The 59,308-nt window shown below is 31.3% G+C and overlaps 3 protein-coding genes across 3 annotated transcripts; all 3 read right to left on the bottom strand.

Annotated features, from left to right (window-relative positions):
• Positions 1-28,403: 28,403 nt before the first annotated feature.
• On the bottom strand, positions 28,404-29,363 carry LOC149033692 (uncharacterized). The gene has a single exon (XM_089171197.1). It carries the CDS (start codon positions 29,361-29,363, stop codon positions 28,404-28,406), a length of 960 nt encoding a protein of 319 aa, XP_089027323.1.
• A 588-nt stretch (positions 29,364-29,951) lies between these two features.
• LOC149033691 (uncharacterized) lies at positions 29,952-31,382 on the bottom strand. Its single transcript, XM_089171190.1, has 2 exons — positions 31,299-31,382; positions 29,952-31,073 (listed from the first exon to the last, which is right to left on the bottom strand). Exons 1-2 carry the CDS (start codon positions 31,380-31,382, stop codon positions 29,952-29,954), a joined length of 1,206 nt encoding a protein of 401 aa, XP_089027316.1.
• A 5,849-nt stretch (positions 31,383-37,231) lies between these two features.
• Positions 37,232-37,639, bottom strand: LOC149033690 (uncharacterized). The gene has a single exon (XM_089171179.1). The coding sequence runs from the start codon at positions 37,637-37,639 to the stop codon at positions 37,232-37,234; it is 408 nt and encodes a 135-aa protein (XP_089027305.1).
• Positions 37,640-59,308: the final 21,669 nt, after the last annotated feature.

The following is a 59,308-nucleotide window of genomic DNA, read 5'->3' as shown; positions in this document are numbered from 1 at the left end:
GCTGAACTAACAATATAATCAAACAACTTAGGGAAAATAAGGGGACGAAGTATTGGATAATAGCAAGGAAATATCATCGGAAAGATAATAGGGTACTGAAATGAAAAAACAGAGTAGAAAATCCCCCAGAAGAATAAAAATATACATCCCAGGATAGAACCACTAGGTTCGACGTTTAAGCCACCCTCCTGTGTGCTAGCTTTTCCGAGATGTGCAACCATCTTGCTACTTTCTGTTGTAACAAGATCATCCTCACCAGCATTCAACATCATACTTGTAGATATCAAGCCTAATAAAAATAATAACATGCGACTTAGAACTTTTGAAAGATTCATGGGTTAAATTTTCTATGTAATTATAAATGTTTTAATTTATTTTGAATCAATTTTTTTCGTTTTAATTTTTTTTTAATTTGATAAAGAAAAAGGTAATAGTAAAAGAATGAATACTAGAATTAAACTATAACAAAATAAGTTTATTAAAGTATTCAAAGAGATACATATTCTTTAGAATTTCTATACAAAAGATATCTATCAATTCTAAATAGAATATTTCTAATCTAATGTTCTATTTATCGAAATAGACCATTCTTTCTATATGTTTATATTACCTGTAAGAATTAGATCTACACTTAATCTTTCTTAAAAATAAATTTATGATTTTAAATTAAGTTCTTAGAAGTTCTTATTCTAAAAATAATTATCTTAAGTTTAACTTATCTTTAGATTACAGTCTTCATCATCTTACTTTAGATAGTTTAATTGAAATGAGGTACAAGAATACGAATGTAATTCTAAGATGTTTCCATTCATTTATTTATCATTGTATTTTAAAATTACAATATTTGATGTAAATATCAAAATAAAGAATAACCTAACAACAAAGGACCCATTTAAAAAAGCGGTAGAATTTTTATATTTAAAACTTAAAGATTATACAATCTTTAAGTAATCAGTACAGTAATTTAGAAAAAGAACTATCTTATTTTAATTAAGGTATCATATTATTTCAGAGATCTTGTAAACAGAAATAAAGATGTCGAAAGAAAATAATACTTTGTGTTGAAAACAAGTAGTTATCTAAATTTAAGTTAGATCAGATAACCTTTTAGATCAATTTAAATATTTATAAATGTCTTTGGTAAATCTTACTGTTAAATTCCTACTTACTATAAATTAACTTATTTTTTCCTCCTTTTTTCTCTAGCATCTAACCATAAATTATAAAAGAGAATATACCCTAGAAGGAATTAATTCTTCTAAAAGATTTTAAAGAAGCAATTTTAATATAGATTTCTCTGTTTACCTTAAATATACCTCTAAAATATTCCTTTGAAGGAGACTGAGATTTGTAATTTATTCTATTTCTTATCTTATCTTATCTTATCTTATCTTATTTCTTTATCTAATTTCATTCTTTTTGAGGTTGAAATATAAAAAATTGTACAATAAACTCTTTTTGTAGCAGTTAGTTTTAGTTTAGAAATAAAACTCACAGAATCAACAAGTTTAAACATACAGCTCCAGCATACCTTAAGACAGGTTTCGCTTATAGTTAGTTTTAGTTTAAATTTATATTTGAAGTTGTTCTTTACTTCTTTATATAAAAAAATCAAATAACTTTAATTGCAGACAAAGATAGGAAAAGATCAAGAAAACATAGTAAGAAAAGGATAGATAACATCTCAGCATACTTGAGAAGCTTAGCATAAAAATATTTATAAAAACAATATTAATGAATCAACATTGAAAAAGATACTTTTAGTTTAAAAGTACCTGAAAGAATGTTTAAATTGAAAAATAACACAACTCTTACATTCTTCATTTATATATCTTATTTTGGAAATAAGTAAACTCTATGCTATTCTAGGAATGCATATGGTATAGGTTTTGACGTAGAAAAGAACTAATTCTTTTATCTGAATTAAATAATATTTTCTCACAACATCCTGAGAGCCATTGTGTAAAACTACGCTGGATATGATGCTTATCACTTTATGCTCTGTATTTTTTGTTTCTGCTTTTTTTATTTGTGTCATTATAGAGTTTTTATTTTTTACTTACGACATCCTAAAAGCCATGGTTTTAAGCTACGCTAAAGCTGATGCTCATCACTTTAATGTTTTCTTTTACTATAAATTATTAAAGAATTATTATTATCATACTTACCTAAGACATTATCTTATGCTGGTACATAAGGTATGATTACTAACTGTATCTATGCATTTGACTTAGCAGTAATATTTCTACTTAGACTATAAAGATTTCCTCCGCCCTTTGTGATCTACGAATAAGTCTGATCTCTTACTTTTTAATTTAAATCTTCCAACATTTATCAAAAAACTATTTTTTGAGTTTAAATATTAAAGACGTGGTGATAAGACTTATACAACAACTTTACATTTTTTTATGTAAATATAATAAGAATCATGATTAAAAATCTTTGTACTAATTTAGAATTTAGAACCCTATTTATTTAAGAAGAACACTTGAAATTTTTATAGGTTGGGTGTTCTTATAAATTAAATAGTACAAGGTAATAACTGGTAATGATTTATTTTTAAAAAATTGTAAAAGGGAAAAAGAGTCTCTTCTTCATTTAGTAATTAATTATTTTTAGATATTTCCTAATTTGGACTTATTGATATATTATAAAATTAGTATTTCTAAGATTTAAATGTAATTTAAAGGATTGTTTTTTAAAAGTAACGAAATCAATTTACTACAAAAACAAATTACACAGATATTTAAATTCAATAAAGTGTATTGTTTTTTAGATAACTATGTTATTTTAATTTATTAAATTAATGCAGAAGCATTTGATTTTATGAGTAGTTTAAAAATTTAAAGAAGACTTTTTTATCGATATAAAAAAAAATATAATATGCATCGAATAATTTATACCTTAAAATCTAAATGTTAGTTGAGAAATTATCATTTTAAAGTATCTACAATTCTTTTTAAATTAAGAATTATCTTTGGGAATATTTAAAAACTAGTTCTAGAACATGATTTTAGAAATTTCTTATACAGGAAAAGTATTTTTAAAACAATAATCTTTCAAAAAAAAGATATTAGCTTGTCATACAAATCTTTTAACATTTACATTTTAAAAGGGGAATTATCAGTAGTTAGATTTAGAGGCTTCATTTTTTAAAATCTCCTTATACAAAGATCAAAAAATCAATTTGATCTAAACTTTTGATAAAAATATCTTTATTCTCTGGAAAAAACAGCCGACAATAACTGCTTAAGATAAAAATCATGCAAACCTAAAAATTTTAAACTAAATGTAAGAGGATTATAAAAAACTTCACCTAATAGGTAAAAAAAGCAGACTCTATCCACCATCTTTTAAACCAAGTAAACCTCCGTTTTTAAATCAGTACAAAACACAACACTTCAATAAAAAGTTCCTTTATTTATCACTTCTTTTCGCAAAAACAAAACCTCGCCTAACAAGATAAAGATACTCGAGATTTTAAGCTAAGAAGCAGATAAGACAGTTTGATCACTAACGTCCATCTGTTCTAACGTAACCGCGGGCCCACAGGTAAAAATATAAGATTACCGTTATGATCTTGTGAGTACAGGGATAAATAAAAGGGACGATGAACGGAAACAGAAAAGGAAACACGAAAGGAACCAAAAAGGATACACGTGTGTAACAAACGACCAGATGTAACACATTAAGAAAAAAGGGAAGTAGTCACATATTGAGCTTTGGTGCGTGCATTCCAATCATCCATCTAACTGAGAATCACATGTTGCTAAAGCATCAGCCCCAGTAGCTCTAACCTCACCACAACCAGTCAACATCGTCATAGCGCCAAAGACTGATCCTAAGAGAATCAAGATATTTATAACTGAACTTCTTGAGAAAGTCATAGGATGGGTTTTAAAAATTATTTAAATACGTTTTAATTTATTTTAAATTATTTCTACTTTCATTAAATTATTTTTTAAATGATCAAAAATAGTTCTCTACCTAGAAGTTTGTTTAAAGGAAATATTTACAAGGAGCTTCGTATCTATCAATTAATATTTATCTATATTTAGTTCTTGAATTGTTATGAATTCAATAAAAGATCATTTATATTTTATAGACTCATAAAATTATCTTGTGTCATATCAAATTTATTTTCAAATGATATAGATTTCTCTTTGGTCTAAGAATGTAGAATTTTAAATTAAATTACCTTTGATTTTTATGTTGTTAAAATAGAACATTAATTTTTTTATATGTTGCAACTGAACATATAGTTATATTAAGACATGATGTAAATGTTATCATATGCTTGTAGAAATATTTTACCTTTCTAAAGTCTACCTCTCTTGACTTACTATTTTTAAATATCAATATCTCTCTTTTTATAAACGTCATGCCAAAATAACATCCATCAAATTTGATAATAAAATAAATTTACATAAACAGTAAAACTATATTAGCTTACGCTTTTTTAAAGTATTTAAACATTCTTCAACCTTCTGTAGGTAAAATTACAGATCTTAGTTAATTTTTAAAATATTATTTATTTTTAAAAGATTTCTTTCATTTTCTGTATCAAATTTAGAAGTTAGAGAACTTTCTAATGATTGTCCTCCTTAAAGAATCTTTTAGTTGGACTTATGTAGTAAGAGAACTAGACTATAGAATTATCTTACAAAGAGGAATTAATCTACATATAAAGTTACTCTTTGTATCTAAAATTTAATTTATCTACATTAATGTTTTATATCACTAAAGAGAATTTAAATTTAATTCTTTGCCAGATTCAAGTAAATAGACCTTAGAACAAATAAAAAGAAGTATTTCTAGAAGGTTTTAAAAATTCTTTAAAAATAAAATAACTTTATTTACAAACAGAACATGATGATATCATGAAAACATCATGAATTAAAGGTATATTGCACGATAGCATAGTTTACATAAATAAATTAGGTTTAGGATTCAATACAAAAATATCATAACTTTTATTTTATTAAAGTGCTTAAGAATGATTTATCTCTTTTAGTAAACTTTAGATATAACGACTAAATATAAAAAACACAGGACAGTAGGTAAGATATAATTCCTAGAATGTTTATTAACCGTTGCTTACAGGTAAACTTGAGATAAAATTTTAAAATCTTAGTTTATAAAAATATAAAGAAAAACTATTTTTAATGTTTAAAATCTGTATTTTATCAGAATGAATAAATTTATTTGTATTATTATTGAGAATTTTAAGGATAAACATCAATTTGAATAAAAAGTCTAAAATTATAAAAAAGTTAAAATTTATTTATAACAGGACATGCTAGTAAACAATTTTTTAGTTCTAAGCAAAGTACATTGCTAATCACTTCATACGTTATTACTTAGCCTTGTTTCATAACTAACTTTATAAAAAACATCGAGAGAATCAAAATGAACAGCAGAATTGTAATATGTATATAATCTAATTGTCCAAGATGATCCTTGAAAAATTTAAAGATAGTTGCAGGAGAAAAGCTAATAGGATCATCGCTAATGAATAAATACGAGAAGCTAAAGAGGAATTGAATACTAATGCGGATGATACAATACTAGATTTATGACGTTTTTTAAGCAATATTTTGAAGTATTCAAGGGGGTGATCCTTTACCTAGTGTTCTGTGTTTTTATTATTTGCTCATTGAAGGTTTTATTTTTTTTAGATTTATGACGTAATAAAGTATGCCCAAACAAAATTTTAATCAGAAAAAAATTTAATTTACTATTGTGTTAACGTCAGAACATTATAAATACAAGAAATGCTTTATTTGTTTCCCTCACTCTGAGATGGATGAGTTATCATTTATTTTTAAATGGGAAACAGATGTTTCAGATCTGATACACCTAAGAACCTTATTGATGTACCTGTTGATATCAATGTTTCTGAATTGACGTCAACACTATTGTGTAACATTTTTCCAGCTAACATCATAAATAATTTTATACTCTTACCTTAAATCTTTTCCGGAAAGACAATTACTGATTAAATATTGCATCTATAAAATGCACTATTAAGTAACTAGCGGAGCTATCCCGTTTAAAACGGGAATGGTGAAAATTTATACCCTTTATTTCAATTTGTTTCCTAAATTCTTGATGTATGAGACTTTCTTGCTCTTTTCTCACAACATCATAACTCACATCTAAAGTTTTTAAAAAATAATCAAACTCGAACATAGTACCTATAAAAATGCTTTAAAAACATATTAAAAGCAAAAATCAAATCATTAGAGTCTTTCAATCAATAATAATTACTTTATTGGTCTTTATAATTTTTTTCTTTTTGTTTTGGAAGAGGGGTTAAAAAATTATTTTGAAATCCTTTTATTAATATGATGACTAGCAGAGCTGTCCCGTTTGAAACGGGACTGGGTGAAAATTTGCACTTTTGTTTGTTATTTTTCGCTGAATTCTGCATGTATGAGACTGTCTTGCTTTTCTTACAAAATCGTAATTTATATGTAAAGTTTTTTAAAAAATAAATCAAAATGTAACAAAGTACACAAAAAAATGATTCAAAAACATATTTGATCTTAAAAATTAAATCATCAACGTCTTTTAATCAATGATAATAACTTTACTGTTTTACACAATTTTACTTGTTTTTTTTGGAAGAGGGGTTAAAAAATCAAAAAAACATTCTTTTATATATAGTGATGATGATGATAGGATCTCTTTAGAAACTTTCATCACATTATTTTAGTATTCTAAAAAGAGTACAATAAAAGAAATTATAATACAATTGTAAATAGTTTTCTAATTATACATTATTAAATTTTTTGTACTTTTTTAATTAGAAAATACTTTAGATTTAAAATTATAAGGGAAAGGCTGACAAGCATAACGTTCTTGTAAATGAACTCTCCTAACTACATGATTTAAAGACTTACATCGTTCTATATGTACTAACATTAATGATACGGTATTAACTTATCACGGCACACACTGACGAAGGCTTAAAATTTGATTCAAATTAAAACTTATGCCCAGTCATTTGGTTTTGAGGAAAACGCTTAAAAATCATTGCATGTAATATAAAAGAAAAAGGGCATTGAAATATATCTTAAGGATAATAAGACATTCTCCTTATCTTTTAAATTTCAAAACCCTGGAGCTCACATTGTGCAACTAAAATTAGAAAAATACAATCTCTTTGTGGCTTTTAAATAAAGTGATTTGCAATAATTCTTGATCTATTTATTTCATTAAGCGATTAGCTATCAAATTTATATACAGGGTAATTTTTTATCGTGAAGACGAAATACCAATACTGTATTTTTAATATAAAAAAGGATAAAAACGTCATTACGAATCTGTAAGCTAAGCTTTCTAAGTATGCTGAGAGGTAATCTATCCTTTTCTTGCTGTGTTTTCTCGATCTTTTTCTTGTTTTGTCTGCAATTAAAAGTTATTTTATTTATTTATTTTACTTTACGTCATTACGAAAAATCATCGGGCAGAGTTAAGCACAATAAAAAATATTTTACAAAACTTTTTATAATTTAAAATGTTTTTGATGACAAAAATTTATCTTTTAGGTCTGAGCCACTATTCACTTGAAGTACCCTCTAATGTCTTATTTATCTCTGTAGGTTTTTCATTTAAAAAAACTTTTTTAAATAAGCTTAAGATCTTACATAAATAATATTTGTTCAAACAGATACCAAATAAATATCTCACTCATCCACCCTTATACAAAAATTTTAATACAAGGGACTAAAATAGTTTTATCACCTAAACTTACACTTTTCAATTAACAAAAAAATTTGTACGAACAAGAATACTTAAAAATAAAACCAACTCACTGTTTAATTGAAGACGTAACATTCTTAAGATATAAAATGACAGAGTCAGATAGCGAACACAGATACGGAATGCTGCCATTAATAGCTGAGTAAATGCCAGGGTAAACAATCGGATACATAAATGGATAAATTATTGGACAAAAAAGAGGAAATATAATCAGGGACAAAAGTGCATAGAAACCTTCGATCACATATTTTAAAGTGCCATGCAACGTATCAGTAAACCAACCACACGTTGAATTCCTTTCTTCTTCAACCTCATTTTCGACAATGAGTCTTGCACCACAAACTTCCTCAACTACATGATCTCCTTCTCTTTCTAAAGTATCTACACCTTCTTGATTCACCTCCCTCTTCCTTGTACCAGACACAGATGTAAGATAGACAAAAATATTTAGAACTGTAACCTTATAAAGATTCATAGGGATGCAAAATAATTTGGTTTAATACATTTTAATTAAATTTTTATCATTTAACGTTTACTTAAATGTTAATACAAAATTTGATTATCAGAAAGGAATTTAAAAGTTCTTTAGAAAAGTAAAATGTTCGTAAGAAAAACGATACAAAGTTTTAAAATGTGATTTTCTCTTTAATTTAATGACATAACTGATTAGTTTATAAGATTTTTTTCTTAGTGAAATACTATTCATCTCTTAAATTTATTTTATTTCTTCTAATATCTGAAGATAGATGAAATAAAATTTTAATTTATTTTTTATATTGATCTTGACTTCTTAGAATTATGTTTATTTTCATCAGATCCTTCTTTAGTTTTAAATTTTTTTCTTTCCAATGAAATAGTTTACAATTTTTTCTTTTCGAAAAAAAGCCTATAAATTTATTTTTAGATCTACATACTTTAGAAAGTATTACGTCATTTTTACTTTCTTTAAAAAATTAGACTTTAGGAAAATCAAAAGTGTTCTCGTATATTCATGACTTAAATAAATAAACATATTGTCATACTCCCTGAGACGTACAACTCTAAAGCTGAAATAAAAGATTTATTCTGATATAATACAATACCCTTGTATAAGTAAAAATATTTATCTTAAAAATTATATCAGTGAAATTCTATGTGGTATGTACCACACATAGGTCTATTAAATTTAATGTTATAGCTCCTAACTGCATAATTTTTCTTACAAAGAATAAATTCAACGGTTAATTGTTTTTGTAAATCATATTCTTAAGTTTGTTGATAAATAAATATTGAAAAAATGCTGCTATTAACAAAAACTCCACTTCTTTCCAATAGTGTGATAAAAAAAACACAAAAATTATAGTGAGACGTCTAAGATATCATTTTAAATTTGTCTAATAAGATATACATTACAACTTTACAATGATTTTGCCCGAACGTCATTTTTGTTTCCTTTAATTTGAATTCCCGTGAAAACAGTTATATTCTTTATAATTTATGCCATATTTTGGTCTGTAATCCTATTAATGATATGACCACATGTTTTCAACCTGATTAATGTTTGCTCCTGACGTGTATAAAAAGCCTAAGCTGTGATTAACTACCTCATGTACGGATCCAGACTTTCTAACAGCACGTGTATACGATGAATATTAATCAGCAATGATAGTAGAACCAGGGTTTATATGTCTTCTTAAAGGTTTTTTTGTATATTCATTAATTCAAAAAAAATTCTTTAATATTCTTCCATCATCCAATCGACAATCTGTTTTATCCTAGAAACGTCGTCCGATCCATTAAATTTATTTTTTTAAATTTTCTTTTTCATCTGCTACAACATTCATGTAAAACTCATTATTCTTATTGTATCTTGTTTCAAAGCTTTAATAAAATCAATTACTTTTTTATTTCTGAAAGAATATCTCCAACAATAAAAGCATTTCAAGATCTTTTACAATAAAGTGTGAGTCCTGCGAACCTTGATCCCATATTTATGGATAACAAGTTTTTATATTTTTAGCCATAAATCTAAAGCCCATGCTGTCAGAACTTTTATTTCTGTTTTAAATTTTAATAATACTATAGCAGAGCTATCCCGTTTAAAACAGGACTTATTAAGAAATGATTAATGATATAAATATTTTGATATATATTCTAATTTGTATTTGTACTGTTTTTATTTCAAAGTGAACAAAACTAATCAGAAAACTCATTGTAGTTTAATAGCATCAAAAAATGACAAAGTACACCTTAAAAACCTAAAAACACATTTTAACAACCAAATAAAGTCATTCCGCCATAATGAAAGTATTAATTTTAATTATTTCATCATTTCTTGCTTTGTTCAAATCTTAGGAGTAAATAATTGAAAAATAAGAATTTTATTAATAAGATAGAATAGCTATCCTATTTAAACGGGAACTGTCAATATACGACTACGTATGTCACAAGGATAATCTCCTTGTAACTTTAGATTATCAAGGGCGAGTATCTAGGTAATTATGGTAAGGTGAATCTTTAAAGTTAAAATATATAATTATTTTAACCCTAGAGTGAAATATTCCACGAAATCAATAAATATTTTTAACTTTAACAAAACACCTAAAAGCTTGGACGTAGCCAGGCCTTACAACATATTATTCCTAACCATTCTGTATTTTTTCTTGTTTGTACTGTTCTGCATTTATTAAACAAAAAAAATAAGAAATGATGGGGATCAAATCGAAGCTGAACATGGTACACATAAAAATGCATCATTAACAGGTTTGAGCATATAAATCAGATTTTAAAGATTTTTAATGAAAAAAACACTTTAGTAGTTTGTAATCTCTTTGCTTTTTTTAAAGTCTTAAGGATAAGAAATTCAAAAATAAAAATTTTATTCATAAGAAGATACGTTTAATTTTTCGACATAAAATTTCCTACACAATAAGACCATATTTTATTTATAAATGATATGCTTTCTGTTATCTGCAAAATTTATGTGCAAGGATTGAGTTTGAATGCATTTTTAACTAGATGAATGTATTTATAGGGTAGAGATCTAAAAGAAATTTATGACGTTAAAAAATACCTATACATTAGATATTTCCATCCCCTTAGTTGAGATGTAATCAAACGCATTTAGAAAATGAGATTTTTCTACAACTTTTCAAAAAGGGGAGGAGAATTTTTAAAATAAAGTATAAATTTCTTATTTTAAGATTATTAAAGTTACTTTTTGTTCTCTATATAAAGTAGTTAAATCTCTTATATGGCACAAATAAGAAGGCGAAGCAAAAATACAAAACATAAAGTTGTTAGTATCAGCTCCAGCATAGTCAAAAGACCATGGCTTTCAGTTTTTTTCTTTTTCTAAAGTAAATATGTGGGACGAACGCCTCCATGCCAAACTTGATAAGCATTCGTGGAAGGGAACTGGTCGGTGGGCCCTGGATAGCTCAATTGGTTAAAGAGCAGTCGCCCGGAAAGCGAAAGATCCGTGGTTCGAGTCCCGGTCCAGTCAGTCCAGCGGTCCAGTTTTTTTCCACGAATCTTACAAATATGTAAAAACATATAGTTCAGTATTAATTAATAGCAACATCAATAATAATCAATTATACATACTTCGCAATGGAACAATGCGAATAAAGGAAATTATTAAACTTAACAAAACATAAAATTTATTTTTAGATGTAAATAACTTATATTATTTAAGATTTATCTTTTCTTAATTAAAAGTTCTTATTAAAAAGGAAGATTATTTGTTTGAATTCTAAGTGCACAGGTGCCTCTCACAAAAAATTTTGAAGATCATTTCTTTGTAAAAAATAGGTCATTTGATTAAATTATTGATCGTACCATTTTACTGCGACATAAATGCAAGAATTATGGTTTTTTTTAGTCTCTGTTCTAAAAAAAATGCTTAAAGTATGTAATTTGTATTATCGATTAAGACGTTTTATTAATCTGATTTTGGCCTTTAGATGAGCTTAAAAGCATTTTCGCATGCCCCTTATTGTCAGAGTTTTTCCCTTCCTAACAGTTTAGATTCAAAGAAATATTTTTTTTTAAATATTATTCTTTGTTCCTATTTCCTAAAATATATGAGTAAAATAAAAATAAGTATTTTTTAAACAAATTTAGAGATCTTTGTTGTAAGCCAGTAAGCGTAGATTCCAATTGAAGCTGCTGCTTAAAACTTTGTTATCATATTCGATCGGCTGCTTTAAATTTTTTCTGTATTATCATTAGTAAGAGAAGGACATAAAAAAAATTTAATCTGAACAAAAAAAAATGAGAGCTGTCCCCTAATAGGTCTTGTTATAAATAGGATGTCTCTGCTAGTTTTTAATGCAAAAACTTAAATTGCAATGCAAAGCTTAGTATCCTCCAAGCTCTCATTTAAAATATATATATTTAACCTATTTATTTTTGTAGAATGCTATATTCTGTAGTTAAACTATTATATATTTTAAGTTGAGAAATCTGCAGCAGTTTAGAACGATATCTGGAGCCCTCTATAATCAAGCGTTACAAGGGTATACTTTTTGTGACATGTAATCTTTCAGCTTGAAATACTAGTTTTATCACATATAACATCTCTATCCTATTTTGTAGAAGAAAATAAGCAAAAAACACGAGAGAAACATATTTCATTATAATACTAGAGTCTTAAAAAATAGTATCAAATATTTTATTTAACTGAATAATATATTCTCTCGGACTAACAAAAAGGATATACGATTTTTTTTGAGTAGAAAAATATAGTTAAACTATATGATAAAGTGTTTTCTTTTTTAAAAAAAATTATAATCAATTATTAAATTTTCAAAAGATTGCATTCAAATTTAAACAAGAAACTGATCAAATACCAAAAAATATTTCCTTTCTTCATTAAAACCTAGATAAATATTTTTTTAATCTTAAATAAAGTTTTTTTATTAGTTTTCTTGCAAACTTTATAATATAAATTAATATACGGAAGAAAAACGTTCTTTTTATAATTTCAGACACAAAATAAACTAACGCATAAATTTGTTAATGAGATATCTTATTATTAGCATAGAAATTACTATTATAAAAATTCCCGTAAAAAACATATATGCATATATAGCATAATCGGGCCACCCTAAGTCATAACGAGGTCTTTCTTCTTTGACTACATTTTTACTCTTAAGGACTGCAATTACGCCTTTCTGATTTGAAATTGTTTTAATTTTTGCAGAAAAACTCCTGGACCAATCTACAGGTACTTGATAGTTTTTGTGACCTCCTATTGTTTCATCATCATTTTTTATCAAATTTTCGAATTTGATAAAACCAGCAGATGTTATCGCGTAAATATCAAATTTTGTATTTTTTGGTATTGCTTCTAATCCTTCTATACACAAAACAAATTCTGATTTTACATTTTCGTTTTTAGTAAAATCAAAAACTTTTATTTTTTCATGACTTACGGGATATTTACCGATTATTTGCGCATTGTTAGTATTATTCTCTTTTTCTCTGTAGAAAATATCATCAATTTTATCAAAAAAATCTTTGAATGACGTTAGATCTAGGTAAATTTTATTTTTTTCTGAAAAACATGATACAGAAAAATGATCGTCAATAAAATTACCACCTGTATTTTTACCACTTATTATTTTTTCTTTTTTATCATTAAAATTATCAATTTCTTCATCATACATGTATTCAATTACAGGTTTACTAAATCCTGGACATTCTATATGTTGATGATAGTTGAATCGAAAGCAGCAAATCCTTATTATTTTAGGATATGCTACTAAAATGATAGAGAATTTTTTTTCAACGTAAAAAGGTATATGTAAAGTAAAGATTGTTGGAAATCGTTGGTCATTCCATATACCTGAGCTAAGTCCCGTTATATTACTGTTTTCTTGAATGTATACTTCAGTAATTTTATTCGAACAAAAACCTACCAAATTTAACTCAATTTTCCTTTGATAACTTGAAAAAAAATAAAAAATCTCATCTGAAGTAGAAATGGCTACAACTATCAAAACCAAAAATAACATGGGGTATAAAGTTTCTAGACTATTTATATTCTATCCGTTTTTTTAAAAAGGTAAATTGAATTTTTTTACAACTTTTTTGTTGAAAAAATTTTAAAATAAAAAATAGTTTTGCGTTTGTTTTAAGATTTTATTACTGTCGGTCTCTGAATTAATGTATAAGAATTATACTCTAAAAAAACATATCTATTACTATTGCTTCATGAGTAAACCAAAGTAATTAGTTTATAATTAAATATGCTTTTAATTGCTCACACTAACTTTAAATGATAAATATCTCTAATTTTTCGAAAGAAGAGAGAATTAACTGCAATGGCGAGTATTAAATCTAGTGTAGTTTAAAACCATGACTTTCAGAAGGCAAAAATTTTAAGAAAATATGCCAAAACTTACATACTTGTTTTATTATATAAAACTGATACTGTCTGTCAAGCAGTAGCTTGAACTTTAAGCTACACTTTGTTAACAGCAATCTATGATTCTTTTTCTATTTAAGATATTTATTAAAATTATAAAGCCCATAGTCAAAGAGATGGAGGTTGAAAATAAAATTATTTCTAATAAGAATTTTAACTGTCAGGAAGGGAAAATCTCTGACAACACTATCCTCGTTTAATGCAATTTTTTGAAGGCTATTGGGCAGTTGTCAGCTTTATATGGCTTTTTTTTTTTTTAAATTGAACTAAATATTTAATGATAACTATGTCATGAACTTTATATCAATGATGACTAATCCCATATTCTAATCACAAACATATCTGTTTGCAGCTTTTTTTAAGTATTTGAAATCGTTTGTGTTTATACAAGTACCCATAAAACCTTTTAAAAGTCTTTTTATCGTCTGTGTATAAATTAAGGGACCTTCAGGACAACGAAGTGTAATTTATATTTATAGTGCTATAAAAATACCCGTTATTAAACAATTTTAAATATTCCTTTAAAATTAGTCATTATATGAGTTTATGATCAACATAATCCTTAACGAAATCTATGGAGTAACTTCTATGTATACATTTTATTTTTTTGCTGTCCTTAAAATAATTCTTCAACGGTCAATGATCTCGTTTCTTATCTTACACCTTTCTATATGTCTTCTCTTACAAAGTCCACATGTTTTTATGTTCCTCTAAGATTAGATTGCCTAAGGCAGTCATTTTGACTGCTTTTAGCATATTTTTATATGTGTTACCCCAAGTTTCAGTCAATCTTGTCAAGCAGTAGCTTCAACTGGAAGCTACGCTCTCACTTCTGCTAAGGTGTATTAGCATTTGTTTCTTTTAAAATATTTATTTAAAATTAGTAAACCCATCATCGAAGGAGATGGGAGTCAGAAATAAAGATATTTTAAATAAAAGTATTTTTAGTAAGACTTCAGATTGTCAGAAAGGTTAACCCTCTGACAACAAATCTAGTGTTAAATATGATTAAGAGATTTTTTGTAAATCAAAGGCGTCTTCTTAGTTCCAGTTCTTCTAAAAAGTGGAGTCAGTTTCATCTTTAGGGGTGGAAAGTTAAATTTATAAAAAAGGACCCTAAAAAACTAACAATAACCTAAACTTTTTATGTTTTCTTTTAATTTTGGAAACAGTATAAGAATTCTTGCATATACATCACATTATAAACTTGCATATTGACTCCTAATATCCAGTAAACTCATCCTTTATTAATTATGACCTCAATTGTATTGAGGGAAATGCTTTGTAGAGAGTTTTTAAGAACTGTACATTGTAAGTAAATCTTTATTAAGGCTTTATATCTGAAATGTGTTGCACGTTTTTCAATAAAGATATTTTATTTATTTTGTGTTGCACGTTCTATGAAAAGCATCTAAAAGTCTATTATTTGTCATGATTTACAAAATAATTCTTCTTTTACATTTGTAGGTAAAACCTAATTTTTCAGATAAAATATCATATTTTCTTATAGTTGACCAATCAGAGACTGTAATTCTTACTTACTTGTTTTGTTTACTTCAATAAGTTATCCCAGAAGCAACACTTCTGTTAATTATACTATATTGTAACTAATTCCTTGTGTTCTATATTTTTTCAAAGTCATAAGAGGTTTTTATGTTCAAAATATAAATATGTCAGGCCTGTTCAATATTTGCTCATAAACATATGTATCTTGAGAAATATTTTTATAAACCTTCAATTAATAGTTTTTTTGTCAAACAAAACAATTTTTAATTTATTTTTTATTTTAAAATAAAATATTTGAAATTAAAAAGAAAATTAAAGATTTTATAACATACTTTATTTTTCTATATTTTACGTTACAACATAGTTAGTTGACACAAGGGTCATGAGCTTTTAGCATAAGAAAAGTGTCCTTTTATTCTTAAACAACCTCTTTTCTTTAAGAATTTTAAAAAGATCTCAAACATTTTTCTGAAGACCTGTCACTGAATATAAACTTTAATTTGATAAAACTTGTATCTTATGGAATTGAAATATGTCTTTTTTATCAAATTATTAACTATATGTACATTAAAATTTTTATCCTTAAAAATAGTAATTTACCTCCTAAGGTATATGTTATATTTTTTTTTCATGAGCTGATTTGATTTTTACATGTAGAATTGTTCTTTTTCAAGCAAATCAAGCTTTATAAATTACTTTATTTTTAATACGCCTGCTTAATAAAAAAAAAATTAGATAAAAAAATATATTTTTTAAAACAAATACCTCTAAATAAAGATTAATTGTAAGTTTTAAATTTGAATTATCGTAAATAAATATTTATTAAATTGCTTTATGATTAGAGTTTCCGTATATTAGGAAAAAGAATACCCCTATTACATTAATGTTGATTCTTAATATTCTAATGATGTTATTACCTGCTTTCATTTCATGTACTCACTCTAAATTTATGAAAGAAGAAACAAAAGAAGAAAAAGATAAAAAAGGTTCTAATGATAAGAAACCTGATCAAAATAAATCTAAGGTGGGATGTACTCAATCACCTCAAAGAACAAGTTCTTCTACACCGAGAAAGTGGAAATAAATACATAATTTTGATATTTGAAGTTTTTTCTCCTTTAAAAAAATTAGAACTAAATCAACGTACAATTTTACGAAACTAAAAAGAAATGAAATTGAGACTGAGCTCTCATTTATAATGCATATTGGTCACAGAATACAAACTTATATATGATCTTAATTTTAATTTAAGTTGGTCAGAATTTTTAGTCTGTAGAATAAATAAAGATGATCAGCAAAAGAGTACATAAATTTAAGAGTTTATTTTAGAAATTTACAGCTATTCTGTTTGTGTTAGTTAAAAAAAATAAGTTTTAGATACAAAGAAATTACAAGAATGTTTTATATTAAAGTTTCCTGATAAAACTCTCCTAGAATTAGATTTTTTAAAAGTATAAAAGAAAAAATAGTCTTTAGTGCTAAGCTATGTTTCCTTAAATACGCTGAGATGTAATCTGCCCTTTTCTTGCTGTGTTTTCTTGATCTTTTTTTGTTTTGTCTGCAATTAAAGTTATTTTATTTATTTTATTGTCTTTAGTGCTCAAGCATGTCTTCTATAATTTTTTATAATGCGTTAGATTTTAACTGATACTTAAGATTAAATGGTAAGAAAACAGACGTTTTTATCAATTTAAATTTACCCTTTACTTCAAATAGGAAGCAGAAAAAAGGTTTATGATGATAGCTTTTGGTTTTAAATTAGAGTTTAAAAAACTCTAATCTAATTTAAATAAGATCATCTAAACTAGAGGTTATGTTATAACGATTTTAATATTCAAGCACATATGCTATTGGATATATTTTTGTATAAACTTTTATAGAAATGTTAAGAAATTTCTAAGACTATCTCTCTCTAAAGTATCTTTTACAACTAAAGACAATTAAAATTATGTAGAAATAAGTTAAGAGATCGAAGAAGGGCTATTGTTTTAAGATACTTTAAATTGCTAATTTTAAAAAAGAATTTTTAAGGAGAAAACTAACAGATAACTACTTTAAAATTAGTATACTATCATGTGTTAACAAAAAATTGATGTTTCTGAACAATCTATACCTACAATTTTAGAAATTTTTCTCTTCTCTTCAGTTTACATGATATGTTATATCCTTAAATAGTCTTTACCCTCTCCCCCAATTTATGACAATAAATACATGATATTTGAACTTTAAATGTTTCTATTATTTTCTAAGTAATTAATAAATGTTAAGAATTGTTCAAGATAAATAAAGTAAATTTAATTTAGATTACAAATATCTAAATTTTTTTTAGCCCATTCTCAAACATAAAAAATTTTTGTTCTCTTGCTTAAAGCAATGAGGACAGAAAAAAAAGTAGGAAATTTTACCTTTTTTCATTTTTTCATATGTTAAAAAGAACTTCTCCTCAGAACTTAATCCTAACGAACTTTAGAATTATGTGGCGTTACAACCGGGAAGGTATCCAGAACTAAGGTAGTTCTCTACAATGGACACTCCGGAATGATATAAGGGTTTATCAATAACAGATTTATTTAAGCTCTTGTGAGCCCCTTGAAAGTCTTTACTCGTCATTGGGGGTTTCTGGGTAAACTTTATTTATAGTTAAAATTCTTCTAGAACATTCTAGAAGAATAGATAACAAAATGATTAAACAAACAAATAAACAAATCTAAATCATGTAGATTAATACCACAAATTACAACATGTCTACTCACTTTCTTATTTATTTGATAAACGAAAATATCTTATACCACTTTGTCTGTATCAACTAAGATTAAATCTATTTTAGATCATATTCATATATAAATGATATGGTGAAACAAAAGGTCAAAATAAGATTTACTTGCAATCACAAAAGAAAACATATAAACATGTTTTGTTTAAAAATTTATTACAAACTAATACTTATATCCCTTATACCTGAACTGTCTAAAATCCGCAGATCTACATTTTCTAGGTTTATAACGCAATTTTCTTTAAGAACTTCATAACATTTTTTTACTGCTTCAATAGCCTCTTCCAACGAAATATCATCCTTGTATTCATTGTCGAGAATACCATAGCAAAAATACCCTGCTATTCCTACAACTGTAAATTTACACTCATACATAGCTCCATATGGATCAATAGTATATAATTGATATGCTTCATCATCCTTGCCTCCCACAACAAATGTATGGTTAAGAGGATTCCTCCTCAGAGAGTAATGCACTTTATCTTGAATTACATTAGAAACAACCTCTGGAGTAAGTGGAAGCTCATTTTGCAGCTGTTCGAATTTAATTTTTTCTGTAATGTACTGTGCTGTTCTAAACCCATCTCCTTGATTACAAATGTATGTCATGATCACTTTATTATCGATCGTACTAAACTTATCATGGTTTCTTTTTAATACCAAGTAAGAATTACAGACACTAGACTCTGTACCTATAACTACAAATTCTTTGCTTCTTATTGCCACAGAAGATTCCATCTAAGGGTAAAAAACACATTGTATAAAATTTTAAGTTTTGATAAGCATTTGTTAAGTGTAGGGTATGTCGCTTATTTTTAAGCATTTTCTTGATGCTTGTTTATTAGAAAATCAATGTTTCCTTTGGTTATTTTTAAAATATTATGAAAAATGATATTCGACATTAATTAGATGTTTTCAGTTTAACTAAAGAAATATGACATAATATAAGGTAAAGTAAACTTGCAGAAAACAAGTTCTTAAAATATTTAATAAAGCATTTTGTCGTACCTACCACGACAAAACATTTATATTAAAGAAATATTGCTAAAATAAGAATCTAAATATTTAATAATTTTAGATTTATCCATGCCCCTCTTATCAAAAATATTTAAATATATATAAAATTTTTAGTAAAAAAAATAATTTTGATAAGAGAGTTTTGGATAATAAAAAGTATAATACTTTATGTAGTGTATACCACACATTTTTTAAAGTAGGGTTTTACAAAAGCACACCTGAGGTTTTTTAATGACCTTTGGTTCAAAACTAAAAAAGGTTTAGTTTTAAGCGTTAAATCAGCCTAAAAATAAAGTATAAACTTTTGAATTGTGGTATCCCCCACAGGACCAATCATCTTTTATCATACGATGTTTTACCTTTTTTTTGATTGTTTCATAAAATTTCGAAACATGGTTTCAGAATTAAATATAAGCACGCTAGGAAGTTCAGGAAATATGGAAAGACATTGAGACTCTAGAATTAAAGCAACAGACTCTAGACTACGAAAGGCAACAGATCCTTATATAAAAAAATAAATTAAAATATTAACCAAAATCTAATTGAGACATATTTTTCCTTGAGATATGTCGTGAATCTTTAATAACTAAGTATTAGACACTTAGCATTTTTATAAAATTAAAATGTAATGTTAGAGCATCTATCTAAATGTTTCTAAAGATTTAAGTAGATAAAAACAAAAATAATCATAAAAGTCATAAGACTATTTCTAAAAAAATCTTTGGCAACCCTGAGTTTAGGAACTAATTTCCAGGTAGAATGCAACCTGATGTAATATAGCTTTCAGTGATGCTAATGTCCACTATCCTTTCCAAAATAGAATTTATATTTAAGAAAACTTTTGTATATAGATGATCTAAAATAACTTTTAACTATCTAAAATCATAGTTATAAACTATTCTGGAGTTAAATCTTATTGATTTGATCAATAAAAAGGTATTTATCTATTTAACTGCTATTATAAATAATCTTAAATGAACTAAAAATTAGAATTGCAGGTAAAACCGGTAGAACCTCTGTACGATCCGAAAAGGATCGTACGGTGATTAGCGGTATTCGAAATTCGCGCGCGTCCACTTCCATCGATTGGGATTCTAGATCGATACTCATTGCGAGCATCGATCAACTATTAGTAACTATCGAAGCGTTGCTCTAGCTACCCCCACCTCTCGCATCCCCACTTCTCATCGCCCTAGTACGTACGTCCTGCTGGGACCGTACAAAGGGGCATTCTTTCTATTCTTCACCGGACGCCTACGACTACACATCTTGAGGGATTATAGAGGCTTAGGAATTCACAAAAGGACAACGAAGAGAATATCCTCATCTTCAAGACTCGTGAAAGTGAGCCTATTCAACATCACAACCCTTAAGGTTGTGATCGCTATATTTGCGGAGTGCGAGAGGTGAGATCTTTCCAATATATATATATTTCACATCGACGGTATTCTCCCTCGTGGTAACGCCACGTGGTGCATTCTTATTGTATAATCAAGTAACATCCAGGGTTTTTATGCCGCAAGGCTTTTCCCTGACGAGCCAATAAAAAAGGCATTGTTTCTTTGGTTGGCTCAACCACGTGTTTTATTTTACACCTTAACCTAACCCTTTATTCTCCACTTCATAGCATAAACAAATTGCCAGAGGACTCTTAATTGAGGAATTTCGGCCATAACAACCTCTAAAATATTAAGAGTAAGTAACGTACTTTCCTGAGAGGTAACGTTCTAAGATGGATTTTACACTACAAGATTTATTTATAAACTTTTGCTCTCTCATCTTGTTCTTCATGATTAATGAGAATTTTGAGCTTTTATATTTTTATTTTTGACCTGAAACAAACATTGTCTCAGATCGGGTTTCAGGTATGATGGTATGATAAAACATAGCCTGTTTTAAAACCACCAATTACTATGTGGTATGGTATACCACAGTAATCTATACTATAGCACAAATAGAAATCTTAGCTTTAAGAAAGAAGTGAAGAATTTAAATTCCTAGGAGAAACACTCTTTTATATATAGACTAGTTTTATATAATTTTTTATCTAGAATTCTGCTAAGCCCATATTATAATTTTAAATTTTATTTATGTGGATGACCCTACAGAAACTCAGAAAAAATGTCATTTAAATAAATTTTAAGTTATACAAAACGTCAGTAAATTAATTTTAACTCTTTACTTTGATTATGCTTAAATTTATCGTTCTAATTGAAATTTTTTACACTATATTACTTTTTGCCTAGGAAAAGAAAAATTTAATTAAAATACAGCAAAAATAATTAATTAAAATTATATCATAGTTTTACGTAAAAGCAGATTTTTAGACTGAAGGATTATTTTCATATTACTAGCTAGGTAAAAGTACGTACTATAAAATGTAAACTGTGAGTTGTTAAATTTAATCTATTTTCAAAAGAAAAATCTAGTTAAAAAACACATAAAGATACCTTAAATTAAAAAAACTTTAATTTATGACTTATAAGTACTCATTTTTTTAAAAAGATAATTTTTTTTTTAGAAAGTGTATTGATCAAAAGAAAAAATCTTCTTTCTTCTAAAAAAAACAGTCTTTACGATGCATTTTAATTAAATACATCAGGTAGACGGATTTATTTCAGAAGTACGTCATAAAATTAGATTATTTTATTAGCATTTCAATTTTTTTTATGAAGGTTATTTTTGTTCTTTTACCATTTTTATTGTCGATTGAAAAAGGTGCTACACTAGAAAATACATGTGAAGACGTACCAGCTAAAGGTTGTGAAACAAAAGAAGGTATTTTACCAGAAGAGATAACAAGAGAAGAGAACAAATGTTACGTTCCTACTGAGGAAGATAAAGGTTACATTCCCACTGAGGAAGATAAAGGTTTTGTTCCTACGGAAGGAGATTATTCTGAGAAGAAAATGAAGAAAAATTATTCTGACTTGATGTATGAATCATTTTCTTATCCTTATTTTACTCCTAACAAAGCTTCAAGTTGTATAATCTTATGATAAAATTAAAAATTTCTTGGTTTTTTTTCTTTTTTTAGAGGGGGAGGTATGTAAAGAAAATATTTCTTACTAAAAATTTGGTGTAAGGCTATTTTTGAGAGTTTAAGTCTTAAGTGGAAGTAAAATTTTAACATTTAAGATGTATTCTTGATAGTTCTTGTTCTGAAACATTCTCTAATTTAGTAGGGTTTTACTTAGAATATACTTTTATGATGAGTTAAGAATGGTTGCGTGTGGGAAAGCACAAAAACCTAGCAGTCGATGGAGCTAGAAAAGCAAACCTCGGAAAAAAACTTGCAACCCTGATATTAAATGAGACGGTCGCTGCCTTGAGAGATTAATATTTCTTGCAACTAAGTAATAGAACTATGCATATAAACTTGCAACTAAAAATATGGAGATAAAGATAGTTTAAGTGGTTATTAATTACACATAGATTAGGTTCCACATTTTATGCACACTTAGAGCTTCAGTTGCAATAAAAAAGCGACGTTACCTTCCCTATACTGGACTGTAATGAAAAAAAATGTAAAATAAAAATAAAATTTTAATCATTTAACTCTGAAAGCAACGGTAACGTATTAAATCTTTTTCTTCCTTAAACTCTGAACTCCCATATAAATTGTAAAAGATACTCATTATTTAGGGATTGTTAAATTTCATGTTATTGACGTAAATATCTTTTTGTTAGTGACCAGAACCTTCAATTTTTTGAGTGTGAATGACAGGATCATCAGGATTAATAAAATTCAAGCTGTGGTATATTGCAAAATGAAAATAAACTTCCATTTCATCTAAAGAACTCTTATAAGGTATTATTTATCAGTTATAATTATACTTCCAAAATTACATTCTTGGAAATGACATTCGTTATAGTTTCTTATGTTCTGCCATAACAGAGAAAAATGCACATTTGGTATCTCTTTCTACGCTACCTACATACTACCGTCTAGAGAAATGTGCTCACCTATTGTATTAAGCTTTAAAATATAGACTTACACTATTTCTATATAGATAGGCTAATTGTCTTGATCATACCCACCAACTTTATCATTTAATGTGGTCAAAACATTGACAATAAATGTTCTAACTAAATTGCATACTCAGTTACTGTGTTTTTGCCGATTTTCAATTCATGGACAATATTTCTTCAAGTTTATAAAACAAGAAAAAGATCGAGAAGACACTGCAAGAAAAGAGTAGATTACATCTCAGCATACTTGGCCAGGTTAGCTTATAGAAAATATCTCTTAAGTTTAAATTATTCATGTACTTATAAATTAATCTAAAAATAGTTTTATTTAAGTCTCGATGAAATAAAAGAAGTGTTTTGTCTTTTTGATTTTGTAGATGTATATGGTCGGTTAAAATCCAAACTTACCTATTAATTTTTGAGCTTCTTTTTGACATATCTCATATATGGATTGTTGAGTAAACTATTTAAAAATTTTAATAAATAACCCTTAACTTACAATATCTTTTATTTACATGGTGGAGAATTTAGGTATAAAAGTATATGATAGAGATGAGTCTAACCGAATATGTTGGGGTTGTAACATACCTAAGATACATTACGATAACATTCTTAATTGCTTGAGGTCTCTCAAGATAAGAAGAGATTTTAACAAATTATCTGATTTGGAAAAAATATATATGGTTTAAGAAAATGCTGATACGAGAGGATTGATATTTTATGAAGAATTTGTTAAAGACAAGGATATCAGTTATGTTAGTTATGAGGATTAGAAAAGTCAACTGGTGAATAATTTTAAATTAAGATATAAAAGAAAAGACTTTTTAAAGTCTAAGCAATGTAAAGACGAAAGTTTAGTGGCGTTTTTACATAGAATTAGGATTGAATGTGCTGCAAATGGATTAGAAAACGATTTTGGATTAGTTATTGCTATAAATGGATTAAGGAAATATAAATATGAGACGGAGTTAGCACTTCTTCAGCATAAAGAATTAAATGAAGATGCTATTGAACGTATAATGAGAACATATAACATCTGTGAAACTAAAAATCTTCGTAAAAATCTCTCAAAATGCAAGGATTTGAAGCGGATTAGGACTGTAAATAATGTTTATAAGGAGTTGATGGATAAGGAGGAATTTATCAAGATTAATAAAATTAGCTATAAAGTAATTATAGACACTGGATCAGGATTTAACTTTGTTACTGAACCTTTTGTAGAACAATTGAAACTAAAGGTTGAAGTGCTGAAGAAGAAATTAGATTTTTTTACATACTTAAATGAAAAGTTTTTTTGTTTCAAAACAAGTGGAAATTATTTTTGAGTTTGAGGGAAAAAATTATAAAGAAAAATTTTACGTTTTGCCAAAGAGAAGGATGAAGCTATTCTGTTGGGAGGTGTTGGAAAAAAAAAAAATTCATTCTAAAAGAAAAATAGAAAAAATTAAAACGTGTGAAGAGTTACTAGAAGAACTATACAAGGACAAACCTTTGGGTGTTAAAGACTTCAAATGTAAGATCACAACTCCATAGAATAAAATAATTGCAGAGAAGTCATATAAAATTCCTCAAGCCTACGAGGATAAAATCAAAGATGAAATTGAAAGATTATTAAATAAAGGGTACATTAGGGAATCAAAATCGTCCTGGCTGAATAATGTCAGGCCTGTCATAAAAAAGGATGGCTCTTTAAGACTAACAACAAATTTAATCAAGTTAAATAATATTGTGGAATTGGACAATTATTCTTTGCCCAGAATGGATGACATGGTTTATCGCTTAAGGAACAAAAATGTATTTTCGAAACTAGATCTAAAAGAAGGATTTTTTCAAATTCACATTCAAGAAAAAGATAAACACAAAACAGCGTTTAGAATCGGTAATAAATTATACGAGTGGAACAGAATGCCTATGAGATACAAAAATTCTCCTGCTATTTTTCAAAGATGCATTGATAGTATTCTACGAGATGTTATAGGCGAGTGCTGCTTTGTTTATGTCGATGATATTTTGATTTTCGTTGAGGATGAATTAAAACATGAAGAAAATTTCAAGAAAGTAGTTAAATTGCTAATAAGCGCTGGTTTTACTGCTAATCAAAGTAAAGTAGAATATAAAAAGAAGGAAGTTAAATTTTTAGGTTACATAATTTCTAAAAATAAGTTAAGACTCGCCATAGATTTATCACGATCTATGAAAGAGTATCCTCAACCAAAGAATATTGATGAGGTAAGAAAATTTTTGGGCATTGTTAACTATTACAGGAAGTTTATAAAAAATTGTTCTAATATATGTGAACCCTTATTGTTATTACTTAGGAAGAATGCAAAATTTAAGTGGGAGGTGGAACAAAAGAACGCATTTAATGAATTGGTAAATGCTTTGGTATCTCCTAAATGCCTGCATCAACCAGATTTTACAAAAGATTTCATTTTAGAGACGGATGCTTGTTCGAATGGAATAGGCGCTGTATTGACTCAGATAATTAATAATGTAGAGGTGCCTATCGCTTATGCTTCGAGAAAAATGTCGCCTTTTTGAAAGGAACTATAGCATTACAGAAAAGGAAATGTTAGGGGCGCTATGGGGCATGGAGCATTTTTGTTATTTTCTGACAGGAAGAAAATTTATATTAAGAACAGATCACAAGGCTTTGGAGGCCTTTAATACTAAAAGATCTATATCATCTGCTAGGATATGCAGATGGATAGAACGCATACAAAATTATAGTTTTAGGGTCGAGTACAAAAAAGGTAAAGACATGGTAAATGCTGATGTGCTAAGTAGGATGTTTGAAAACCAAGTGGATTTGATAACAACCGAAACTGACAATAGGAAATTAAGGAAGGACATTTATGAATTGCATGATAATTTAGTTCACCGAGGATCTAAAGTTGTGATGAAAGAATACAATAAACTAAATCAGAAGAAAGTATCTGAGAAGTTGGTAAGAGATGTATTGAAAGACTGTAAAATTTGTAAAATGTATAATCCTATTAGAATTTCTGGGTTTAAAGATGTGGAGTCGTACGAACTAGGAGAAAAGATAGCGTATGATATAGTTGGGCCTATTGACGGGAAATACATTATTACAGGATTAGACTATTTCACTAGGTTGGGATTTGCTACTGTGGTTAAGTCAAAAGAAGCAAAAGTAGTACTAGGATTTCTAAAAAGTATTCACAAAAAGATTAAAATAAAAATGATAATATCAGATTCGGCTAGAGAAAACAAATCAAAAGAAATTAAAGAATGGTGTAAATCAAATAATATTGTGCAACATTTCACAACTCCATACCATCACCAATCCAATGGGAGGGTGGAAAGGTTTAATAGAACTATTTTAGAAGGTATCAAGAAACAAATCAGCAATAAGTCCTTAAAGCAAAAAGTTAAAAATGTTGTTGAGGTTTATAGTAGAGTAAATCATAGTGTAATTGAAGTCTCTCCTACAGAGACATTGAATCCAGAAAAATGGAATGCTATACGACATGCACAATTTCGTAACAGAATAAAAAAGAATGAAAATAAACTTAATGCTAATAGAAATGTTAAATTTAAAATAAATGATGAAGTGATTATCAAAGATGAGATTCACAAATATAAAGGTCAACCAATATTTTAAGAAATAGGTTTCATAAGTGAAGTTTTAGAAAATGATGTATACATAATTAAAACTAAAAATAACAAGCTAATTAAAAGACATGTTGATCAGTTAAGGATGTGGAATCCTAAAATTTCATCTTAGAGGCGAGGATGTTGAGTAAACTATTTAAAATTTTTAATAAATAACCCTTAACTTACAATATCTTTTATTTACGTGGATTATACGGACATTTTGTAAATAGCGCAAAGTTAGGAATAATCCCAATAGGTGATAAAAAGATATTTTAAATCTCATGGGATATAAAATTGTCATTATTGAATTCTTCTGTGAAATTAAATTTTAATATTTCGTCTTTAGTAAGTTTTTTTGCTCATCGATAATTTTTTCAAAAGTAACTTCGTGCATAAGGAAGGTTCTTAGAAATGTTTTCTACAGTCCGGTATAGGGAAGATACCAAAGAAACTGTTCTGACCAAAAGATTCTTCAATGAAAATTCCTCTGATCATTACTTATATACTATGAAGTGGAGAATAAAGGATTAGATTGAGGTGTAAAATAAAACACGTGGTTGAGCCAAACAAAGAAACAATGCCTTTTTTTATTGGCTCGTCAGGGAAAAGCCTTGCGGCATAAAAACCCTGGATGCTGTTTAATTACAAAAATGAGAGTCCACCACGTTATTACCACGCGGGAAAATACCGTCGATATAAAATGTATATAATGGAAAGATCTCGCCTCTCGCTCTTTGCTTCGCCTTACACGTTCCTTAACTAACTTAACTTAACTCCTTTGATTTCGATATGTATTCACAGGCTTTCTATAATGGACTGGAAGAATGTCCTTTTGTACTGGCCCCGCAGGGCGTACGGACTGGTGTAGAGAAGTGGGGGAGGTGAGAGGTGGGGGTGACTAGAGGGGCGCTTCGGTAGTTACTAGTAGTTGATCGATGCTCACCCATGAGTATCGATCTAGACCTTTAATCGATGGAGGTGGATGCGCGCGAATTTTGAATACTGCTAATTACCGTATGATCCTTTTGGATCGTACATACTCCCCCTGTTGAGAGTGTAACGATCAATGATATTCTTAATACATGTGTTGTGTTGTGCGCTTATTATCATCGATTTACAATGCTTTCGACCTAGGTCATTCAATCAGTTAAGTATATCGCGAGTTGTATAAGTTATTGAACATGTTCATTCGATTGCTTATGATATAACGCTAGACGTATTCGCTGAATCGCTCAGCGTATTTTTGCTGACTTAGTCAGCATTCTCGAATTATCGCTGGCCAGGCGCCTTTCTTGTACGTACAAGGGAACCGTTGGGTCTTAAAGACAATAGAAGAAGTTAACAATAAATTAACAATGGACAAATAGTTGTCACATTACGCTTGACAATTCCGTGGACCGTCTTCACGGTAACCACTTGTACTACATCGTCTTCTCCTGGATGTACGTTCACGATCCGGCCTAAGGGCCATCTCATGCAAGGTTGATTCTTGTCGATGAGAACGACGACGGTATCCCTTTCGATTTTCTGCTTGGGTTGTATCCACTTTTGTCGTTTCTGCAGTTCTCGTAGATACTCAATATGCCAGCGTCGCCAGAAATCTTGTCGCACTTTCGTGATATGTTTCCAGGAGGACAGTCGATTGGCTGGAGTTTGAACATAATCTTCCTCCGGTAATGTCGTAATAGGTCTTCCAACTAAAAAATGTGCGGGTGTTAGTGCTGTTACGTCATTCGGATCTGACGATATGGGGCATAATGGGCGTGAATTTAAAATAGCTTCGATTTCGATCGCGAAGGTAGATATTTCTTCATACGTGAAGAGAAGTTCACCGACGACCCGTTTTAAGTGATGTTTGAAAGATTTGACCGCTGCTTCCCATAAACCGCCAAAGTGAGGTGAGAGGGGTGGATTGAAATGCCACGATATCCTATGATCTATCGCGAAATCACGGACCTTAGTTTTATATTCGTTCGATTCCATCAGGGCGTATAGCTCCCTTAACTGGTTATTAGCCCCGACGAAGTTGGTTCCGTTATCAGAATAAACGTGAGTTGGAAAAGCTCTTCGACCCACAAATTGCCTGAACGCGGCCAAGAAAGCATCCGTAGTCAGATCGCTGACTAATTCAATGTGTACCGCCTTTATAGTCATACAAATGAAGATACACCCGTATATTTTAACGCGACCCTTATTACGGTATTTTTTTTCCTTCGCGTAGATCGACCCGAAAAAGTCTACTCCGACATGGGAGAATGCAGTGGTTTCCTGCACTCGCGAGCCTGGTAAATCCCCCATTTTATATCGGATGCCGGATGCACGGAATCGAATGCAACGTACGCAATGACGTACGATTCTTCGCACTTGATTCTTGCCGTCGAGAAGCCAAAACCGTTGTCGAAGAGCATAGAGGGTAGTCTGTATGCCAGCGTGAAAATTTTGTTCATGGAATTTTCGGATAAGAAGATCAGTGACGTGATGATGTGAGGGCAATAAAATCGGACATCTCTCATAAAAACTTAAATTCGCGTTTCGAAGTCGGCCCCCCACTCGAATTAAGCCTTCTTCGTCGAGGATCGGATCTAACGCGGCTAGTCTTGTGCTCTTGACTCCCCCCGCTGTTTCTAATCTTTCCCTTTCGGCGTGGAATTGTTCGCCTTGTACGATCTTTAAAACGCGTCGTTCTGTTTCTGTTATTTCCGCTGTCGACAATTCTCCCTTATACGAGTTAGTTTTGAGCCATCGTCGGCATCGAGCCACAATTTTCAATAATCGCGCGTAGTTGGAGAATCGCTGAAATACATTTCCGGATTCGATTCGCGTCGTTAATACCGACAATTCCTTTACGTCCGGTAATTCGAGAATTTCCCCTTCCGTCGGGTAGGGCTACTCAGTCTCTGGTCGCGCGAGCCAGGGTGGTCCACGGAACCATGCCCCGTTTTTCAAAAAATCGCGCGGAAGTTGTCCCCTAGATAAAGCGTCCGCTGGGTTGTCCTCGGATCGCACATGTCGCCATATGATATTTTCACAGATTTCATGTATTTCGCGCACGCGATTCGCCGTGTATAATTTTAACGTGTTGGAGTCTCTTTTCAGCCAACCCAGTACAATCATCGAATCGGACCAAAAGGTTATCTTGTCGGGTTTCAATCCGCCGGCAGTTCGGACTTCTCTATATAATCGCGCGAGTGTTAATGCTCCGCATAGCTCTAAACGTGGTATAGTGGTATTCTTAAGGGGAGCGACACGACCTTTCGCGCAAAGTAGACGTACATATGTGTTACCGAATTTATCTCGCGATCTTACATATAAGCAGCCGCCGTAACCAGATTGACTCGCGTCGGAAAAACCATGCACCTGCACGTCAATCGAGTCGTCGAGTGTGATGCGTCTTTCTATCGTTAAACTGTCAATTAATGTCAATTGTTCTGCGAACTTTATCCACGAGGTGTGTAACGTATTGGGTACCGATTCATCCCAGTCGATATGTGTTTTCCAGCAGTCTTGGATGAAGATTTTGGCTGTTAGAATGACGGGTCCTAGAAGTCCGAGTGGATCAAAGATCTTTGCGACTTCGGATAAAATTCGTCGCTTGGTAATTCTTTCGCGAATATCTACTGGCGCGACGGAGTAAATTAAACAATCATGATGTGCGTTCCATGAAATACCGAGTGTCTTTAAAATAGGATTTTCCCCAGAGCAGAGCTCGACATCGATGTTTTTTATATCTAAATTTTCGAGTACCGGTCGGAAGTTAGACGCCCACTGTCGTATATTAAAACCGCCTCGTTTTAATATTTCAATAGTTTGATCGCGTATCTTTCCGAGGGTTTCGACATTATCAGTTCCCGTAATGAGGTCGTCTACGTATAGATCGCGGTTAAGTATTTCGGCTCCGAGTGGATAATTAGCACCTTCATCCTTCGCGAGTTGTTTGATGGTTCGTATGGCAAGAAACGGTGATGACGCTATTCCGAATGTTACCGTATTAAGTTCGAACGTGCGAATCTGTTCGTTATGTCACCAAAATATCCGTTAATATTGACGATCGTCTGGATGAATCCATATTTGCCGATACATTTTCTCAATATCCGCTGTTAATCCGTACCGATATGTCCGGAATCGTAATAAATGTACTACTAATGTGTCTTGTATTGTAGGTCCGACTAATAAGGTGTCGTTGAGAGAAAGTCTCTTATCATTTTTCGCGGAGGCGTCGAATACGACCCGTACCTTTGTTGTCGTTCTAGCTGATTTGATAACCGCGTGGTGGGGAAGATAGCAACTTCCTATAGGTTCGTTTTTGACGATCGACATATATCCTAAATCGATGTATTTATGTGTAATCTGTTCATATTCCTTCCGGAGTTCGATATTCGCATGTAATTTCTTCCGGAGATTACGTAACTGACTATACCGCGTAGGTGACTGTAATCGTGGCTTTCTTCGCCGAAGGGAACACGCACGATATATCTTTACGATTCATAGTGTTTCGCAACTTAGACATAATGACTTTGCCTTCTATTTTGTTTACTGAATTCGATCGCGTTATCTTAGGAACGATGAGTAGCGAAAAGTTTCGACTATATTCGTTATCTAGTGATCGAATGTTTATCTCGATAATGTCCGTCGTTTGAGTGGTGGTGTCGTTGATAGCGTAAATAGGGATCGAATATGGTTTGATCGGCAAACGTAGGTCTCTCGCGACCTTCTCGGTGATGAAGTGCGCGGCGGCACACGTATCTAATAGCGCCCGACATAGTCTGAAAGTTCCGTCTCCCTTTCTTACGCAGCACATCGCGCTCATAAGGAGTTGATTCGGTACACCGCGCGCGTTGCTATTAAAGATCGGAGTGAGTCATGTGGGGGTGGGTTCAGTTTGGGAGGTTGACGTGGTCTCCTGCTTCGCGGAGGTCGGGGTCTCCTGTATCGCGGCCTTCCGTTGGCTAGTATTCCTATGTAGTGATGTATGATGGGGTCGTTCACATATTTGGCAATGGGAAGCGTTGCATGGACCTCGATGCGTCCGTAAGCAATTCTGACATAATCTATGACGTTTGACCACTGTCAGTCTATTTTGTTCCGTCATATTATTGTATCGAGGGCAGAAATATAAAGGGTGTTCAGCTCGTCTACAAAGAATGCACTTCATCGTGGTACGAATAAGAAATGTGCGTGTCGGAAGTGTGTCCTGTCGTTTTCGCGGTCGTAAATTCACCTTCTCGGGATATCCACGTTTCGCGTGAGGTTCGAGGTTCGCGGATGTTGATGACGTTTCCAGCGGAGCACACGCACGCGCATATCGGGTTAAAAAATTAAAGAATTGCTCGATAGTCGGATATTCGTCGGAATCTATCTGTTTATTCCATTCTTGCAGCATCTCGGGGGGTAACGCGCGTTCAGCGAGGCGTACTGGCCAGACCACCGAACTTACATTATATGTCTCGAGTGTGGAGATGTGAGAACGCAGTTCGTTCAAGAATGCCGTTACGTCCTTTGCTGATCCGGCCTTCGGTCGGGATATGTCGATTAACGCGTCGACTACCCGAGCTAATAGTATCCGTGGCACATCGAACGCCTTCAATAAAGCTCCCCACGCGTCCTTATATTTTTCCCCAGTTAATTGATAATGCTCGATCGTTTGAAGGGCTTCGCCGTGAAGAGAGTCGCGAAGGTATACGTGTTTTTCTAAATCCGATATATCACTACGCGTGTCTACGAGGGTTAAAAAGCTAGATTTAAATGGGATCCATTTCCCTATATTCCCGTCGAATTGCGGGATCTCAATGCGCCGTAATGGTATTTGTTGATCGCGGGTTTTCGTGATATCGTTGCTTTCGTCAGCGTTATTCGGGTTGTTAACTGTGGCGGTATCGTTTGAATGAAGTTTGTCTCCGATCGCGCAATATCTCTCTATGATTGGAGTTAAACTATCGACTCCTCCTGCTTCGTTGATAGCAGTAACGCACTTTTCATAAAAGGTTTCGTATTTCTCTACTAGTGGTGCAAGTCGTTCGTAGCGCCTTCTTAATTCCTGCTTATTTAGATTTGCTTCATTGATTAGATTTTCGACGTGCGTTAAACCCAATTCTAAAACTAGCCGTTTTTGTTCAAGCTGTCCGAGCTGTTTTTGCGATGCCATCACGAACCGTTATTAACTATTCTACTCTTCGAAATCTACTCAAATGAATTTATGATATTATAAAAATTTCCTTTGCACGAGTATATGGCCGTGCGTTGGGTTCTTGATCACGCGAGTACCGTCCTGCTACCGTAAATCGTTGGAGGGGGTGTCCGTTTATTGTCAGTGGTAGCCCGATGGAGGGGGTATGCGATCGTCGCTAGCTGTATGCCGATAGATGGAGTGACCGGCGAGACGACTGTAGAGGGTTTCTCTATAGTAAAGATAATACTAGACTGAATCTCTTTTATGATCTTTATTGATAGGATGCGACTTGGTTTTCTTTGTTGTACACTTCTCAACGGCTACGCACAGACTGTACTCGTCTGGTGACCACACTTGCTAGCGTGGTTCCCTAGCCTTCTAGTAACTTAGATGGCGCGACCATCGGTCGTACCGCTACATTACTCCCTTCGGAGCATTTTTCTTATTACATAAAATGCGAAACATAAAATTATAGATGTTTACAAGTGTATAAAAATATAAAAATATATAAAGATATATAAAAATATTGCATTATCTCTATCCTAACCTAATAAGTTTTAATTGGTACATACGAATCGGTATTGCAATCTTTTTCGACGAACGCTGGTTTTAGTCTTTCTATAGATACATTTATATGTTTTCCTTTATAGTTAATTTTGAAAATATTATCTGTAAGTCTTTGTATAATTTCGTATGGACCTTCGTAAGGCGCTTCTAATGGTTTTTTTACAGCGTCGACCCTTAAAAATATGTGCGTACATGTATACAACCTATCCTGAATAAAATGTTTCTTTTTGATATGGTGTGCTGTGGGTATCGGTCTGATTTGCCTTATATATTGTCTTAATTTTTCTAAGAATATGTGTGGATCTTGTAATAGCTCTTCGCTGAGGAAAAATTCTCCTGGTAGTCTGATGTTTTCACCATATACCAATTCCGCAGCTGAAGCTTTTATATCTTCTTTTAGACTTGTGCGTAGACCAAGGAGCACTGTTGGTAATATTCCTACCCAGTCTTTTTCTTCGTGGCACATTATTGCTGCTTTAAGTGATCTATGCCATCTTTCTATCATTCCATTTGATGCAGGGTGATATGCTGTTGTTAATACATAATGCGACTAATTTGGTTAATGCTTCAAATAGTTGACTTTCAAATTGTGTTCCTTGATCAGTTGTAATTGTAATAGGAGAACCAAATCTCGAAATCCACTGCGAATAGAATGTTGTTGCCACTGTATCTGCTGAGGTATCTGGCATTGGAATTGCTTCTGGCCATCGAGTAAACCTATCGATCATAGTTAGGCAGTATCTCATATTTTTAATCGTTGGTAATGGACCTATTATGTCTATGTGCACATGTTCGAAACGTCCTTGTGGTACTTCTATTTTCGAAGGTACCTGTTTGTTATGACGGCTTATTTTGAGCTTTTGGCATGCTAAACATGTACTTGACCATTCTGCAATATCTTTGTTCATCTTTGGCCACATGAAGCTTTTTCCTATAAGGTGTTTTGTTACTCTGCCGCTGGGATGTGACAAATTGTGTACGTTCTTAAAAATCTGCCTCCGTAAAGAGACCGGAACGTATGGTCTTATGCTTTTTCCTACTATGTCGCCATATATGTATTTATCAGAGCTATCGAGGAAAATCTTTTGCAGGTTCCATTTTCTTCTGCTAAAATATTCTTTAGTTCGTCATCCTCTTGTTGCTTTGCCATTAGCTCTTCTGTTGATACTAGGACTGGCATGTCTATGGTTTCCAGTCTTGACATAGCGTCAGCTGCCACATTGTCCTTTCCAGCAACGTAAACAATTTTGGAAGTAAACTGTCCTACGTAATCCAACTGTCTGGCTTGTCTTGGGCTTGCTTTGTCCGTATTTTGCTTAAAGGCGTATGACAGTGGTTTATGGTCAGTCTCTATTATTATTTCTCTTCCTTCGACAAAATACCTAAAAAACTTTAAACTTTTATAAATAGCTAACAATTCCCTATCATACACACTATATCTAATTTGCGCTTTTTCTAGTTTCCTTGAGAAATATCCTAGTGGTTCCCATTTGTTATCACAGAATTGTTCTAACACTGCTCCAATTGCGTTATCGGAAGCATCAGTCTTTAATTTTAATATCGCTTTTTCTTTTGGGTATGCCAATAATGTTGCTGTGGCAATTGCTTCTTTGGCTTTTTTGAACGCTTCTTCCGCTGCTTGATTCCATTCTATCAGTCTTTTGTCGTGCTTCTTGGCTCCTACCATATATTTTTTAAGTGGATCAAGCCATTCTGCAGCCTTTGGTAAGAACCTCCTATAAAAATTCACTACCCCAAGGAAACGTCGCATATCTGAAACAGTCTTTGGTTTTGTATAGTTTTGTATAGCGTGGACTCGCTCATCCAACGGCGCTATACCCTTATTATCTATCTTATAACCTAAGTAGTTTACGCTATTTTGAAAAAAATTGCACTTTGAAATGTTTATTGTTAGTCCATATTGCCTAAGTCTATTGAATATTGCACGCAGATGTTTTTCATGGGATTCCTTATTTTTAGACGCTACAATTATATCATCTATGTAACAGGCACAAAAATCTAATTTGCTTAATACTATGTTCATAAACCTTTGGAACGTTTGCGCCGCGTTACATAAACCGAAAGGCATCACTGTGTATTCGTACAGACCAAAAGGTGTGATTACCGCTGTTTTTTCTATATCTTCCTCAGCCAACGGAATTTGGTAATATGCTCTAGACAAGTCTATTGTAGAAAATATGTTACAGTCACGAAATTGTTGCGTGACGTCGTGTACATGTGGAATGGGGTACCTGTCTGGTACCGTAACGCTATTTAGTCGCCTATAATCTCCACATGGCCTCCATTCGCCGTTTTTCTTTGGTACTATATGCAGAGGGCTCGCCCATTGACTCTTGGACGGGCGACAGATTCCTTCGTTGACTAGTTGCTGAAATTCGGCTTGTGCGATTCGCAGTTTTTCCGGATTTATCCTTCTTGCTCTCTCTGCTATTGGAGGACCTTTTGTGATTATATGATGTTTCACCGTGTGGCTGATGGGTTTCCTGGAAGTTGGTTTCGTTAAATCTGCGTACTCCCTAAAAAGTTCTAAATACGGACTATTGCAATTAATGGTCAAAATGGTTGGAACGTCGATATTTACTAATTCTGCTTTCCTAGAAAGCAATGTATTGCCGTCCAACAATTTTTTGTTTCTTAAATCAGGTAATAAATTATAAAAATGCAAGAAATCGGCGCCTATTATTGCTTTAGAAACATTCGCTATAATGAATCTCCATGAAAAATCTCGACGGAGTCCAAGATTTAAGTTTAAAAGTTTTTTTCCGTATGTGTCTATTTCTGCACCATTTGCCGCGTATAACTTACACGTATTGTCTTTGGTTTCACTTATCGAAGTACGTGGAATCACTGAGACGTCTGCACCAGTGTCTATCAGAAAACATGCTCCTGTTTTCCTATCATTTACCATGAGGCGCAGGTTTCTCGTCGCGTCGTCAACTGCCTCTATTTGAGACGCTTGCATTAGTTTTCCGAAGGCTTTCTTTTATCCGGGCCTGTCCACTTGCACGGGGGTCTGCACTTCCACGATTGTTCCGCGAATTTCCAGTGGTAATAACATAGGCCGTCATTGTTTCGGTGTTTGCTTGATGATCGGCTTCTACTTCGGGATCTTCCGCGGAAACTTCGGTACCTTGTTCTGCCGCGCATTAGGTTTTTCATCTCCTTCGTTAGTTGCGCGATTTCCCGCTTGATTTCCGCTACCTCGCGATTGATTGTTGTTTGAGCGGCACTTCCTATTGGCGCTGCTTCCGTAATGGCGGCCGTTTCCGGCAGACGCTCTCTCTCTAGGATCTTATCACCCATTTCCGCTAACTTTGCGGGTGACGTATTTTCGTCTGTAATGGCCAGGATCTCTTGTGCCCTGGTTGGCATCCTCTGCATCCATAATGTTAGGAGCATTTTCTCGCTAACACTATCTCCTGCTAAGCGTTTCATTTCTCTCCAAAGTTCGGAGGGTTTTTTTGTCTCCTAATTCCACTCCTATTAACAATCGCCTTAGCCGTTGTTCGTCGGATTTAGTTAGTCTCTGTACTAAGGCTTCTTTCAAATGTGTGTACGTACATTGTTCGGGAGGGGCTGCTAGGATGTCGTATACCTCTCTTATCAGCGTGGTATCCAAACTTCTTACCACCGCTGACACTTTTACGGCATCCGATTTAACGTTGTACGCCGCGAATTCCTTTTCCAACATCACGAACCATAAATTTGGTTCCTCTTTCCAAAAGGATGGAAGATTTACATTTCTAAATTCACTGGCGTTGACTTCCTTTGTGTCGGTATCGGCACGGGCCACGTTGGCTTCGCTGGTTGATTGTGCCATTGTTCTCCTTTTTTTATTATTTTCTCTATTTTAGTTTTTGTATTATTTTTTTATTTTTTTACGCGGACGTTCCCGGGTTTCGGCACCAATTCACTGTAGAGGGTTTCTCTATAGTAAAGATAATACTAGACTGAATCTGTTTTATGATCTTTATTGTTAGGATGCGACTTGCTTTTCTTTGTTGTACACTTCTCAACGGCTACGCACAGACTGTACTCGTCTGGTGACCACACTTGCTAGCGTGGTTCCCTAGCCTTCTAGTAACTTAGATGGCGCGACCATCGGTCGTACCGCTACACGACTATGGCGGTACGACCGAAGATCGCGCCCTCTAAAGTTACTAGAAGACTAGGGAATCACGCTAACCGGAAGTAGTTATTAGTTTACGTAGCCGTTGATAAATGTTCAATGAAGGGAAGCAAGTCGCAAAAATTTTAATCTAGTCTTATTTCACTATAGAGAAACCCTCTACACGTCGCGGCGTCTTCGTTCTCTAGTCGATCGTTCAAATAAAGAAATACGGCGTGACGGTGGGACCGCCGAAAATGTTATCGTTGTTTGTACAAGGATAAAGCGATTTCCGCGTGATTAAGAAATAACTATTTCGTGAATCTATACGTTTCTACCGTTGATATTAATAATTAAGTTATTCATATATCGATTCAAAGCTTAATATGAAATTTCTTACAAATGATGAATAAATGAATAATGATATTAGAAATTGCAAACTTCTACTGGATTCGAAGACGCAGTTTCACTTGAAATATATGTTAATGAACAAAAGTGTGTACGCATAAGCGCACACACGGATAATTGAAACTACTTATCTCGTTTCTAGATCTTTCGTGATGATGGTTGAGCTGAGCGTTGAAGATGTTCGCAAGATGGCGGACTTTCTCGACTTCGTTGTTCTCTAATCGGTTTGCTCGGCGTGGTGATAGTCTATTCACTGCTTCGTAAATCAGAAGTCGGGAACTCGCACCTTACAGGATTGCACCAAAATGTTCTGACCAAAAGATTCTTCAATGATAATTCCTCTGATCATTACTTATATACTATAAAGTGGAGAATAAAGGATTAGATTGAGGTGTAAAATAAAACACGTGGTTGAGCCAAACAAAGAAACAATGCCTTTTTTTATTGGCTCGTCAGGGAAAAGCCTTGCGGCATAAAAACCCTGGATGCTGTTTAATTACAAAAATGAGAGTCCACCACGTGGTATTACCACGCGGGAAAATACCGTCGATATAAAATGTATATAATGGAAAGATCTCGCCTCTCGCTCGCTTCGCTTACGTTCCTTAACTAACTTAACTTAACTCCTTTGATTTCGATATGTATTCACAGGCTTTCTATAATGGACTGGAAGAATGTCCTTTTGTACTGGCCCCGCAGGGCGTACGGACTGGTGTAAGAAGTGGGGAGGTGAGAGGTGGGGGTGACTAGAGGGGCGCTTCGGTAGTTACTAGTAGTTGATCGATGCTCACCATGAGTATCGATCTAGACCTTTAATCGATGGAGGTGGATGCGCGCGAATTTTGAATACTGCTAATTACCGTATGATCCTTTTGGATCGTACAGAAACTATAAAATACCATTAATGAAGTCAATAGTAAACTTTCAAACCGGAAAATTTAACATTTAAGAAAAAAGACATTCTTGCGTAGAAAATATGAAACATGTAAGCATAAGATAAGAATTTTACCATACTTTATGCTATGAGATAATTTGTCATGAACGTAATGACGTACCCTCCTTCGAGGTAACGTTCTAAGATGGACTTTAAACAAAAAAATTTATTTAAAAACTTTTGCTTTCTCATCTTATTCTTCCTCCTGTAACCTTTCTAAAAGCTTTTATAGTTTTAGATAGTGATTTGACACAATGTTTTTGCCAGATCATGTATCAGGAATGATTAGGGGTTGAAACATGATCTGTTTTATAAACCACCTATAATCATGTAGTAAGGTATACCACACGTACTATAAGAAAACCTCAAAATATAGGACTTGTTACCTCAACTAAGATTCTTGTAAAAACTCTTAACCCTTTCGCTACGACGGGCACATTTTTAAAGTTTTAACTGTTCAACATGGGTAAATCGTTATCTTTTTCATTTATTATTAACTTAATATTTTTCTCTGTCCCAGAATTCTTAAACTCTACCGTTTTTTTATTGAGAATAATATCATCATAAAGTATCTTTTTGTCTCCTAGTTTCATTGCTTCTTCTTTTTTATATGAAGAGTTATTAGAATCCTCAGAGGAATTTTCCACTTTTTCAGAATCTTCATCCAACTCATCGAGTACAAACTTTCTCTTCTCTGTATTTTTAAACGATGCAGATGTATAGTCAGAATCTTTAGTCTTTTTTGAAAAGTCTGCAACTGCAATGTCAGCCCCTTTAATTTTAATAATAGGATACTTTGAATTGATTGTGTCTTGCCTTTTAACTTCTTTTCCAACCGCTGAATCATTAGGTCTTTCAATTCTAAAGATTTATTTTTTCTTATTTGATTGCTTTACCGAATTTTTACTCTTTGAATCATTTCTATTAGTCCTTTTTCTATCCGTAACCCTTTCGCTACGGTGGGCCTCGCCGCGGAGTACCTCGTCTAGAACGGAGCGCCGTACCGAAAGTGGGAACATTAAGCGCGCGCAGTCTTTAGCATTCGGAGCCAAGACTTTTGTCTCAAAAACGACTTTGTGACATTACTTTTAGAAACAAAATGATTTGTGTTCATAATTTTTCCATGGATATATTTTTAATTCAACAATACAATTAATAATACACGAAGCGATACCATTTATCTTAACATTTGGTTCCATTTTTGGAGCGGGTGACTATAGTCACCCGTCGTGTATAGGCGGCATCGTCTGACGGGTGACTATAGTCACCCGTCGTGTGCGGGTGTCGTTTTGTGGCGGGTGACTATAGTCACCCGTAGTAGTGAAAGGGTTAAGAGAATTTCTTTAGCATAAAAGAAGACTTAGTGAAATAAATATATCTACCATATCAAAAGAACAGAGAAGAGATCTTGATTGAAACTTTAGACACAGTTATTTAGTGTTAACTTATAAAAAACGTTTCAAATTTTTATACATCTTAAATACTAGTTTTCTTTTTTATCTTATCTTTGAATAAAAATCTTTCAAAATGAATATTTAATGTTTATGTAGAAATAAATGAAATTTAAACAAGGCCTGTGATCCTCTATGTTCTCCAAGTCATTTGGAGACATAAAAAATAGTTTTCACCTTTATAACACAAGAAGAACCTCCTGTGACAGTATGTAGAAGACATTCTTAAATATAAACATCTTTTTTAGTATTAATTTTTAATTTATCTTGATATATTAAATTATGAACTAGAATAAACTAGGTGTGTCCTGGGGGAGGACGGCATGATGCTGATGCTGATGCTGCATCGCTGAGATACGGCGGTTTAAATCCGCTTTTAAAAGTATTAACGAGATCTCTTGTTGCTAAATGGGTCAGCCTTATGGCTTGTATTTCTTTGGTTTTTCTTTTCCTCTATAAGCGAAGTCTTCGTATGAAGATATGCTGGAGCTGTATGCTCATACTTTATGTTTCTGGGAGTTTTTCTGTTGGTCTGGCTGTGGAGTTTTGCTTGTTGTCTGTGTGGATGTTCTGCTGGGTGTTTGTGGTTCTCTTTTGGTCCTTCTTACAATCTTTTTTTTTTTTTTATAGAAACATTAAAGTTATTGTATTTATTTTTTTAGAATAAACTAGGAATCAAGATTGTAAAATTAAATTTTTTTTTTGAATTATGATGTTACTGAGTAGACGTAGAGTAGGATCTTCTTCTTTTTTTTGTGTCCCAAGGTAGGGGAAAATCTTCATAGAGACTCTCACGGGTGAACTGTGGTTCATTTCCAATCGAGTACTGTAAGATTCTTAGGATCCTATTCTCTATATTTTAAGAAAACAAGATAAAGACATTAAAAATAGTAATTTACATATTCTTTAAAAAAAGAAAATACCTAATTGTAATTAAATCAATCTTGAAGATAATTTTTAAGTATTCTTAATTGAAAATGTTATGGCCGAAATTCCTCAACTAAGAGTCCTCTGGCAATTTGTTTATGCTATGAAGTGGAGAATAAAGGGTTAGGTTAAGGTGTAAAATAAAACACGTGATTGAGCCAACCAAAGAAACAATGCCTTTTTATTGGCTCGTCTGGGAAAAGCCTTGCGGCATAAAAACCCTGGATGTTACTTGATTATACAATAAGAATGCACCACGTGGCGTTACCACGAGGGAAAATACCGTCGATGTGAAATATATATATATTGAAAAGATCTCACCTCTCGCACTCCGCAAATATAGCGATCACAACCTTAAGGGTTGTGATGTTGAATGGGCTCACTTTCACGAGTCTTGAAGATGAGGATATTCTCTTCGTTGTCCTTTGTGAATTCTTAAAGCCTCTATAATCCCTCAAGATGTGTAGTCGTAGGCGTCCGGTGAAGAACAGAAAGAATGCCCCTTTGTACTGTCCCAGCAGGACGTACGTACTTGGGCTATGAGAAGTGGGGATGCGAGAGGCGGGGGTAGCGAGAGAAGCGCTTCGATAGTTACTGGTGGTTGATCGATGCTCACAGTAAGTATCGATCTAGAATCCTAATCGATGGAAGCGGATGCGCGCGAGTTTCGAATACCGCTAATCACCGTACGATCCTTTCGGATCGTACATACTCCCCCCGTTGAGAGTGTGACGATCAAAGACATTCATAATACATGGTTTGTGTTGTGCGCTTATTACAATCAATTTTACAATATTTGTGAAACGAGTCACAATTTATATATCGCTATATTATATATCGCTTGCAGCACGAGCTGCTTACCTTATTCCGTGAATCTCTGGCCAGTCGATCTATCTGTTTTGTACGTACGAGAAAATTAATCATAAGAGATACAACGCACGAACGTTAATTATAAAAGATACAACGAATGAAAATTAATGATTGTTTAACAATGGACAAATAGTTATCGCATTTCGCTTGACCACTCCGTGAACCGTCTTCACGGTGAATACTCGCATTGATAGTGGACAAATAGTTGTCACACTTTTCTTGACGACTCCGTGAATAGTCTTCACGGCTATCTCACGTATAGTTGATCTGTCGATGAGAATGACGGTGGTGTTCCTTTGATTTTATGCTGGGGTTGGGTCCATTTCTAGCGTTTTTTTTGGAATGTGTGTCCATGAAGACAATCGATTAGCTGGAGTCTTAATATAATTTTCCTTCGACAATGTCGTAAACGTTCCTTTAATCTAAAAGAAATGTGCAGGCGTTAGTATGGTTGCATCATTTAAATCTGACGAAATGAGGCTTAACAGGCGTAAACTTAAAATAGCTTCGATTTCGATAACGAATGTGGTCTACTTCTTCGTATGCGAAACGCAGTTCGCTCACGTTTCGTCTAAAACGATGTTTGAAAGATTTGACTGCAATTTCCCCCAGACCTCTGAAATAAGGTAACAGGGGATGATTGAAAGGTCATGAAATTTTACAATCTATAGCGAAATCATGGATCTTCGCCTTATACTCGTCCGACTCGAGCAAGGCATACAGTTTCTTTAACTGGTTATTAGCCCCGACGAAGTTGGTTCCGTTATCAAAATAAACGTGAGTTGGAATAGTTTTCGACTTACAAACCGCCGGAAAGCGGCCAAAAAGGCATCTGTAGTCAGATCGCTGACTAATTCGATGTGTAGAGTCTGGATAGTCATGCAGAGGAAGATGCACCCGTATATTTTAACGCGACCTTTATTACGGTACTTCTTTTCTTTCGCGTAGATTGGACCGAAAAAATCTACTCCTACGTGGGAGAAGTAGAAGCCGTTTTTGTTCGAGCTGTTCGAGCTGTTTTTGCTATGCCATTACGAACCGTTATTAATTATTCCACTTTTCGAAATCCACTCAAATTAATTTACGGTAATATATAAAAATCCCCTTTATATGAATAAATGACCGCGCGTTGGGTTCTCGATCGCGTGGTACGGCCCTGAGGCTAGATCGTTGGAGGGGGGTATACCTATGTATAGTATAAGAGGCCGATGGAGGGGGTATACGGTTGTCGTTAGCTATATGCCAATAGATGGGATGTCCGGCGATGACGTCACGGCGTCTACCGTTCAAGTAAGGAAGGTGGCGTGGCGGTGAAGCCGCCGAAAATCTTATCGTTCTTTGTACGAGAATAAAGCGTTTTCCGAGATGGAGAATAACATTCGATTATATATTATGTATCCGTTCAAATTTAGAAATTAAGTTCTATAAGTCTTTTCGATATTGAGATGTGAATTTTACAGAGAAAATGAGCGTAATGCATAGATATATAAGAAATTGCGAACTTCTACGGGGTTCGAAGACGCAATTTCCCTTGAGATATATATTATTAAATGAAGGTGTGTACGCATAGGCGTACGCACGGGTAATTAAAACTACTTATCTCGCTTCTAGATTTTTCGTAATGCTGCCTCCGCTGAACGGTGTAGATGTTCACAAGATGGCGGACTCCCTCGACTTCGTTGTTCTCTAATCGGTTTGCTCGGCGTGGTGATAGTCTATTCACTGCTTCGTAAATCAGAAGTCGGGAACTCGCACCTTACAGGATTGCACCAAAATGTTCTGACCAAAAGATTCTTCAATGAAAATTCCTCTGATCATTAATTGTATGCTATGAAGTGGAGAATAAAGGATTAGGTTAAGGTGTAAAATAAAACACGTGGTTGAGCCAAACAAAGAAACAATGCCTTTTTTATTGGCTCGTCAGGGAAAAGCCTTGCGGCATAAAAACCCTGGATGATGTTTAATTATAACAAGAAAAGTCTACCACGTGGTGTAACCACGTGGGAAAAATACCGTTGATAGAAATTATAATAATGGAAAGATCTCACCTCTCGCTCGCTACGCTTACGTTCCTTAACTAACTTAGCTTAACTCTTTGATTTCGATATGTATTCACAGGCTTCCTAAGATGGACTGTAAGAATGTCCTTTTGTACTGTCCCAGCAGGGCGTACGGACTGGGGGTAAGTGGGGAGGCGAGAGGTGGTGGTGACTAGAGGGGCGCTTCGGTAGTTACTAGTAGTTGATCGATGCTCACAATGAGTATCGATCTAGACCTTTAATCGATGGAGGTGGATGCGCGCGAATTTTGAATACTGCTAATTACCGTACGATCCTTTCGGATCGTACATTATGTGATGATATAATAGACTTCAAAAGCTTCCTTAAACAATTAAAAAGAAATTAATAAACTACCTTGAATCATAGAATATATTTATGTAGGTTTTTATTAGGTATAGTGTTGTATTTGAATCTACTTACTATCGTTGAAGTTAGATTTAATTGTATTCTCAACGCGTACATCAACATTGGCCTCCTTTTGTGTCGCTTTAAGAGTACTCATCTCAGGTATGTCCTCTCTGCAACCATCCATTGTTAAGTTTTCTAGTGTCATTTTAAGTATTTTTAATTTGATATACGCTTCAATTCCACTGCCTTATTTTAACTCCTTCCTGTATTGCTTATAGTAACTAGTCACCAATCTATCCCAATTCATCGTATAATTCCTTATTAATAATTTACAATTACTCGAAAGCAAGTCATATTTGTGCTCTTTCTCTACTTCTAGGGCTCTAAAATCTTCAAATAATCTAACTTATACTTCCACAATCCTAACCTCTTTCTTTAGCTTATCTAGAATAAATATATCTGGTTATTGTATTTAGTATTACACGAAGACTGAATTGCTGTATTTCACCACAATTATAGTTTTGCTGTTAGATAGGTATTCCTGAACAGAGTAGAACCGTAAAAAATTTATTAATGAAGCAACAGTTTGGGCATTTTTGTTTTGGCTCTGGGGATTCTACACGAGAGATTTAAGACCCATTAAAATTGCCTTCAAACTTTTACATTCCTCACTCATGTCCCTTTTTATCCTGTGCTCTTAGAAAACACATTCCAGTGTTTTTTTTCAGTTTTACACACTGATGTAGGCTTTAATGCAGACAGAGAGATCAATTCTTTTTCTGAACATATCATGGTACTTAGTTATCATACCATTCTATGTTGATACATAAGATATTATTTCTGACTTGTATCCATGTATAAGAATCAGCTCATTTGCTATAACATCATATTTGGGTAGTTGAGTCACACTTTAATTTTTATACTTATATATTTAAATTTAAAAATAACCTAAAGACTGATAATTGATATCTGTAGAAGAGTAGTGTGGTATAACTATTCCACATTATGATAAAATTTTTATTAAAAAATCAATATATATAAAAAGTTTGAATTTTAGAAATTATTTATTTTTTTAACCCCTGTTTTTTTTTCTAAATTTTAAAATTTCGAAAGTAGTTTTCGCTATAGACTAACATTTTAACATAAGTTACTACTAAAAAAACATAGATAAGACTCGAATAATATAGTAATGTTACGAATATACCTTCTGTTTACTTTTAACCCTATTCGGGTAGCTTTAGCTAGTTTTATATAAATAATTTTTAATCCTTGGACCCAAAGACCAAAGAATATCAAATAAATATTTTGATAAAAATGTTATTTTGGGGGCGTACAGGGACGAGCATCATAGAAGCTTTTCTTTGTTCTGGCCGTCTTCCTGCAAGAAATGCCACAAGTAGTTCAATATTCTTTTGTAGGGTATCATCACATATAAAGATATCACGTTTTGTTATTGAGTCTTCCGTGGTATCATACCACATTATGTAGATTTCATAATTAAAAGAATTACATTTTTATCTTTTAAATAAGACTTTCCAAGGTCATCAAAAAAAATTTTAAATGGCTTACTTTTCTAGGCATACAGGGCTGAGCATCACAAAAAAATCTTTTTTTCTGGTCGTGTATCTGATAGAAATTCCACACTACAAAAGTCTTATTTCAAATGTGTAGCCTGAATAGTTTTTTTTTCAAAAAATTCTCTTTTTTGGTTTAAAATTAAGAAAAACACAATAAAATATAAAATTAATTGAATATGTTTTTAGGTCCTGTATACGGTCTCACGCCCTTCACAAAAACTTTTATGGTTAGAACTTGTTTAAAATTAGTTAAATACTATCATCTTCCTGCTCACACAAACCCCAAATTTAGAAACTTGGCAGAGAGAATTATTAAATCCATTGGATTGATCAATTTAATCAGTTATGCCCGACCTAAATTGGACCAAACATGTAGCTTTACATTAGAAAATACTAATGAGCATAATTAGAAACTTAAAATAATAGTATCATTTTATTTGCAAAATTTGTTCCTTATCATGCATCTATTGTAAGCACCCTCTCTTAAATTTTTGACAAGAAATGAATAAACTTAATTCTTTTACCTGTTGCAGCCGTGTAATACCTAGATATTGATTATTTTTATAAACCTTTAACCCTACTTAGTCTATCACTTTTAAGGAACACAATTAAATTAAGTCTTGCTATGCAGTTTAAGTGCTAAGGAGGTTAAATTATATCATATATTCTTTTTAACCAGTAGCACACTGACTAAGCTATTGACATTTTTTAACAAACTTTATTTCTAATAAACTGAAGGAAAGTATTTAATCCTTTTTTTAGACAAAGGGATATACAAAAGCACTACTATCTTTGCAGCATCAAGTATCTGCTCTTTATATTAAAAACCTCAAGCATCACTTAATTTACAATACAAATCTTAACCTCGTTAAAAAAATTCATGTTTCCTCATACACTCTTCAGATTTAGGTAGGTTAGAATTAAACTTTTGGAGATTTTTTTGATATTAATGGTTGTTTGTAAACGTAGATACACTTATTTTTTTGTAGATTATCGAAAATTAATCCTCAGACGAAGTAACTTGAACTTCTTTTAAAGTCTGATATGAAACTTATCTAAAGAAACTTGAAATTTTACCAGTGAACCTATAAAGTATTTTGTTTTAATCATTTCCTATAATTCTATATATTTAATGGGAGAAGATTTACAGGCTGAAAAACCATGTAATGCTACATCAGAAAAAATTAGTTTTATAATCCCAAAAAATTGTTTTTTTTTTTGAGTCCTAAAGCTATTTTTAACTTAAACTGTTCTTATAATTACAAATATGAGGATTCACAAAAGCTAGTCTTGTCTTAAGACTCGTATAATTCAATTCTAGTTTTGTTCTTGTGCCAACCTTTCTTTTTGTCGTATAGATTTATGAAAGCAGTAAATAAAACCTTACAAAATTATTTTTATGAGTATCTTTTAGAAAAAACTAGTCCATAAAAAATCTTAAGATCTCTAAAGATATGATTTCTACGCATGCATATTTATAATTATTGTTGCGCGCAACAGCGCCTAGAGCGCACAAGAAACAAAACTGACTATAAAAAGTAAATATCAAGTATAAGCTATATAATATGAGTGTTTAAGATTAGAAACTCTAAAAATTTCATTTTTTGATGAATATGATCTGTTCAAAGCAACAAGAATACATGGTTTAATTAAAAAAGCGTGCCAATAGAACAACCAAAAACTAAAATTAATTTTTAATAAGAAAATGAATCTATAAATAATTAAAAGAAGTGATTTGTAATTGTGTAAGCTAAAAATTTACTTAACAGTTTATTATAAACGTTTACATCTACTAGAATTCACCTTAAATACTTTTTCCTCAGAAACTAACACTAAAATATCATTTTTTAAATTTCTTTAACTTCAAATGGTCCTTCGTAAAAAGATTCTAGTTTTTTTTCTTCGTTTTAGTGTTATTATCAAAATCTTTTTGAACAAAATCTTTATCTCTAATCTTAAAAGACTCAATATTAGTTTTTTGCTTATCCACAAATTTTGTTTCAAAATACTTAGCCTGGTTAGCTCTAGCTTCTTTGTAATCTTTGATAGGCTAACATTTTCAATTTCATAACAGGGAGAAAGACAAGCATTAAAACCATCCCTATTTTTAAAAAGAACGAAGGGAGATTTTTTCGTAGATTCATGTGCACTGATGTTGTAATTATAAACAGTTAAATCTAAAATATCGATCCATCTTTTGCTTTGCTCTTCTTTATTGTCCTCATGCTTTGAGAAGATATGTTTTTGCAAGTATCTTGTTACGGTTTGATAGAAATGTTCAACAATTCCTTGACTTTGAGGATGTCTTGGCCTACCATAAATTCGTTGTATAAGATAATTATGACAAAACTCGTCCACGATAGAATTTTTAAATTCTAATCCATTATCAGTTTGCAATATTTTAAAGGCCCCTTCAGAAGTCACTAACTTTTCAAGACATCTCTTAATTTCCATTGAAGATTTAGATTTCAATGGAAAAACAAACGCAAACTTAGAAAAAACGTCAACAACAGTCATTATCCATTTGTATCCGTCATTCACATCAGAATATTTATGTAGATCAACACAATCTACTTGAACCCTTTCAAATGGTAATTTAGCTAATATATTATTGAAAGTAAACACTGAAAAAAATTATGTATTAGTAGTACTTGTATTTACTCGGTCATGTATGTGTATATTTTCTTGTGGAAACGCGTGAACGTTTAAATTTAAATTTAGTAAGCTCTGAACTGTCGTTTACTCAGGAGTGTGCCTAACCATTCTCCTCTTCCCACGTTTTTAACCAACATATATGTTTTACGGTTTTTTTCTCTTTTAAAGGTTGCGCTTGTTTGCAAACATGACAGTTGTTCACCACTTCCCTAATGATCGACCTAGGAATTGAGAAGAATAGCTTACAACACATATCTTCCATCTTATTTTGACCATAGTGAGTAGACAAATGAAGTCCCAGAACTTCCTGAATCATAATATCTCTACTATCCTGAGATATTACTTTTTTGTGATTGCCATTCTCACAAAAAAGATACAACCTTCTGTCAATAAGCACAAAATTATTTGATTTTTTCAATAATCTACTTTTTTGAAATCGAGATCCTTCAAAATCCTCAAATTGCTTATTTTCAAGAAGACTTACCAGAAGATTGTATTCTTCCGACGTTCTTGTAAATTCTTTATATGATATAAGTGTTAAATAATATAAAATTTTTGAATACTTTTAGTAAACATTTTGTTTAGTAAGAAAACTTTTGCTTTCTGTCGAGCTTCGTCAGCTGGTTCCCTATTCCAAGTTAGACAATTACTACCGTGCGTTCGACTCCAGGTTATAGTATTCTGTTTCAAAATCGTAGTATCTGAAGGGTATTATAAATCATGAAAAAACAATAAGGTGTTCGCTCTAGGCGCTGTTGCTCGTTGTGCGCGCAACAATTATTGTTGTTTAAAAGGAAAAGTAATAGTTTCTAAATTGAATGTTTAGTTCTTTATAATATTTTATATAAACAATAACCTTACCAATGTAAATAAGTAATGATAATATACAAAAAAAACTATATATAACTTCAAATCACTGGTCAATGTCATCCTTAACATAAAAGGATATAATTAACTAAGTTGTTAAAAAGATTGCTTTAACTCAGATAATTATTAATCTAAAATACACAAAATATTTTTAAACAAAGAACTATCGTAATATCTATGTGATTTTGTAAAAGAAGAAATTATTCAATTGTTATTACTTTGTATATTTTTTGAACTTAAGGTATTTAATCATCCAAAAGAACATTTCTCTTGAAATGACAAAATAAAAGATACAAGACTATGATATCTGTTGTATTTAAACATCATTAATTTAAACTTTTAATAAACACGTTTGTATTTTTCTCTAAGATTTGAAGAAGCTTATTTTAATCTAAAAAATTATAAGCTAATTAGAATGTTAACACTATTCCTACCAGGACCGGTCAAATGACCGTTTTTAAATTTTTAATTGGATTTTCCTACATTCAACGTAAGTGAATCACCTTTAAACTTTACGACTTTTCCTCATATATATGTTTGATACATTTTTCAATATTCAATTATTTTTTTATTGTTTATTTTCTGAGAAAAATTTGTGATCTGTCTTATCTACCACGACCGGTCATTTGACCGGTAGTACGATTTATACATTTTTGTAATAGTTTCTCTCTAAGACTCAATGCCAAAACTATAAAGTCGTTACAAAGGAAAGGTAATGTAGTTGTGGTACGATTTCATTCGAGAAGTGCCTTCCAGAAAATGATTTACGGCACTTCAAAGTGTCTACAGTTCTCGCTCGACTATCGGGTTAGCAGTGTTTTTTTGCAATTCTGTATGCACGCGGCGCATATGAGGCTAAGAATATATATATAGCACTTCTATGGAATCAAAAGTAGGGCCCGCCTTTTTTCTCAAATACTATAAGTAGACATGACTTTACGGAGATTATGAGATTTATTCGATTTGACGACAGAAACCAACGAAGCCAACGGTTACAAACCGATAAATTTGCTATGATTTCCGAAGTTTGGTACAAGTTTATTGACAACAGTCAAAATTGTTATAAACCAGGACCATATATTACTATGGACGAACAATTGTTTCCAACGAAAGCAAGGTGTAGATTCACTCATTACATGTTCAATAAACCGGACAAATTTGGTATAAAATTTTGGTTAGCATCCCATGTACGTAGCAAATATATAATAAACGGCTTTCCATATTTGGGAAAAGATAAAAGTAGAGAACCCTTAGTTCCTCTTGAAGAGTTTTTCACTATGAAATTAGCAGAATCGTATGTAGGATGTGGAAGAGATATAACCACGGACAACTTTTTTACAAGCCTATCTTTAGCAACAAAAATTTTAGCAAAAAAAAAACTACGATTGTTGGGACAATTAGAGCAAATAGAAAAGAGCTACCAAGACTGGCAAAACTGAAAAAAGACATGGCACTTTTCTCAACCAAACTCTATCGCTCAAATAATTGTATGTTGACAATTTAGAAAGCCACACCAAGAAAGAAAGTTCTAATTCTCAGTTCAATGCACAACTCCGTACAAGTTGAAGAAAATGACACCCGAACACCGGAGACAATTCAATTGTATAATAGCACCAAATTTGGCGTAGATGTGACCGACCAAATGGCCAGAAATTATTCGGTAAAATCTAAATCTCGGAGATGGCCTGTGCAAGTATTTTTTAATATCTTGGATTTAGCCGGGTTAAATGCATGGATGTTATATAAAGAAACTACGGGAGGAGAAATTACAAGACAGGAATTTCTATTCCAATTGGCAGAAGAACTTGCCATCGAATACCAACAAGAGCTCTGCAAAGAAAATCAACCAATCGCAAGTACAAGTACAGTTTTCTCGTGAACGGATAACATGTCAGATAAGGTATTGTAAAGATAATAAGACGAACAAAATCTGTCTAAAATGTAAAAAGTACGTATGCGGAAAATGTACAGTTGAGAAGCTTATTTGTAAAAAATGCGGCGAAAAAGAATAAAATGTAGATTATGTACACTTGAATAAAAGAAAATATATTTTTATACTTGCAAGCTGGCTATTGGTCTGCATTCAATACTGAAAAATATAAGTTGTAAAAGACCAGTCATTTGACCGGCCGCGGTAGGAATAGGTATACGTGAAGTGTCGGTAGGAATAGTGTTAAGGTAAATGATAGTAATTCTTTTAGAATTCTTTAGTATAAAAAGTTTAAGCCAATGCTTTAAAGGGAATGATATTTTCTTAAACTATCATGTTTTTATTCAAGTAAATAAAAATTTCAATATTTACAATATGCATCTTAAAAGCATATTGAGTAACTAAACATTTTTCTAATTAAACATGTTTCAACATTGAAAATATTAAAAAAGAATATAAGTTTTAAATAATACTTATTCTAAGTCATCTACCTTATAAAAAATTAGTCTAAGTGTATGTTTTTATAGTGTATACCACTTAAAAAAACTAACATTTAGACCTATATGTATTCTCTTTGTCAAAAACATCTTTAAGTTATAAAACTTTACAATAATTTGAAAGGGAATTAACCAATGAAATTGACTATCTAATTGCTTTCCTTGTATTTCTACGAAGTCAACAACAACAACATTTCAAAATATCACAACTCTATTCATAAAAATGATATTTTACTTTTCAACTTTTAATTTAGAAAAAAGTCTCATTTTGATTTACTTCATTTTGGACTTCTATGAAAAGAAATATTCATCAAAAAAATTATAATTGCAAATATTTAAACAAGTTGTACATTTATTTGAAATAATTTATATTTTATGACTTTGTAAGTAGGCTTGTCTTTAGGTATGCTGGAGCTGTATGCTCAATTCTTTATGACTTTATGATTTTTCTGTTGGTTAGTCCGTTGTCTTTCTTGCAACCTTTTTAATAGAAAATCATGAAAATCCTTTAATTTTTTATAATTTATGTGATCAAGCAGTCGCTTTTAACACCATCAAGATCTTTTTTTCTGATAAATATTTTTCTTATTTATCTAGAAAAATAATTTTACTTTTTATTAGAAACTTATTAAAAAGGAATAAACAAAAAAGGTTAGATAATTTCTTAGAGTTTAGAAGGGAGGATAATTTTTATAAATAAAGACTTGTGTGATAAAGTTACAAATTTATGATTCCATAAAAAATTCTTTACATTTAAATTAAAGACATTAGATTAAATTCACAATAAATTGTTTTATTTGAAAAGGATACAAAACATTTAACTTAACTTTTTGTGAATGTACGTTCTTAGTTCTAAGATAAACTATTACAGATTTAAATCAAAGGAAACAACTTGTTCTCTTATTAATTTAAAAGTAACTTTAAGACTTATTTATGACAATTGAAAAGTCAGTAACAAGTATAGAATAAGTCAATTTACTCATATTTGCATCATCACTGTTTCAGAAATTTTTTTATTAACTTTTTAGTAATAAAGAATAAAATAATTGCCATAAAAATTAATGTATTAGCTTCTAAAAGTTATATTTTGACATATATTCTAAGATATAATCTTATACTTAAGAATTGTGAATGTAATTGAAGCTATTTTTATTATTTACGAACTTCTATAAGTATATGATTAAGTAGATGCATATATTATTTGTGATGTATTAAACACTTAAAAACGTAAATATTTTGTAAAAAATAGAATGTTCCAATTACAAAAGTAATTTAATTAACTTTTATTTTTAAAAATAATCATTTTAACACATCAATTTACAATTTATATTTAAAATTTAATTCAAAATAGTAAATTAAAAGCTAGAAAAGAATACTCAACCCTTACCCCATGAAATTCTCAAAATTATCTAAGGTTTATGGTCTTATTCTTATACCTGCAATATTAGCTGGAGCAGAGGACAAGAAGGGTGATTCTAAAAACGTTGAGGTTAAAGATAAAGAAGTTGGAGAAGGAAAGGAATGTGAACAAGCTGCAGAGAAACCAGCTGAGCAAAAGAAGTCTGATGGAGAGGCTGTACCAGAAGGTGTTACTTCAGAGGGTGAAGCTGTTTCAGATTCTCAGCCTGAAGCCGATGCAGTAGTATTCGATTCAATTTGCTAAGGAGTATTAAAATATTTAATATTTTTTCAATGTTTCTGTTTTTTAATTTTCTGTTTAAGTGTGCGATGTGTTTTGTTTTTATAAGTAAACTGGTTCCTTTCATTTAGTTTTCGGGGTCTTGGTGATTTTTTTAAGAAGTTCTTAACTTTTATTCTTTAAAATTAGAAACTATACTTTTTATTGATGTCGTCTCAAGCCAGACGAACTTTCGTTTTTTTTGTTCAAAACAAAATTGGTAAGCGTTTGGTGTTTTTTTAGTCGCATTAAATATATGAGAATATTTTTTTATTCAAGTCGTTGTGACGTACCATATGAAAATAGGTGTCATTTTAACCACCATGATTTAGGTCCTACCAATCTTGTAACCTGATTTGTTACAAATATTGTCTCAAATCATTTATAAAAATTTTTAAGATCTCAGAATCGTTTATGAATGTGTAAATGAATAGAAACCATCATTTAATTATTACATAATATTTTGTTTTATCTTTCTAGGAACGTAACTAGAAGGGTGTATGGCATTATTATCACATTACAAATTTATTCATAAAAAATATTTTTTTATATTTGATTTTTGGCAATAAATAAAAGTAAAAAGTGATTTTACTCATCTTTTTCATCGAAGGGAAGATCAGAGACGTGCATATAGAAAAATTTCATGTTATAGCCATCTACCCGCCAGTAATTTTAGAGTGTGATACGGCAATAAGTCTTTTGGTAATTTAAATCAGTTTTAAAATGTTTAAATAAAAACTGAGATAAAATTAAACATGAACAAACATAGCACTAATTGTCTTTAATTCTTAGTAGATAAAGTATTTTTATAACTCTTTAGGAGTCACAATTATAAAAATTTCCAAATGAATATATTAAAAAAAAATCAGAACGCTTCTCTGTTCTTATTCCTTTTTCTTCTTTTAATTTCTAAATTTAACTCATTATTAAAAAATTTAACAGCTTGAGCATAAACACCCGTCTCATAATTAATGAACTCTTTTTTATGGCATACAGTATCATGTGAATATCCTAAAGAATTGAGTCTTCCGTACGATTTGTGTTCATCTGTCCGTATAGTGCTGCCCTTCTCCACGTTATCAACAATTATAGGGATCATAGTTTCGGCCTTCTTATTTGGAATGACACGAGCAAAGGCTTTGGTAATTTTATCTGCAACCTCAGCAATACAAAGAGCATCAGTCTTGTTTGTTGGAGATCTTCCTCTACTTGCCTTTACCTTATGGTTTAATGCAGTTTCATCTATTTTGAATCGAGACTCTAGGCCCTCCTAATTTATCTTTTTTTTTATCATGTAATTTAACTATTTGCAGATACTTATAAATTACTTTCTTACAGGTTCTGTTATAAATATCCATCCCATAGCATATCGATACTTGGGGTGTGCAAATCTTTCTTTCTCACGAATTCCTCATGAAATATCAAAATTCTCGTATCTGCATTTTCAAGGACAATAAAGATTTTCTCAAAGTCAGACAGCTGTTTAAAATCTCTCCTTATCTCTAGCGACCTCAGACAATTAATAATATTTTTGTAATGTATCCTGGATATGTTACTGTGGCATAACCATCAGATAGACGGCCAGAAAAAGAAATGATTCTATGATGCTCGTCTCTGTATGCCCAGAAAAACGGACTTATTAAACCTTTTATTTATTTTATATAGTTTTCTGTCATTCTTTTCTTCTTCTTTTCTTGAGGTTAAGGATAGAAATTTTATATAATGTGGTAAAATAATACCACAGTTACAACCTCAACAACTTCGTTTAAACTCAGCTTTATCTTGTATTTCTTTACCCATTAGCTACACCATGTAATAAGATATTGTAAAGTTAAGGGCATTTATTGAAAAATATTAAAGTATTTTTGTATAAGCTAAGCTTCCCAAGTACGTTGTGATCTAATCCCGTTTTTATTCGTTGTGTTTTCTTGATCTTTCTTGTTTTGTTTTCTAATAAAATTATCTTATTTATTTATTTATTTTTTATTTTAAAGTATTTTTACACAGCAAGTTAGCTATGTTATTTACAGAAAGATTATTTTTATTTTTTGTCTAGTGCATGGTAGATTCTGAACAACTATTTATCTTCTTTATACTAAGAGTATAGCAGGATTAAGCATAACAAAATTTTAATATTTGGCAGTTTACCTACCAGAGCCAGAGTTTCTAAATTTTTAATAATTATCTTTTAAAACAATGCGCTTTCAAACAAAATGGTACTATTTTCAAAATTGACAGATTGTTTGTTTTCCAACGATAAAATTTCTTGTAAATGTTAAAAAATTATATAGAAAATAGTTTTATTAATCAGAAATAGCATCAGCTTTGTATTTAATTCAATTTTTCATTCTCCAAATTGTAAATCATATTTTCTAAGGTAAAATTCACAACTGATTTTCTTCTACCTTGGTTATTCGAATAAAAAACACCCAACATTTCTTCTGAATCTGCAAAAATATAGCTTTGAGGGGAATTCAAAGTTTCATTATTCATAAAACTTATTTTTGGATTATTTTATTGTTAAACTTTTCACGATTTAGAGACAAAACAAACATATCAATTTTTTTTAGAATTTCAATGATTTTAATGTTATTTTCTATTTCTGTAAATTCATACACGTAGATTAAAAATTTTTTGTATGCTTCTATGCACTCCTCGATCTTTAAATTGTAAATATTCTTACAAATTTTTTTCTAATAAGAACTTATTTATATTACACATAATTGTATAATCAAGCTTTTTATATGCAGTTACATAGATTTGGTATCCATCTTTAGTAATCACATTAAGTTCTTCTAGAATTTTAACAAACTCAATAAATCTTGGTAGATAAGAGAATGCAAGGGAATCTTTTATTTTTTTTAAGTAGCCACTCTTTTTAATTAAATTTAAAAAATAAGAAATTATTTATAATCAATTTTTGGTTCAAAATCCTTTATAGAATTATTTAAGATGACTCCTAAGTCTAATAATCTCGTGTATCTAATGCATACAAGACCAATATTACAAAGATACTTACTTATGAAGTTTTTTAAACTTTCTGACTTTACATCTCCAAAAATAACTGTCCAAGTACTTACACATGAATTCTTTCGTATTAAAACTTCCAATATCAAGTTGAAGCTTGTAATTCTGTTTCTTGTACTTAGCAAAATAAATTAACTTCCACTGCTCATCATGTAATTCATTGTAGATTCTAAGATCAGAGTAGAAAGGAATAGATATCCTCAAATTCCAAATAATTAATATTAAAATCATTGATCTTTAGATCTTCCAGTCTGTTTTTAATCAAAGTAAGAAGTACTCTCTTCTTGATCATCTTTTGTTTTAATGAGGTATACACAGTAACATTCTGTGGTATATACCACATAATTATAATTTTTTATTTTATTCAGACCCTTCTCAAAAATATATAAATTTACTAAAAATTTTAAATATTTAAATATTTTCTATGAGAAGGGTATGAAGAAATCAATTTCAAATAAAAGTTTTGATTTTAGAAATTGTAATGTTTCTTTAATAGAAATGTTCTGTCGTGGAAGACACGACGCATTCATATCAGATACACAAAATGTATATTTATGATGTGGATATAGTTTTCCAATGCATTTCATAATACAGTTTGAAATGGGTACCTCGTCATACAAGTAATCTAACGTATGATCTATGGTACTTATAGACCTAAGTTTAGAGCTGTTTTCCTCACTTGAAGAGCATTCTATCACAATTTTAGAATTTTATAAGATAATTTGATACGTTATTTGTATAACTGTCGAATTATCTTGTAAAAAAAAATTTTTTGTAATCTGTTTTTCTATTTCAAGGTTGAAATCCTTTATTAATTTCTTTTCACAGTCTGAATAGCAATACAGTAGAAATAGATAAACAAATATTTTCATGTATTTTGATTGGGCTCCAAAATTAAATATTAAAAAATCAAATTGTAATAAAAAAATATGATAAAATATTTTGATGGATGCATCAAAATGATCTATCAATATTAAAATTCTTACTATAGATGTAAAACATGATATATGTATTAAAATTAATACTAAAGGAAGATTTATCTAAGATTACATTGCTTATTTTGATCGGTTTTATAGTAATATGATTTATTGATATCACTAAAATAATAAAAGTTATTCTTCTAATGTTAAAAATCGTTTTAAGTAAATAAATTTAGTAAGGTCAAGCTATTTAATCTAAAATCAAAAATGATTTTCAATATAAATTAAAGATTTTATTTAAAAGTCAAAAAATTCCTGTGAATTTGAAAATTGCCTATTCTTTTGAATATGCATATTTTAATAAAATTCTTCCATATAAAAGCAATTAACCTACTTGGGTTTATTAACTGATATTTTTTTAGTTCCTACAACATAAAAAATTACTTATATATTGTATTACAAAATGCTTTCTTTCTAAACAAAATTCATTTCTTAGAGGTGTTGTACTTTCTCAGACTTCATGAAATCATATTAAATTTTCAGCTGTGACTGTGCTAGACAGTATTTAATAAATTAAATTTTCTATTAAGCTTAGCTAGTGTTTGTAACTATAACTTATAAGAAGCATCGTCGTTTAACCACTAAATCTACCTTCCTTTACGTATACTTCATGTTTTCAATACATCTCTCCGTTCTTATTGGTTTTTAAGATAATAAAAGAGATGTGTCTAAAGTCTTTTTAAAAGTCTTCATGAATTTATGGTTCCATCACAGGAGATAGTCTTAAATTCCAATTACTTTTTCTTGGTATATAATAAACGTCGAATCCTATGTCATAACATAAGGAATTAATTCTAGTCCTGTGCTTAATACCCTCCTAGAGAATTAGTTTACAAATCATGATTTCGACATTAGATAATTATGTCGATCTCTATTGTCTTAATCTTCTTTTAAATTTATCTGAAAATTATAGCATCAGGTTTATTTTTTACAATTTAACTTATACAAAATGCAACTAATCTACCTTGATCTCTACTTTGATATTCCCTTTGTTTCATAAAGCAATAATTCAAAAATAAGGATAATCGAGAAATTCAAAGGAATACTAACCAGTGTTCTCTTTAACATGATGTTGTATTCTGCACTAAAATAACAAATTGATTATTATAAGATAATTTATTGCTTTGAAACACCTAAAAAAAATAAAGAGAAATATCTAATCTTATAAATTT

Source organism: Polistes dominula, unplaced genomic scaffold (genome assembly GCF_049000335.1).
Source record: "Polistes dominula isolate Pdom_NZ unplaced genomic scaffold, Pdom_raw_medaka contig_241, whole genome shotgun sequence".
Classification (NCBI taxonomy): Eukaryota; Metazoa; Arthropoda; class Insecta; order Hymenoptera; family Vespidae; genus Polistes; species Polistes dominula.
The sequence above is the reverse complement of the archived record's forward strand: the minus strand, read 5'-3'. Positions and strand labels throughout refer to the sequence as shown.

Excerpts from the sequence above, each read along its gene's own strand:
- LOC149033691 (XM_089171190.1), bottom strand. The coding sequence starts at position 31,382 with ATGTCGATCGTCAAAAACGAACCTATAGGAAGTTGCTATCTTCCCCAC. Across the intron at positions 31,074-31,298 it reads CAGCTAGAACGACAACAAAG|ATTCGCACGTTCGAACTTAA; the intron begins GTACGGGTCGTA and ends CATAACGAACAG.
- LOC149033692 (XM_089171197.1), bottom strand. The coding sequence starts at position 29,363 with ATGGGGGATTTACCAGGCTCGCGAGTGCAGGAAACCACTGCATTCTCC.
- LOC149033690 (XM_089171179.1), bottom strand. The coding sequence starts at position 37,639 with ATGGCACAATCAACCAGCGAAGCCAACGTGGCCCGTGCCGATACCGAC.